Source organism: Epinephelus lanceolatus, chromosome 3, assembly GCF_041903045.1.
Source record: "Epinephelus lanceolatus isolate andai-2023 chromosome 3, ASM4190304v1, whole genome shotgun sequence".
In the NCBI taxonomy this organism is placed as follows: domain Eukaryota; kingdom Metazoa; phylum Chordata; class Actinopteri; order Perciformes; family Serranidae; genus Epinephelus; species Epinephelus lanceolatus.
Window position 1 is genome coordinate 1,675,823 of NC_135736.1, and position 72,089 is coordinate 1,747,911.

General features: G+C 41.5%; 1 protein-coding gene and 1 long non-coding RNA gene across 3 annotated transcripts; both read right to left on the minus strand.

Annotated features, from left to right (window-relative positions):
- Positions 1 to 12,004: 12,004 nt before the first annotated feature.
- Positions 12,005 to 12,917, minus strand: LOC144462575 (uncharacterized). The gene is made up of 2 exons (XR_013490831.1): positions 12,483 to 12,917; positions 12,005 to 12,393 (listed from the first exon to the last, which is right to left on the minus strand). It is a non-coding gene; the product is annotated as an uncharacterized LOC144462575 (long non-coding RNA).
- Positions 12,918 to 26,004: 13,087 nt separating this feature from the next.
- On the minus strand, positions 26,005 to 35,556 carry LOC117251778 (protocadherin-18-like). Of its 2 annotated transcripts, none has more exons than XM_078163354.1 (4): positions 32,659 to 35,556; positions 31,889 to 31,977; positions 31,115 to 31,287; positions 26,005 to 27,647 (listed from the first exon to the last, which is right to left on the minus strand). In XM_078163354.1, the coding sequence occupies exons 1-4, from the start codon at positions 35,131 to 35,133 to the stop codon at positions 26,824 to 26,826; spliced, it is 3,561 nt and encodes a 1,186-aa protein (XP_078019480.1). In that variant the 5' UTR covers positions 35,134 to 35,556; the 3' UTR covers positions 26,005 to 26,823. The 2 variants fall into 2 exon arrangements, with proteins under 2 accessions (XP_078019480.1, XP_033474205.2); XM_033618314.2 differs by having other exon boundaries at positions 31,889 to 31,944; positions 32,659 to 35,555.
- Positions 35,557 to 72,089: the final 36,533 nt, after the last annotated feature.

A 72,089-nucleotide genomic window follows, 5' to 3' on the forward strand; every position in this document is an offset into this window, starting at 1 on the left:
GCTTTAAAGACGCACACATACCAGTTCAACTGCTGCTAAACAGATCTTCTGTATAACTTTATCTCTCTCATGATCACATTATTTTGATGATTGGACCAGCGGTTTGGGAATGGGAAGAACTTCTTCGAGGAGTTAAATCTCCACTAAAACAGGTCTCTCTGTGTTCTGTCTGTCTCTCTCTGCTCTTCTGCCAGGTGCACCTACTTCATCACCATGGCAACCACTGTCACACACAAACTCACAGAAACATGATGTGTGTGTGTGTGTCTTAATCCTACATGCAGACATGACAGGGGCACAATCTCCATTTTAACCCTTTAGGTGCCAGAGTTTATTGAGGAAAATTTTCCATTTTCATTTCAACATTTCAAAAGGCTGTGGCTTGAAAGTGGTGAGAGATAAAGGCATACTGTAAATGAGAAAACTATTCATCATGACCCAAAGTTTGTCATGGGAGTAAATTCACTCATCTAATTTGCATATTGTGGTGTCATTAGGCGGTGACCATATTGGATTTCATAAATCTCAGTAAAACAACATTTTGAACATATTTACACAGTAAATTTCTTTTGTTTTGTGCTGTTTTTGTCATCTCATCCTCAAAATAAAGGAAGAGGAATCTGATGGGAAGAAATTCGCTCATCTAATTTGCATATTGTGACGTCACTTCCACATACCTACAACTACAGAAAGCATTCAAACATCAAAACGTTCAGCTCTGTAAGGATTTTCTGATGTTTGTGGCAATATGTTTGATATTTCTAAATAATTCACAGTGACGACATAAGCTGGGGGCCGAAACGGGCGCGAGTGCGAGGTCCCGCCAAATGCTGCTTGCAGCTTTAATTAGGGACCGAGCCCTAAGGCAGAGGACTGCTCACAGAGCAGTCCTCGCCGACCCTCTTGTTTTTGCTGCGTGCGTTTATTAGTGACCGGGCCCAACAGCAGTGGACTACTCACAAAGCAGTCCTCGCCAAAGGCGAGGACCCTCCCTATAGTTTTTGCTGCGTTTATTTCTACAGACCAGTCCTCGCCGAAGGCGAGGACACTATTGTTTTTGCTCCGTTTATTCTTTATTTTTATTATTATTCTTTCTCCCGCCGCCTCTTTGAACTGGAATTTGACCCCCTAAACATGCTCAAAAACTCACCAAAATTGGCACGCACATCAGAACCGGTGAAAAATTTTAGAAAATCATGACATTAACCCCTAAAGTGCCAAAATGGGCTCTCTAGCGCCACCTAGGCACACAAAAATGGCCGCTACGGCCTGTAGGAACGTCGTAGAAACATGAAACCAAAAGTGGCGTGTTTGTCTCATGAAGACCTAAAAATCACGCGCTGACACCCCTGACCTAAATCCAACAGGAAGTGAGATATTTGCCCTTTCAAAGTAAGATTTTGCCTTAAAACTGCCTTTCCTAAAAAATCTTCTTGTCATACACCCTTTATCCTGTCGGCTTCAAACTTGCACACATGACAGATCAACTTTTTCTAAACAGATCTTATTTATAACTTTTTCATTACTCAATTGGTTTGGATTTTATGGCCTCCATAAGGTGAGATGTCAGAAAAACGTCCTGACGATCTTCGAAAGCTGTCCCATAGGAAATGAATGGCAGCAGGGGGGAGATAGAGACCAATCTTAGGGCTTTTTCTAGCCTTTACAGCGTCTCCATACTTTGAGCTACAGACTCCATTCCAGCTCTCAAATGATGGCACAGGTCTCATCTATTCACTCATGATTTCATCTTTTTTATATCTTTTATCGTTTTTAATCTGTGCCTCTCAAAGTACCATGAGCAAAAGTGGAGAAATTCTCACTTTACAATGGGTGTGTATTGCACGGAATGCTGCGAGCTAGAGTGGAGAGAGCTCTAAAAATCGTCTAAAACTTTTGTCTTTAACTCGCTGCCATGGCCACAATTTTCACTGTACAGACACAATTTATACCACAAAACATAGGAAAATTTGTCCTGCTCACAGATATGTTGACATGGAATCTCTCACATGTACACATTTTTGCTGAGTGGCTCCAAAGCGAAGGGAGCGCCGATTTTTTTCTCATTCACTCCAATGTAAACTCAGAGGAGAAATTTCTGGAAACAGCTGAGGTGCAACACATTTTAACTCGCTCCGGTGACCACATTTTTGACTCGAGAAATATAAAACACGACACGAGCGTTCACGAGACGTGGCTGTCTCTCACAATCACTTTATTTTCTTGATTGGACCAACAGTTTGGGTATGGGAAGAACTTGTTCAAGGAGTTAAAACCCATTATAAACAGCCTTTGGTGATCTGCTCTCTCATGAGCTCTGTGTGTGCCCCTCACGTGCAGGCAAGTCATTAATCGCCATGACAACGGCTGCACACACAGACACAGCCACAGGGCTCTCTGGTCTGTGTGTCTCACAATCTTTAAAGGAGAGATTACAGCAGCAGAAACTTCATTTGAAACAGAACACACACATTATTAACCCCTAAAGTGCCAAAATGGGCTCTCTAGCGCCACCTTGGTCCACTAAAATGACCACTGCAGCCCATAGGAATGTCGTATCAAGATCAAACCAAAACTGGTGTGTTTGACTTACAAATCACGCGCTGAAACCCATGACCTAATTCCAACAGGAAGTGAGCTATTTGCCCTTTCAAAGTAAGATTTCGCCTCAAACATGCTCTTAAAAAAACATCTCCTCCCACAACTTTTATTGTATCGGCTTTAAAGACGCACACATGCCACCTCAACTGCTACTAAACAGATCTTCTGTATAACTTTATCTCTCTCATCATCACATTATTTTCATGATTGGACCAACGGTTTGGGAATGGGAAGAACTTCTTCGAGGAGTTAAATCTCCACTAAAACAGGTCTCTCTGTGTTCTGTCTGTCTCTCTCTGCTCTTCTGCCAGGTGCACCTACTTCATCACCATGGCAACCGCTGTCACACACAAACTCACAGAAACATGATGTGTGTGTGTGTCTAACTCTTACATGCAGACATGACAGGGGCACAATCTCCATTTAACCCTTTAGGTGCCAGAGTTTATTGAGGAAAATATTCCATTTTCATTTCAACATTTCAAAAGGCTGTGGCTTGAAAGTGGTGAGAGATAAAGGCATACTGTAAATGAGAAAACTATTCATCATGACCCAAAGTTTGTCATGGGAGTAAATTCACTCATCTAATTTGCATATTGTGATGTCATTAGGCGTCAGCCATATTGGATTTCATACATCTCAGTAAAACAACATTTTGAACATATTTACACAGTAGATTTCTTTTGTTTTGTGCTGTTTTTGTTGTCTCCTCCTCAAAATAAAGGAAGAGGAATCTGATGGGAAGAAATTCGCTCATCTAATTTGCATATTGTGACATCACTTATACATACCTACAGCTACACAAAGTATTCAAACATCAAAACGTTCAGCTCTGTAAGGATTTTCTCTCGCGAGTGCGAGGTCCCGCCCAATGCTGCTTGCAGCTTTAATTATTATTATTATTCTTACGAACATTTAATCCCCAATTTCACTCCTTTCCCAAATTCCAAAACTCACCAAAGTTGGCACACGCGTTTGGTCTGGTGAAAAATTTGATATTTCGGCAGTGTTGTATGTGAACGGGGCCAAATGGCGAAACAGCGACCCCTTGAAAATTTCGTGCCACGAGCCCCGCCTTTGAGTTTCACCTACACGCATGGAGATTGGTGGGCTCATACAACATGCCAAGATGCACAAAAAATCCTCTTGGACCCATGCCGTAAACCCAACAGGAAGTCGGCCATTATGATTTAACCTTTTGACATTTTTGAACGATCTCCTCCTAGGGATTTCGTCCGATGGACTTCAAATTTGGGACAGATCATTTAGAGGACATGCTCATCCAAAGTTATTAAAAGAATGGCAGTAGCTCAAAGGGCGTGGCTGCTACGGTGTGACAAATTTTGGCGACTTTTTGTTTACTTGCCATCAATTTGGAATGGCTCTCACACCCACATACTTGATGCTGGCAGCTTCAAACTTGCTGGACATGATGATGGCTGCGCCTTGAACACCCCGATATGTTAATATTCCTCCTTACTCATAGTGCCCCCTGGTGGTAACAGGAAGTGACCAGTTTTTACTTTAACATGTGCTGACGACACAAACTTGACTGCATCAACTTCATTCCACTTCTAATGCATGCAGAACAAGTTGGTGAAGCTACCTTATGAACGCTGCGAAGCTACGTCTAATGGCGTCTGTGTGGCAGTGTGGCGACTATTGATCCCTCGCCACCAAATACATTTGGCTTTTTGATGGCTTCGACAATCTCATATCCTCAAGAAAATTGATACACAGGTCAAGAATGGCGAGCTCTTACATCTGATAGGGGCATCGCCCATGGGGGGGACAAAATGCCTCTAAAGCGTTCCCTTGAAATTTTCAAAAACCCCTCCCCATAGGGTTTTTTTTTTTGGAGTAGGAAGATGAAAATTTGTACATATGTGTAAGTTGCCCAGATGCACAAAAAAGTCACTGCTACCAATGGTCTACTCCAAACAGGAAGTAGCCCATTTTGATTTAAACTTTTCATTTTGGTGGCAATTTTGTGATTTCCACACCTTATATTTTAACAAACTCCTCCTACAGATTTTGTCCAATCAACTTCAGATTTGATGCAGAACATCCTGAGACCATGCTGATCAAAAGTTATTAAAAGCTTTTCTTTATGTTAAGGGGTGTGGCGGCTATGGCGCCGCCATATTTGATGCATCGCCATGCATATTCGAGCAACTCTCTCTCCCACATACTTCATCCTAACCGCTTCAAAATTCTTGTACATGATAAGAGCCCAACCCTGCACGCCACCTATTCTCATACTCACTCTATCTCATAGCGCTCCCTTGTGGAAACAGGAAATGCCATAATTTTATATTGATAAACACCAATCCCATACTCAATTACATTTTGTGGCCACGTATTCATCAAGTTGATGAATCTCAACAGTAACACATGTGTGCTGTCATGTAACAGGCTGCCCATGGTGACTTTCTATCCTTCGTCATGGAATATCAAGTCCTTATAACTCCATCATGCATTGCTCTTATTGGTCACAATTTGATATGTGTGATCATGGTCTGCCCCTGAACACATCTGCATAGCAATATATTGGTCTTACTCATGGCGCCACCTACTGGATGAATGAAACATAACATTCTAAAGCCTGCTGCAGAGGGTTTAATTTTGATGTCTCATCATGAAACAGGAAATTGCTATTACTTTGGAGTAAATGGTCCGATGTCCACCAAAACTTGATGACATGATTTATATTAGTCCTGCCCTGAAGACATTTATATGACAATATACCATGATAATCATTGCGCCATCTTGTGACGAAAGGAAGTACTTCTTATCAGACACTTATCTTTGGATTAACCTGAAATTTCAATGCTGTGGTCTATATTTGATGTACACAAACATGACATATAATTAGTGTCTACGCTCACTGCAGACGGTTTAATTTTGATGTCTCGCCGTGAAACAAGAAATTGCTATAACTTTAGAGTAAATGGTCCGATGTCCACCAGACTTCACATGATTCATATTAGTCCCACCCTGAACACATTTATATGATAAAATACCGTGATAGTCATAGCACCAACTTGTGGCGAAAGGAAGTACTTCTAATCAGACACCTATCTTTGGAGTAATCTGAAATTTCACTGTTGTGGTCTATATTTGATATACACAAACATGACATATCATTATTGTCTACGCCTGCTGCAGAGGGTTTAATTTTGATGTCTCACCATCAAACAGGAAATTGCTATAAATTTGGGTAAATAGTCCCTTCTCCATCAAACAACAGATGATTCATATTAGTCCTGCCCTGAAAACATTTATATGACCGTATTTCCTGATACTCATAGTGCCACCTACTGGTGACAGGAAGTAGGTCTCATCAAACACTTATCTTTTGATTTATCTGAAAGTTAACCCTATGGGCCCGAACGACGCATAGTGCATCCAAATTCACACCTGTTCTTCTCTATGGATTTTTGCAACCATTCATCATAGTGAGACGCCACGCATATCACGTGAAACAGCGGAATCATAGCTTTCTGAGAAGGACAAGCACTTGTCGGTAGTCCAATGTTTTCACAGCGAAAAAAAATTCGAAAGTTACACTAAAATTATGTATAACAGAGCTTTCATACAGCTTTGCACACACATTACTCTTGGATGGTTTACTCGCGAATGCAGGCTTGCACAGAAATGCCACACATATCACATGAAAGCTCAGGAGCAGAGCTTTCCAATGATACCACAAACATCATTGTGCTGTCATCCCATCACGCTATAAATACAGATCAATTGTCTACAAAATATAAACCTGACGAATTTCTTTACAATCCATTATACAGATCTTGTTATCAGTCACTTCATATAGTGAGGAATATCGTATCTTACCACGTCTTAGGCTTGCGTGTTTTTCTCCCTGTCTATCCACATTTGTAGTCCGGCTTTCAAGATGCAAATATCTCCATATTGTCCAGTTGACACTCCATCAAACTTTGTATGACAAGACAAGCGCACTTCACCTTTGCGCACCCAGACAACTGCAGCCTGCATGCATGACAGGGCCGTAGTAACCATATACACTGAGGGGGACACGTGGCCCCCCACAATTGCCCAAAATGTTCCCCCAATATATAACTGAAACTGAAAAACAAATATTATCTTGGAGGACATCATTGCACTTGGTTGACTATTTTTCTATTATCTTAGATGTAAATATTGCATGTTTCTTTCAGATAAAACACATTTTTGACTTGTGAATGAGTCAATGGAATTTCTTGCAATAATTAAAAAATACTGGCAATCATGTCCGCCTGGCACAAACCACATGTTTTGGACAACTGTGAAGTGACAGAATGTCCCAGCATCATGGTTCTTATAAGGCCAGATTCCAGAGATACTCCCCTCTTCATATATGGCAGAATATGTCATTTTCCAACTTGCTATGCTGAGATACATGTCAAAATGTAAGAATTTAGTCAAAAGGATTTGTTTTTTTCATTGATATAAAAATTTATATAAAATACAGGCACATAGGAGGACATGGAATGATGGCAAATCTGGTTAGCCCAGATTGTCCTGAAAAAAACAAGATATAGCATGTGTATGTAGCCTTTATAATGACTGTGATATGAGCTTAAAAGTAAAGGCAGTAAAAATACCCCAAAAAGGCCTAGGGCCCATAGGGTTAAATGCTGTGGTGTATATTTGATGGATAAAAACATGATGTATAATTAGTGCACTCTCCAACTCCCTCTAATGGAAAAGGGAAGTGATACAAAATGTGAAATATGTCATTCCAGCACTGTATCAGGGATATGCCAAATCACTTTTTTTTAAAGATATTTTTATGGGCATTTTTTGCCTTTAATTGATAGGATAGTGAAGTGTGAAAGGGGGAGAGAGAGAGAGGGAGAGACATGCAACAAAGGGCCACAGGCTGGAATCAAACCTGGGCCGCCGCGGTAACAACCCTGCACATGGGGCACCCGCTCCACCACCAAGCCAACGCCCCATATGCCAAGTCACTTTGACAGACGCGTCAGAAGGCATCCTGCCAGCCCCCCCAAGTTGCGTGAAGGTGCAAGGGCCCATTCATCGCTGCTTGCAGCTTTAATTATTATTATTATTATTATTATTATTATTATTATTATTATTATTTAAAATTTTTAAATTTTTAATCTGACTCTTTCTCCTTGACTGCTGTAACATTGGAATTTCTCTGTTGTGGGATCAATAAAGGTCTATCTTATCTTATCTTGTCTTATTTTATCTTATCTTATTTTAGCTTAGCTTAGCTTAGCTTAGCTTATCTTATCTTAGTTCACCAGGTTTTAGTACCAACAAACACAACACAACAAACATTATTCTTTGCTTATTTTCTTCAACTGTCTCTTTTTAATGTGTTTTTTTAAATACAGGAATGACCCCAATCTGCATCAAATTCCAGTTTAATCTTCATTATTCTCTCTTTCTGATACATTTTTTACTTTTGCATAATTTACATTTGGCCCAGCATAAAGTCACAACCCAACAAAACAGTGTCCTCCTATTCCAACTGATACACACACACACACACACACACACACACACACACACATACACTAGTGAGACCGTCTATACGCATGCAGTAATTAAGCCATCTGGATATCAAACTAGCCAGCTTGGCCTCCGGGTGGAATGACAGCAGTGGTGAGGTGTGTGTGTGTGTGTGTGTGTGTGTGTGTGTGTGTGTGTGTGTGTGTGTGTGTGTGTGTGTGTGCATGTGGCATTCATGTGTACTGTATGTGGGTGTGTTTATATGATGTGGCATAAGGCCAAGCTACTGGCTGCTGCAGTGAGATTCTGTATTTACTCTCTATCAGTCTGCACTAATCCAATTGTCCCAAGAGAGAGAGAGAGAGAGACAGAGAGAGACAGAGAGAGAGGGAAAGAGCAACAGATATGGCTGAGAGAAGTGAGGGTGAGAAAGAGAGAGGGAGTCGGTGAGGGGGAGCGCTTTACAACTGGCTGCTCTCCAATTCTAAATGGGAAGCTAGATGGGGATAACTATTAGAGGGTGAGAGTACAGCAACCACCCCAACCCCCCAACACACACACACACACACACACACACACACAGGCCCACACTAACACTCCCACATGCTTTATATAGTCACATAAACAAGGGTTCCTTCAAACATATACATGTATTATAGCCACAGTGAGCGCCAGTGCATGCCCCCCCCCCAAAAAAAAACATCTCACAAGTTGTGGCAGCATGAAATCAAAGGGGACAAAAACCTGTAGATGCATAAACCAGGATGCAATTAGAATGACAAAATGAGTCAGCCTTAGCACTTTCTCTCTCTCTCTTTGCAGCTCTTGAGCAGTCTTTGTTGATGGCGAGGCAGTATTTTAAGGTCTGAGTGTTGCTGTCCCCTACTGTTGGAATCCATGTCCCACAGTGCCATCTGCTGGACAAATCCTACTCTGATGGCTCCACAACATAGTCACTCACAGTACAACACATAATATATTCAATATTTCATTGTGCATGTACAATCATATTTTATGTATATTGTGTGAATGGATGAATGTGTTACAAAAATCTGCTCTGATCAATAACAATAGGTTTATATAGTTTTCATTTACATTTATTTGACAGAAAACATGCAGTAGTTTGGTGTAAGAGGACACTCTCGCTACGTACCTGTGAATACAGGTTCACAGTTTTCACATGTAAAGATGGGATCATGTGGAGTGAAAGTAGTTAAGAACACATTTTTTAAAGCAGCCCTTTTTTTTTTACTTATTTCACACACATGGGAATAATGAGGCCACTAACCACATTGCGTTAATGACTGTAACAGAGGCATTGTCAATGCCATTAGTAACACATGTGCATTTCCTCTTTGACAAGTTGAAATGTTTGCTGTGGTAGCTGATGGGTAACCCACAAAAAAACTATGTAACTGGTAAAAATATGATATGATATGATATGATATGATATGATATGATATGATATGCTATAAATTCATGGTTATGGGCACAGGTAAAAATGATCAACACGCGGGCAGGCAACAGGTAAGAACAAAATATATATATATATTTTTTTTCTGAATAAGACACATGAAAAGATATGCAGTATATGTGTAATATTTTGACATCTAAATCACTATTATCAAGCCGCAATTCGTTTTATTTTGAAAGATAGTGACAAAAGTTGAACCTTTGACCCCATCGTCATATTCGTCACCAACATGGAGGACTCCAACGATCAAACTTTGCAGCCCAAGGATGAGATGGCAGGATCCTTTTGAGTATGGTAAAGTGTTTCCTAACCTAGCAGTGATTGCATTTCACTACCTACCATTTTGCCATGTAGTGCTTCTACAGGTCTTACCAATCAGAGCCGAGGAGTCTCTAACACGGTTGTCAATCATGTCAGTCACTCTATGAACTGCAGTCAAACTGCCAAACTAGGCAGCACTGATAAAGTATGAATCAAGATTATGTACTCTGCTTTAACTATTTCTCATCTCAAATATTTTCAGGCGGGGGCGTTACCGGGGGGGGCAGGGGTGGGCAGTGCCCACCCACGGACACGCTCTGCCCACCCAAGGAAAACTGGATGTAGTACTGACGGCAGTCTGGGCACCGCGTATGGTATCCCATTCATATAGTACTGTGATGTCAGCGGACACTGCCGTGGACTCTCCCGCGTCCTACAGCACACACTGTCAGCTCAGTCCCCACGGAGCAGCCCCTCCCAGCAGGGACATGTTAACCCCTCGGCGTCCAGGGTGCGAATGAATCGCGCATGTGCCAAAGCGCAACTTGCAGACACCGTCAGTAGTTCAGACAGTACTTGACGTTTGTCCTGCTGCTCTTCATTTATTACTTGTCTGCCTCACCATCTAGTTTCAGTCACGTCAGCGATCTATTTGCCCTAGCACTACCACCGTCTCCTACTTTTGCCTCTCGTACCGGACTATTATCATTCATCTCACTCATCTTGTACTTTTTGTCTGTCATCTGTGTGTCGTGTCCTCTGTTGTGTGTTGTGCTACGTGTTAGCAAGACTTAGCAGTTACCTGCCTTTGGCGGGTAGCTCCTCTCAGTCAAATAAGCACATACTGCCAGAAAGAGAGATGCATAGGTGGCTCATAAAGAAGCAAGCAGCTTCCACGCCCGCTAACTCCCCCTCTACCACCACCGCGAACACCGAGCAGGGCTCAGTATCCCTGCCGGGGTCTGCAGGTGATGTGCGGCCGGCAGACGCATCATGTCCCGGTGGCAGCTCTGCCCCTCTGCCGGCGGCGTCTGAAAGCGTCCCTCCTGTTCTTCCCGTCCAGTCCTCTGACTCTGGCCCTGCTGTGTGTGCTCCTCCAGACTTAAACTTGGATCGCCCATCACAACCTATTCTGAATACGTACCCCAGACGGCCGTTTGGGAAAACATTAAGGTGCTTTAATGCAGCCTGGTACCAAACCCGACCACGGCTGGAATACTCTGTGATGCGCGATGCCAGTTTTTGTTTTGCTTGTCGCAAATTTAGCTCCAATAAAGACCGCGAGGACATATTTACCATGCATGGATACACCAATTGGAAAAAAGCACTTGAAAAAGACGGAGGCTTTTTCAAACATGCATCAGGCACCGCACATACCAGAGCTATGATGGCATGGCAGGAGCATAAGCAGCGGTCAGAGACTGGTGACACTATTGCGCATCTGCTGGGTCAAACCCAAGTTGAAAAGAACAGGTACTATGTGAAAAGCATGGGTGAAGTCATTCAGTTTCTCACAATTAATGAGCTTGCTCTGCGTGGGCACTATCATGAGGGTGGGGATGAGGAGGGACTGGTGAATAAGCTCTTTGATTATACACTGAAAAAAGATCCCAAACTTGCTGACATCACAAAATGCATCCCTGATAACGCCAAATACACATCAAATGTCATTCAAAATGAAATAATTGCAACATTGGCAAAAATGGTGTTGGATGATATCAGGACCAGATATGAAAACTCTGACTCTCCAGGGTTCTGTATCAAAAGTGACTGCACCAGGGACCGCTGCAACATTGAAAATTTATCCATTGTGGTAAGATTTGTCCGTGACTCTATCCCAGAAGAGCACCTGATCGGCTTGGTGGAACTGGGTCAGCTTGATGCTGAATATGTGAGCACCCAACTGCTCTCTCATCTTTCTGACCTGTCATATAATGCTGATAACATAGTGTCTCAATGCTATGATGGTGATGCGGTCATGTCTGGAGTGAGGGGTGGGGTGCAGGCCCTCCTTCAACAAAAGCTTAGCAGGGACATTCCTTATGTTCACTGCTTCAATCACCAGCTGCATTTGGCAGTTATTCATGCAATGCAAGCTGAGCCTTCAGCTAAGATGTTTTTTGATTGGTCCAGCTCACTGAAAGCATTTTGTCATAAACATTATGTTACACACACATACAATGCACCAACACTGAAAAGATTGCTGGAAATTCGCTGGACCAGTCACTATGAGGTCACTAAGTCCATTGTGAACAACGAGGACATCATCAGGAGACTCCTGTCTGAAGTGGCAGAGGATGACACTGCACCCTTGGACATTTGTACAGAGGCAAGTGGTCTCCTGGCCCAGCTTGAGAGGCAGAGCTTCTTTGCAACTGCAAAATTCCTCCTTCATGTGCTTGGTGCACTGACATCAGCAAACTCAATCCTACAGTCACAAACTGTGGATCTGTGCACTGCATGTGAGGTTGTGACAGCTTCACTGGGCACATTGAAGGAGATGAGAAGTGATTCCTTCTGGGAGGAGCATTTCTCTCAGTGTGGAAGTACCAATCCACCTAAAAGGAGACGGATAGTTAGCTCACAGCTTGATGGTGCCATAGTCTCATCCACATTAGGACATGGCGGAGCTGATGCTCAAACTCACCCTAACCTGGCCTTTAAAAGGGCAATGTTCAACATTCTGGACAGGGCCATTGTTGAGATGGAGACAAGATTCTCTCAAAAGAATGTTGACTTAATGAAAGCCACATCCTCTCTCCTTCCTAAGACAGCCGCTTTCCTTGACCCCCACCTCCTGAAGCCACTTCAGGTGCTTGCACGCACAGAGCAAAGTAGCCTGAGCCTGCAAAATGAAATTGTGGTTGCAAGACCAATGTTAATGGATAAACTGCCAACTGATGTGAACCTCTCTGAAGCTTGCAAATGCATTCAGCAGTACAAAGATGCATTTCCCATCCTGCACAGATTGTACGTCACTGCACTAATCATTGGTGTGTCTTCAGCTGCATGTGAAAGCTCTTTTTCAACATTAACCCGCATTCTCACTCCTCTCCGCAGAACAATGCTGCATTCACGGAAGAGAGATTTAGTCATTTTGGCCCATGAGAAAGAAATTACAAGGAATCTTGACATGAATAGATTTGTGACAGAATTTGCCAAGAGCAGCCGCAGACTTGTCCTGTAGATGGTGTCTGGGATAACAAGGATATCCCAGAGGATAAGGATAACCTAACCTGTGCCTTATTACCTGCACATCTTATTGTGTTCTAAGTTAACCTTTGTTTGTCACCTGCATGTCCGTACTGTTCAGTTATGGATATGTTCTAAGTTTTAACCTTTGTTTGTGTTGTTACCTCCTCTTTCACCTTAAAAAAAAACAAAACAAAAACAAACAAAAAAAACATTGTCACCTGCATGTCCATACTGTTCAGTTATGGATGTGTTCTAAGTTTTAACCTTTGTTTGTGTTGTTACCTCCTCTTTCACCTTAAAAAAAAAAAAAAAAAAAAAAAAAAAACATTGTCACCTGCATGTCCATACTGTTCATTTATGGATGTGTTCTAAGTTTTAACCTTTGTTTGTGCTGTTACCTCCTCTTTCACCTTAAAAAAAAAAAAAAAAACAAAAACAAAAAAAAAACATTGTCCATACTGTTCAGTTAAGGATGTGTTCTAAGTCAAATAAAATCAAATCAACTTTTATTTGTTTAGCCCAAATCCCAACAACAGTTATCTCAGTTAAGGAGAAAACAAAACATGTTTTAAGGTGCAGTAGCCCTACGCTGGATTTCGACCTACTTGAGCATTGTAAGGTAAGACTAATGCCCACCCACACCTGGCATCCTGGTAACACCACTGTTTTCAGGTACATATTTTGGTATACTGTGAGAAAATTTGTTACTCGGCTGCCATGTCCGTGACACATTACATTGTGCCAGTGCACCGCTTAACAAGTAATGCCAAGGGCTGGGAAAGCTGTTTAAATGGAGTGTAATCTGTCAGATGGAGGCAGTAATCATGTAACTGTCAGTTTACAAAACAAACAACAATGTCAGCTTACAGGGCAAACCATGGTAGCTTTTCTAGTTGACAAATAATTGCCTACATAGACAGTAATGTTCATGATATGGTTTTATGTAAGCCTGAATGACATTTATCACATGTATATCACTTTATCAATCCCCCCTTGACTATGTATATATATATATATGTATATATATATATACATATATATATATATATATATACATACATACATATATGTGTGCTGGTCTCATGTAGGATGATTTAGTGCCCCCTTGTGGACATGCTGAAATAGCAGTTATATTAGTTGAATGGTGGATCAAGCATGCAGTTCATCACTACTCTGTCCTTGGTGGATATGGATCGCATATGCCTGTGAGAGCTGCTGAGCAGTTATATTTTGTTTGTATTATAAGTGTTGAATTGTTTAGCATCAAATTCATTCTGTTTCTGGTTGTTTTATGGAGAAATGTTGGATGGTTTAATTAAGCTAGTAAAGAGCTAACAGACAAAATGGCTAACACCACAGCTAGGCTACAGTGTTTTAGGCTACTGTATGTATTTGCTTTGTTTAATTTGATTTATCTGAAATATTGTATAGAATAATGTACACAAGGCTACATTCAGTGTTTTAAATGTAACATTTCTACTTTGTTGATCTGTTTCAGTTTTACAGTTTGTTCCATGAGACTGAAGGACTTTCAGTAAAGTACAAAAACCCATCACATCCTTTGGTCTTTATTGGACTCTGTTATCTATCTGTCTAGTCTAGAACGTCAGATGAGGCCAGAATAATATATATATACAGTACAGGCCATAAGTTTGGACACACCTTCTCATTCAATGCATTTTCTTTATTTTCATGACTATTTACATTGTAGATTCTCACTGAAGGCATCAAAACTATGAATGAACACATGTGGAGTTATGTACTTAACAAAAAAAGGTGAAATAACTGAAAACATGTTTTATATTCTAGTTTCTTCAAAATAGCCACCCTTTGCTCTGATTACTGCTTTGCACACTCTTGGCATTCTCTCCATGAGCTTCAAGAGGTAGTCACCTGAAATGGTTTTCCAACAGTCTTGAAGGAGTTCCCAGAGGTGTTTAGCACTTGTTGGCCCCTTTGCCTTCACTCTGCGGTCCAGCTCACCCCAAACCATCTCAATTGGGTTCAGGTCCGGTGACTGTGGAGGCCAGGTCATCTGCCGCAGCACTCCATCACTCTCCTTCTTGGTCAAATAGCCCTTACACAGCCTGGAGGTGTGTTTGGGGTCATTGTCCTGTTGAAAAATAAATGATCGTCCAACTAAACGCCAACCGGATGGGATGGCATGTCGCTGCAGGATGCTGTGGTAGCCATGCTGGTTCAGTGTGCCTTCAATTTTGAATAAATCCCCAACAGTGTCACCAGCAAAACACCCCCACACCATCACACCTCCTCCTCCATGCTTCACAGTGGGAACCAGGCATGTGGAATCCATCCGTTCACCTTTTCTGCGTCTCACAAAGACATGGCGGTTGGAACCAAAGATCTCAAATTTGGACTCATCAGACCAAAGCACAGATTTCCACTGGTCTAATGTCCATTCCTTGTGTTTCTTGGCCCAAACAAATCTCTTCTGCTTGTTGCCTCTCCTTAGCAGTGGTTTCCTAGCAGCTATTTGACCATGAAGGCCTGATTGGCGCAGTCTCCTCTTAACAGTTGTTCTAGAGATGGGTCTGCTGCTAGAACTCTGTGTGGCATTCATCTGGTCTCTGATCTGAGCTGCTGTTAACTTGCCATTTCTGAGGCTGGTGACTCGGATGAACTTATCCTCAGAAGCAGAGGTGACTCTTGGTCTTCCTTTCCTGGGTCGGTCCTCATGTGTGCCAGTTTCGTTGTAGCGCTTGATGGTTTTTGTGACTCCACTTGGGGACACATTTAAAGTTTTTGCAATTTTATATATATATATATATATATATATATATATGTATATATATATATATATATATATATATATGTATAGGCTCTCACGGCTGAAATTTAGTGGTGGATCCAGCGTATTTGCAGCTTTGCTAACTGTAACATGGTGTGCAGACTCCACCTAAACTGCACATGGCAGGCTTACGCTGATGTGGTAGATGTGTTGACCCAGTCAAGCTGAAACAAAGCACTGCCCACCAGCTGGACCTACAGCTAAAATATGTTAATGAAAACATTTGAGGCTAGAAATAGGCAATGCAGTAACATCATTTTGAATTCAGATTTGATCATCATTGCATAGTTTGATGGTCTGACCACAGTTAACAAGCTGTGATTGACCTGACTGATGCAATTAGAAGCAGTAGGAGCGAGGAGGAGGGACATGATCTTTTCACATATTACCTGCCAGATGTACTTCTTCCAGAATATAGTGACAGTTTCAGCAAATATGGCACAAAGTTATTTTCATAGACGGCTGACAGTTCCTGGCAGAATCTTTGAAACAGTATTAACACCCTTGTGTTTCCAAACACAATTTCCAGATAAAAACAATTTAACAGTTAACTCAGCAATAGTTGTTCATAGTAACTTCTTTCTTTTCATCCCTCTACAAATCATTCAAATGAAACAACATAAATCAGAAAATGAAACAGGTTGCAAGCATACACTGATTTGTTTGTGAGAGGCCCGAAACCGAAAACAGTTGGGAACCACAGAGAAAGTAACAAGCGGCAACCTCTGTGGCTGAAAAATGAAGCCAAAGTTGAAGTGCCAAAAACTGCACGTTCCTATAATGACCACTTCAGGCTCGAAGAGCCAGTCAATCCCTATAGACCCCCATGTTTAAATGCCCAGCTTTACAGCAAAAATAAACATGCAAATAGTCTGGTACAAAAAACAGTTTTGGTCTCTATAGCTAATTTCAACTTTCGAGACAACTGTGCAGGGAGTGAGTTTTATATAACTCACCTGTCACATATACATTTAGAGCGCTGTTGGAATGCATCATTTGGTTATTCAGAACACCACACTTTTGGAGCAGCAGAGCGTAATCTCGGCACTGTCTTGGAAGACGGAGCAGCAGAGCACCAAGTGGAGTGCACCTGTGATTAACTTAATGTTTCCTAAATTAATGGAGAAATAGAACACTCAGATCAACAAACAACAGCGGCCTCATTTTAGTGTAACATGTAGGAGTGGATTTACAAATGTGCCCTATGAGTCAGATCCACCCCTCACTCCTCCACAGCTCCACCCTCTCGTCCAAGTATGGTCACTTCTGGCTCCAAAAAACAAAATGGTGATGGCCAAAATGCCGACCTTGATGCGTCGTAACAGGAATCCACAAACCAATGCGTGATGTCATGGTAGCTAAATCCAATTTTTTATACAGTCTATGAAACTTAATCAGTAAATATTCAGACAATTATAAAGGTTCTTTTTATTTTCTGGTCAGAATTTGTTGAGGATGGAGGACTCGTGACTTTAGATTTCTAAAGAATGGCTACAGCACTACAGAAAACAACATGTATGAGATGGACAGAATTCCAACATGGAATCAAAGAACAATTAGTGATGACCAACAAGCAAACATGCCAGTCAAGTTAATAATGTGAAAATGCCTATCTGGGGTACATGACAAGAGAGCTTCTGCATATTGTAGTGGGCGTGGTATTTTTTTGACAGCAAAAGCTTTGGAACCATAGTTCATCTCACTCAGTTATTCCCAACTGGTCCAGCCACAGAGTCCGTATTTCTTTTTAGTCATTAGTTTAAGGTCCACATAGTTTAATACATTTAGAGTAGTTTCATACTTGTGTTTGGCCATGTTGTCAAGCAAGTTTGCCATCTCTTTCAAGTAGCTGTCCGTTAGTCACTCACTGTACAGCAGGAAACAGCATTTCAAAATGAAAGTGCTGTGCTTAAAATTCGCTGTATTTAAAAATAAAGATTATTATTGTTTTATTTTTTTTTTTTCAAACTTGACATGCTGGTGAGTCAATTGTGGTCCATTCAGAAAGGACCGTGGCCCACCAGTTGGGAACCACTGATCTAAACCATCATCATCCTGATTAAATATGAGATAGTTCAATGAGATAGAGATGAGATGAGATTAATGAGATAGTTAAATATGAGAAGTTCATCTCTGTCCTTTTTCCTTTCCCAATCCTCACTTGTTGGTTTTAAGGTCAAGCTAGCAGCTAGCCAATCAAAGACAGGCTTTTTTCCCCTGACTGCAGTCTCTTAAGCTGAGCTTGCTTTCAAGGTGCACATAAATCTTCCTTCAAAAGGACTGACAGGCCGATGGAGGACAAAGTCCCTGCAACACATGACTGCAATTAAGACATGAGAATAGAAAGGTACCTAGTTATTACCAGACTGCCTAAAATTTCTTCATATAAAATTACTTAAAGGCGCTGTATGTAAGAATGTGGCCAAAACGGTTACTGCACTCAAATTCAAAATACTGCCACGAGTCGTGTCCGCCCCCCCTCCCCTACAGATTTGAGGTAGATTCGCTGGAGACTGATTGCCCACGGGCGGCTGCTGTGGCAGGGCTGCGTTGCCACATCCTTGATCTTTGGTTCTCCAGTGGAACGTTCGAACAAGTCCAGCTTCTCTGCTGCTAACGCTGCTGCCAGGATACAGCTGAGGAGACTGCTAATGCTATGTACTGGGACACCGCTAATGCTCCTTGCTGTGCTGCTGTAGCTCAGTCATAACTGTAACTGATGCTAAGACTCTACTGACTGCATGACTGGTAGACAGCGGTGGGTGGCGCAACAGGCCAAAACACAAATTCAAAACATAAACATAATTTGCGGACCGTAAATTTTTTTTTTAAATGCAAATATTCTGGCTGTACTATTGTTGTCGGTGAGATCAGTATGTTATATGAACATTATTCTTTAGTCTCTGTGACATATTAGGAGGATTTTATGACTATTTGCTTTAGATTTCTTACATATAGCTCCTTTAAGCAACAAGGTATGAGATGTATAAGGCATTCCATTGTGGCACTTTTATCACAGTGACTTGTGTTGGTATACACAACAACTTCGCTCTGTCTATATTACAGGCTAGCCAGTATCGTGACCCCACCATGCTGAGGGTCAGCATAGTGTGTTTGACTTCAGATGAGACCTGACTTCCTGTCAGCAGAGTCAATAACCCTGCATAATACAAGCCTTCACCTTCTTAATTTCTTGTCATAATAACAATCAACACATTTTGGAAGCAAAGAAGATGATGAGGGAGGTTACAGGGTTTGTCTACAACAAACTAAAAAACTCAAAGAGGTGTGACTTGATACTCATGTCACAGTGCTGATAATAAGAAAACAATTACTAAAATAATGATTAGGGAAGAATCAGACTGTGACAAGATGAGCTGGGATGAGATGAAGTGGAGAGAACCATTAGGAACTCCAATGTCTGTGGGGACACGTGACTATGATATGAGCTGAGAATGCTACTGGGATATGTGTGCACGTTTGTGTGTGTGTGTGTGTGTGTGTGTGTGTGTGTGTGTGACGGAGAATATTTATGGGTGCGTGTGTGCATGTGTGTCTCAAACAGACAGATGGACAGACAGAAATAGCCAGAAGATGAGAGTGAGATATGGAAATATGCCGTAGGAGGACAGAGAGGATGGAAGCTTTCAGAATCAAAGATATGAGTGATAGGCAAGTGATGCTGACAAACAATTTAATGGTGGATTTGCTAAGACAATAATAAGCAGGAGTTCATATTTCAACATCATACCACTGTCACTGTTGTATTTGTCCAAAATTAATTACCTGAGTGGTAATAAATGAGCACTACCAGATCGTTCACCCGATGTATTTTTTTCTATTACACACACCATTACCCTATGACAAAGAAATTTCTTGTTGCTTAAGATCGTCCATCATGCATTGCCAATCTAATTTTCAAATGACACACACACTTGGTGAAATACTTTGCATTTTTTGCTGCTTTGTGAAAGTTTAACTGTCTCGTGTCACAAAGCTTCCTATTGCGAAAACTTAGTTAAAGCAATAGTATGGCAGCATATGCAGGACATGTAAAGCTGCAGACACATTCCATTTGTAGCGTACACGACAGGTACCTATATACCCCACCCACCACCAGTACAAAACAAACCCACCAACACAACAGCTTTCTGAACCCTGCTATACAATGCTACACTGTAGTGAATAAATAAGACCGAACATAGTAACAAATCATTTTACTTGACGAATACAGTGGCTGTTTGGCAAATGGGCTCTGTGACATCACTATTGTGTGACGAGATGGCAAGTAGCAGCCGGTGTCCTGTCGTCTCGGGGACAACATGTTTGGGACCAACAGAGATCTTCCCCAGGACACCTTTGGGACAAAAGGATGCAAAAAACTTACTATCGTCTCATTGGAGGATGCAGCCCATTGTTTCCCTGATAATACTATAATCCACGTCAAAATCGGCAGAAGGAGAGCTGGGTTAACATTAGCTAATGGAGGTTGAGCTGAGTTATATTATGATGTGTTCAAACTTTATTCAATTAAAAAAAAGAGTACTGGACAAAGGTAAAACATAATTTTCTCATGATGTGTTCAATGTTATCTTTTAAAATGCAGTTTTTGGTAAGAGACTTGAATAAAAACAGCTGTTTGAAGGATAAATTTGTTGATGTTTTCACAACAATATAACAGTCATTAGAGAGAGAATTTTGACATGTTACATAGAGTAAAAAGGTTTTTATGCATCTTTCAAAAAAAGATGTTCCTTTTATGAAAGGTTATATTAAGGGTTGTTTCATACATAAAAATTTTGCTCATTCAAAGGTGGTGTAATAAAGGGCTTAATTATTTTTAAAACAGTTCAGTTATTTTTACTGTGTAGATTTCTTGGGGAATAAATAACAACAAAAACAAAATAAAAACAATAAAAAAACACTGGTATCAGTATTAGCAATAAGCTAAAGTGTTATTTTAAACATCGGTATTGCCCAGAATTTCAAAATCACTGCATCCCTAGTTACATTGCAACGTCTTCTCATCCTAGGTCATCAAATACCAGCACTTTCTCACTCTCAATTCAATTCAATTTTATTTATAAAGCCCAATATCACAAATCACAATTTGCCTCACAGGGTTTTACAGCATACGACATCCCTCTGTCCTTAAGACCCTCACAGCGGATAAGGAAAAACTCCCCAAAAAAAACCCCTTTAACGGGGAAAAAAAACGGTAGAAACCTCAGGAAGAGCAACTGAGGAGGGATCCCTCTTCCAGGACGGACAGACGTGCAATAGATGTCGTACAGAACAGATCAGCATAATAAATTAACAGTAATCCATATGACACAATGAGACAGAGAGAGAGAGAGAGAGAGAGAGAGAGAGAGAGAGATGCAGGTAATGACAGTAGCTTACAACAACATTAATGAAAGTAATAATATTATAGTTATAGTTCTGGCTACTGTGGTACAATATGTTGAAAGTATGTATTAATATCTGACAGTATACTTGTGTGACAATAGTCATATGTGTATAATAACAGTAGAAGTATGTACTCTCCTCACCATGTGATACTGATGTCGAAGGCACCTTTTGGCTTTCCTATGGGACACACCCTTTAGCATCTGCATGTAACACAGCTGTCTCCTGGGTGTAACAACATTGTGGTTAACGTTGTCAAACGGTCACAGTGAGGTTTAGGCAAAACTACTTGATTAGCTATTATATTATGTATACACACACACACACACACACACACACACACACATATATATATATATATATATATACAGTACAGGCCAAAAGTTTGGACACACCTTCTCATTCAATGCGTTTTCTTTATTTTCATGACTATTTACATTGTAGATTCTCACTGAAGGCATCAAAACTATGAATGAACACATGTGGAGTTATGTACTTAACAAAAAAAGGTGAAATAACTGAAAACATGTTTTATATTCTAGTTTCTTCAAAATAGCCACCCTTTGCTCTGATTACTGCTTTGCATACTCTTGGCATTCTTTCCATGAGCTTCAAGAGGTAGTCACCTGAAATGGTTTTCCAACAGTCTTGAAGGAGTTCCCAGAGGTGTTTAGCACTTGTTGGCCCCTTTGCCTTCACTCTGTGGTCCAGCTCACCCCAAACCATCTCGATTGGGTTCAGGTCCGGTGACTGTGGAGGCCAGGTCATCTGCCGCAGCACTCCATCACTCTCCTTCTTGGTCAAATAGCCCTTACACAGCCTGGAGGTGTGTTTGGGGTCATTGTCCTGTTGAAAAATAAATGATCGTCCAACTAAACGCAAACCAGATGGGATGGCATGTCGCTGCAGGATGCTGTGGTAGCCATGCTGGTTCAGTGTGCCTTCAATTTTGAATAAATCCCCAACAGTGTCACCAGCAAAACACCCCCACACCATTACACCTCCTCCTCCATGCTTCACAGTGGGAACTAGGCATGTGGAATCCATCCGTTCACCTTTTCTGCGTCTCACAAAGACACGGCGGTTGGAACCAAAGATCTCAAATTTGGACTCATCAGACCAAAGCACAGATTTCCACTGGTCTAATGTCCATTCCTTGTGTTTCTTGGCCCAAACAAATCTCTTCTGCTTGTTGCCTCTCCTTAGCAGTGGTTTCCTAGCAGCTATTTGACCATGAAGGCCTGATTCGCGCAGTCTCCTCTTAACAGTTGTTCTAGAGATGGGTCTGCTGCTAGAACTCTGTGTGGCATTCATCTGGTCTCTGATCTGAGCTGCTGTTAACTTGCCATTTCTGAGGCTGGTGACTCGGATGAACTTATCCTCAGAAGCAGAGGTGACTCTTGGTCTTCCTTTCCTGGGTCGGTCCTCATGTGTGCCAGTTTCGTTGTAGTGCTTGATGGTTTTTGCGACTCCACTTGGGGACACATTTAAAGTTTTTGCAATTTTCCGGACTGACTGACCTTCATTTCTTAAAGTAATGATGGCCACTCGTTTTTCTTTAGTTAGCTGATTGGTTCTTGCCATAATATGAATTTTAACAGTTGTCCAATAGGGCTGTCGGCTGTGTATTAACCTGACTTCTGCACAACACAACTGATGGTCCCAACCCCACTGATAAAGCAAGAAATTCCACTAATTAACCCTGATAAGGCACACCTGTGAAGTGGAAACCATTTCAGGTGACTACCTCTTGAAGCTCATGGAGAGAATGCCAAGAGTGTGCAAAGCAGTAATCAGAGCAAAGGGTGGCTATTTTGAAGAAACTAGAATATAAAACATGTTTTCAGTTATTTCACCTTTTTTTGTTAAGTACATAACTCCACATGTGTTCATTCATAGTTTTGATGCCTTCAGTGAGAATCTACAATGTAAATAGTCATGAAAATAAAGAAAACGCATTGAATGAGAAGGTGTGTCCAAACTTTTGGCCTGTACTGTATACACATATATATATATATACATATATACATATATATATATATATATATACATATATACATATATATATATATATATATATATATATACACTGCCTGGCCAAAAAAAAAGTCGCCACCTGGATTTAACTAAGCAAATAGGTACGAGCCTCCTATTGGATAATTACTGCATGGGCGATTATCTTTCAGCTGGCAACAAGTTATTTAACCCCAACTGGTGCAATGAGTTGCTTCTCATTTCCTAAACAACCATGTCGAAAGACACATCCCGTGGTCGTGGAAAAGATGTTAGTCTGTTTGAGAAGGGTCAAATCATTGGCATGCATCAAGCAGAGAAAACATCTAAGGAGATTGCAGAAACTACTAAAATTGGGTTAAGAACTGTCCAACGCATTATTAAAAACTGGAAGGATAGTGGGGACCCATTGTCTACGAGGAAGAAATGTGGCTGGAAAAAAATCCTCAATGATCGTGATCGGCGATCACTTAAACGTTTGGTGAGATCAAATCGAAGAAAAACAACAGTAGAGCTCAGGGCTATGTTTAATAGTGAAAGTAAGAGCATTTCCACATGCACAATGCGAAGGGAACTCAAGGGATTGGGACTGAACAGCTGTGTAGCCTTAAGAAAACCACTAATCAGTGAGGCTAACCGGAAAAAAAGGCTTCAATTTGCTAGGGAGCATAAAGATTGGACTCTGGAGCAATGGAAGAAGGTCATGTGGTCTGATGAGTCCAGATTTACCCTGTTCCAGAGTGATGGGCGCATCAGGGTAAGAAGAGAGGCAGATGAAGTGATGCACCCATCATGCCTAGTGCCTACTGTACAAGCCTGTGGGGGCAGTGTTATGATCTGGGGTTGCTGCAGTTGGTGAGGTCTAGGTTCAGCAACAGTATGTGCTCAAAGAATGAGGTCAGCTGACTACCTGAATATACTGAATGACCAGGTTATTCCATCAATGGATTTTTTCTTCCCTGATGGCACGGGCATATTCCAAGATGACAATGCCAGGATTCATCGGGCTCAAATTGTGAAAGACTGGTTCAGGGAGCATGAGACATCATTTTCACACATGGATTGGCCACCACAGAGTCCAGACCTTAACCCCATTGAGAATCTTTGGGATGTGCTGGAGAAGGCTTTGCGCAGCGGTCAGACTCTACCATCATCAATGCAAGATCTTGGTGAAAAATTAATGCAACACTGGATGGAAATAAATCTTGTGACACTGCAGAAGCTTATCGAAACAATGCCACAGCAAATGCGTGCCGTAATCAAAGCTAAAGAGCTAAAGGCGGTCCAACGAAATATTAGAGTGTATGACCTTTTTTTTTGGTGGTGACTTTTTTTTTGGCCAGGCAGTGTATATGTATATATATATATATATATATATATATATATATATATATCAAACATTGCTGTGGATGGACTGACATTGGAATTAGCTGAAAGCCCAATGTGTCCCATAAAGACGCCAAAGGCTGTACTTGACGGCGGTATCATAGATCGAGGGGCGGGACAAAGCATCCGTATTTGATAACCTGGGAATGAAAACGGGCTGAACATTAACGTCTTCACATCTGTTTCTGTGTGTTACAGTAACACATATCTCTTAGACTATTATCTCTGTACATTGCACATAGTCTATTTAGCCTTCATACTGTGAACTTCTGCACATCCCCTGAACGGCATTTTGCACATTTTTACTCCTTAAACTGTCCAGGTCTGTAATTTTAAAACAGACATATATAGAACATATTTTTCAATATATATGTGTATATATATATATATATATATATATATATATATATATATATATATATATATACATATATATATTTATATTTATATTAGCCTAGCTTTTTTCATAAGCTAAGCTAGAACCTAGCATTCCATAGTTTCCTTCACTCACACACAGCCAGTGCTGGGTATGTATTGAGGCTTTGCCTCTTTGATGATGAAGACAAATGAGCTCAGTATTAAGTGTGTGTGTGTGTGTGTGTGTGTGTGTGTGTGCATGTTCGTGTGTTTGTGTGTATGCAAATTATAACCTTTACCTTGTTAAAGCTCTGTCTCATGAGGTTAATGCTTCATTTAGCCTTAGTTGAATTTCCCACTTTTAAATGCAACTAAATGTCCTATTTTCTCTTGACTGTGTGTGTGTGGGTAATGTGTGTGTGTTCTTGCTCAGGAGTATATTATCGCCAAGTTAAACCCTCATGATCATCAACATTGAGTGAGGGCGGGGGGGGGGGGGGGGGGGGGGGAGCTCACCACCCACTTACTATTTAATTGTATTACCAGCCCATATGTGGTGTACAATATCATGCTTTTGATTTCTCATCATGTGCAGCTATTATCATATGCTGTTCATTTGCTAAGCATATTTACCATAAGTGTGATGCTGTCATGGATGAGAGAGAAACTGAGACAGAGAACCCCATTCTGAAACTAAATTAATGGCTAAATGCTTTTTAATCTAAAGAGATCATTTGGGAACACATTTACAACTAATGGCATGTTTATTAGCAGAGTAATGTATGTGAATGTTGGTATAATAAGGCTTGCCACAGGTTTGTCGAGAGAGCACGTGGCAAGTTTTGTCTGTGCATACAGAAGATGCTGCAGTTCTGATGCTAAACATTGGGGAGTGCTAAGAGACAGGGGGGCAAGTGAATGCACTAAGTGCAGAAAATATGAGAAATAAATTAAGTAGGTCATGAAATGACTGAAAGATGACACCTCTCAGACCCTGTTATGAATCCCTCCACTTTATTTATCATCAATGGTCACAATGTTACCATACAAAACCAACTTCCAACATGGAACTGCATTGTAATGTGGTAATTTTTAATACTCACACACACACAATCAATACCAAAATTAAATACAGGTGTTTTTATAAAATAAACAGGGCAGAGTAAGACACACATTAAATGATATTCAGACATGCAGTGACAAATATAAAAAAATAGACATTTGTTTTCTTTTTCTGTACAAACCTACATTGACACATATAAATATAGATAAGTAAAAAAGAGTGTTTTCTTTAAATACAAAGGTTAAATTGTACAGTTACATTCCATTATAACAAAACAAGAGACAGCACAATATTCAAGTGAGTTTGGCTTTCTCAACAGGCACTGTACAATATTGTACACTGTAAAAGTGGAAATTAGATCACTGTTGGTTCCTCCCTGTGGAGTGTGTTCACACTGCTGTAAACATCACAAATGAAGAAAGGGTACAGTTTTTGTTGGTGGATTTCCGTTTGAAATCATCCATTCAGGCAACGTTCGGAGAGAGTGTAATAACAACTGAGCAATCTGTTCTTCGCGCGCTTGCTTTGATGCCTTAAAGTCTCCTCAATCACAACTTCAGTGCCATGTTTTACTTTTCTCTGTGAGTCTCTCAGTGCTGAGTGGTGAAGAGGATATTTGGTAAAATAAACAACACAAGCATTACAGTGAACAAGAAAACAGTCATCATAAAGTTTACATATGTTGGCACAAAGAACAAGCGTTTGCCAGAATGTGGTGAAATGTGAAACCATGCTATGCCTTGTCTTTCTCTCTCTCTAGTTCTGTCGGACATCCTGCAGCATTTTGTTGATCTCATGGACCAGCTCACTAGCATCCATGCCAGCCTCATGGCGGTTCTCACTGCGCTTGCCACCCTGATGACCCTGATGGAAGACGCCATCAAAGTCGTCTTCCTCGTAATTCTCTGGGATTTCCTCCATAGCTGGCAGCCATTTGAGGTGTGGCAGCTGTCCGTTGGTGGAGGCAGAAGTGGAAGTGGAGGATGAGGAAGAAGAGGGGACATGATTGGTTCCCACAGATCCACTTCCAGGATTTAGATAGTGGGTACTGGCTGCCCATGCAGCCACACCTGGGGGATAAGCAGGACCTTTCCCACCTGGCAACAACCCTCTCCGGTTGTCCTGAGGAACAGCATTGTTACTATGGTTACCTGCAATGTTGCCACCACGGACGCTTCCTCTCTCAGTGGTGGATGAGGACGAGGGTGGGCTTGTTTCAGTGCACTCAGCGTACGTGTCAATATTAGGGGGGAGGAGCCGCTGGAACACAGAGTTCATCTCTGTGAGGAGGGAGCCAGCCCCTCCTCCAGCTGCGCAAGCATCACTTCCTCCTCCGGCTACAACTCCCCCTGCCCCCACCTCTTCACTTCCAGACTCTTTGCCAAAAGTTGAGAAGCTCTTGCGGCGCTCCGACTCAACAGAGGACTGGTCATCATCGATCTGGGGCTGCTGAGAGGACTCCTCCCCGGGGATGTACATGTTGTTGCGGTAGTCAGAGGAAGCGGGCGAGGAGAGGGGGGGCATCCAGCACTGGTCAGAGTGTCCCAGGATGCGACATTCATCTGTGCACAGTCTCATAGCTAAAGACAAAAAGAAGACATAGAAACAGTCAGGAGCAGGTCCAGCTGCAGAAAACGTTTAAGCCTACACATCTTTAAATGCTTCATATCCCTAAAATCTGTACAACCTGAGCTAAAAGCTTATGTGAGTCAATAAACTGTTTTTTTTTCCATCAAATTTTACAAAATAAAAACACAAAACATTGAACCACAAGATTTTTTTAAATGGAGAAACATAAAGAAAATAGTTTTGAACACTCCATACGTTATATAAAATATGTACATTATTCAGTTTTTGAGATATGATCATTTTTATGAGCAGAGTGAAAAGGCCTTCATTTATTCTTCTGGTGTTTCAGTGAGTTTTTGTGTGGTTTTACACCCTGTGTAACATAACGTCATTATTAGCATACAACATGACATGGAGGGCAGAGGCCTTAGCTTTCTGCTGCTAAAAAATTTAATGTTTTAATAATTATGGATTTTATTTCATATCACTATTTATACAGGATTATGCAAACAATGACCTCCTGAGGCCATCATGAAATTGCCATGTAATTATGATGAGATACTATGTTTCCTTCGCAGTAAGGTCAGGTAATATGATGTTACAACTTGATGACGGGGAAGACAGAAGCCTTAGCTGTCTGCTGCTAAAGGAATAAGTGTTCCAGCTATTATGATTCTTATTTTAGATCAATTTAAACAAAATCATGCAAGCAACAACCTTCTGAGGCCAACTGTGGGAGATCCGTTTTTAAAGGGTTAAAATTATTTGTCGCTGTGGCACAAAACAATGTCAACATAAATCCTGAGACTGCGGTGAGGAGGGTGATATATTGTTCTCTTAGTTCAGTCTGAGGTCAAGGTGCTGATTTTTAACATGGAAAGAAGGGCAAGGATGCTGCTGAGTCTGACCAATCACATCTTAAGCCAACAGTTTATAAATACACAATTCACAAAAGGATTGCGTGGCTTTTGCGGCCACTAAACCGGTAAAAATGGAGCAAACAGAAACCGTCAAATTTACAAAGAGGGTGAAATGCTCCACTAACTGCGCTGCCAAGCAGATTGCATCTCGGTGCTCCTGTGTTATTTGCACGTATTTAAATGAGGTAATATGCATATATTTGGCACAAAAATTGCCCCTTTCTATGCAAATGAGCCTCATTGATAAACAACGTCTAATTCACTAACACCAGCGCTAATAGCCACACGCAGTTTGAGTGAAGTAAATAACGTCTTTAGAAAGCTGGTGCAAACTGGGTGCTCCTCTGTGGAAGCCTCTCGCCCAGACTTTCCAGTGATCGTGGCAGCAGTGATCGTCTGTTAAATCAGTCTGTAAATACTATTTTGACATTATTATTATAATCATTATTACTTTAATGGCATCTGAAGATATTGATGCGTTGAACAGGTGACAGTCTGCGGTCGTTCTCAAAACTGTTTTTTCTGTCACGCACTTCAAAAGCAACTTTAGTTCTAGTTTATTTTACAAAACGGGGGAAACAAACGTGAACAAAAACGGTTCCATAATTCATATTAAATTCAAAAGATAATGAAAAAACAGCTACAAGTGAGAGGGAATAGTGATAAAGTGGTCAGACTTGGTCAAATCCACAGCCTCAACCCATCCGACACTGTTAGACTGACTCACCAGCAGACTCACTACATGAGGGGATACAGTATTCAGTACTTTGCCAAACAAAGTCTGCCATTGTTCTGCCACAGTGTTCTTGGTGCAAAGCCAGCATTTATACTTTGCCATGTGGCTTATTGCAATCACGGGCAAATCAGGGGCAAACTGCACTCAGCTGCCAAACTTTGTGTGCGTGTTTGCGCTGGTATATCATTAGCGCAATATCCTTTGTGAATAGGACATTAAGACGGAGCAAACTGTGGGTGCAAATGGAGTGCAATTCAATGTGCTATCAGTGGCTGCAGTTCATTCTTTGTGAATTCGGCCCTCTGTGTGCAAACCTGCTCAATTTTTCATATGACAGTGCTTCAGTCTTTCATCAAAATCACAGCCCAGCTTGATAGTGATTAGCTCTGTATTTTTCTCTCCTGATCTCTTCATTTCCCTGCTTGGAGGAGCAGATTGCTGATATTTACAGCTTACAGCAGGAATATCCAAGCAGTGCCAGATATGAAAACAATCACAAATCTAGATAAATAAATGAATAATTACAAGATCCCATTACAGACAGATGTTAATGTAATATTTGACTGATCTGCCAAGCATGCCGGCATCTCCCCACTACACGGCTGAGGCAGGGATTTGCTTGTTTAGTTATTTTATCATATCTAGCATGAATAGCCACATTTGCCCATCTAAATAGAAAAATCTAAACAAATTAAATCTAATGAAGAGAAACCAGGATAATCCTTCCTCTCTGCCCATTATCTCCTTCCCCTCCCCTTTTTCATATTAGCATAAGAGATAGTGGAAGGGAAGGGGGGGGGGTAGGAGTGGTGCAACACCTCCAAGTCTTTCTCAGAGGGAGGGAAAAAAAAGAGATACAGAAAGACTGTCCATGTCCGCCACCCCTCCCTTTATCCATCTCAATAATAAAGATAGAGAATACATTAACAAGTACAGAGGAGAGAGAGATGCTAAGGAGCTCCAGGCATGTAGAAGAGAGAGAGGGACACAGTAAGAAAAAGAGAGAGAGAGAATAACATCATTCTAAAAGCAATTACTATGAATTCTCCTCAGCTCAGACATGAAAGCACACCACTGTCAGTCACCGGGGGGGGGGAAGGAAGGAGGAAAAAAACAGCACACTGAGACGCATACCGATGAGTGACAGACGACTCATCTCCGCTCCAGGGAGGATTTTACAGACACGACTCTAACTTAGGGGCAGATAGCGGGCACGCGTGCGCGCGCACACACACACACACACACACACACACCCAGTAACACAAACAGCGAGACACACTGTAACCTCTCTCAGTGTGATAACAAGCGTGGAAATGAGGGCTGTGTGGAAGAATGGGGCTGAGTACAATGGGGATTGTGTTGGCAACAGGGTGAATGAAATGGCTGTATAGGTAGGTGTACAGACAAATAATGGGCTTAGGCCTGACGCTGTCCGTGTTGCTAAAATTTGTCAGGCAGGAGGTACAGTGAGGGCTGGGTGTGGTCTGAAGGAAGATAGCTGCTAAGTTGGGTCTCATAATCTGAGAAAAAAAAAAAACATCTCAGTCTTCTCGTTTCTAACAGGAACAAGAATTGTAATTTTGTCAGACATTTGGTTTGAAAGTCGATCAAACTTAAAGAAAATCCATCTTCGCAATTTTTGCAAGATGTGATGAGGTGTGATTGTGCTCTGATGTTGAGGTGATAGTTGAATGTGAGGTGCTGCTGTAGAGGGTGTGAGGTGTGTGACTCAGCTGAGTTAAGTTAATTTGGCAAGTTGTGGTAAGGAGACTGCAACCTCGAAGGGGGTGGAGAAACTTTCAGGATCAGCAAAAAAACCCACCTGGGTGAAGTCGATGGTGCATTTCGAGGTGTATCAGATCAGAAAAGCCCTCCCCCAGCAGCAGTCTGTCCACGGGGGATTCCCGACCCATGTCACAGTCACTGTCCCCCGCCTCGCTGTCCCCACGGCCACTGTCCTTCAGGCTGAACTTGTCCATGTCTTGTAATGCATACCTGAGGGTACAAACACACATTGGTATCAATCAGTCAGAGATCTGAAAAAAAAACAATGTTTAAAGTTCACATTTTGCAAATCCAAAGCATTTTTTTCTGGCTGATGGGATCAATCTGCCCTCAGAGGAGGCTAATGACAAATAAATCCATCATATAAAACAAGGCTGCTTCTGGAATCCGTCAAATCTCTAGACAAGCCCGGGTCCATAAATCCTCCATGCAGGTAGATCCCATCAATAAATCTATCATAACAGCCATTAGGGACATTGATAACTATCATCCAGAGATCATAGGAGGATATTATGATCAAATAATGATGGATGCACACTTTATAATGTAAGCCCTTTTTTAAGAATAAAAGTATTTAGAAAATCGTCATGGCATTCAGACAGATGAGTTGCATACTTTTGAACTGAATGACATAGGTGTGATTACAACTGGAATATGAAAAAAAAATACATTTACACACCATCAAACCATGATCTACACGTAACTGAGTCACTGACAGAAGAAACTGCGCACATGTAATACACAATGAAAAACAGGTGGTTTAAAAGTAAAGACAAGATCATCCTTTTTTTTGGGGGGGGGGGTAAATTACCTGTAGCTGCGGGAGTATTTGTTGCCACGGAAACTGGGTCTGGGCTGGTACTGGCCCTGATGGAGCATGGACAGAAGCTGTGAGACTTGCTACATCCAAAAATAACAAAACAAACCAAATAAAACAAACAAAAGGAAACAGAACAGGGGGGATGAATAACAGATGGTAAATTGAGGAAGAAAAGAGAGAGAGAGAGAGAGCGAGAGAGAGAGAGAGAAAGAACACAGAAGACAAAATAATGGATGAGTAAACACAAAATGGATGATGGAGAGGCTGCTGAAAATGGATGAGACAAAATGGATGATGTTAAAAACAACATAGGGTGGTGGTGATGGGTGGGGGGGTCGAGATGAATATGGAGACATATGACTGAGGGGTGAGTGGTGGTTATGATGGAGGTTATGATGACAGGATGTAAACAAGGTAAAGACAAAGACACATCTGTAATCATCAACAGTTGCTTTTAATGAGAGTAAGTTTGAACTACAGGGCAGTGTTGATTAAGTCACTGTCACACATGGAGATGAGTTAATTTGCTCAAAGGGAGACAGCTGTGTGAGTATGAGAGGGCTAGTGCGTGTGTCTGTGTGTGTGTGGGTGTGTGTGTGTGTGTGTGTGTGTGAGTGTGAGAGAGAGAGAGAGAGAGAGAAAATTTGGAAAGGGGCTCAGGGTCCGCATTTGAAATTTCTGAGAATAATTTACTTGTATGTGAGTGTGTGTGTGTGTGTGTGTGTGTGTGTGTCTGTGTGTCTGTGTGTCTGTGTGCTCACCTCCACTGGTGGAGTTGCGTGTGCCAGTTCCAGAGCAAAGCTCTCTGGAATGTGATTGGATGAGATGGTCACTAGGCTGTTTAATGATTGGCGGCTGTGGTGATTCTGTCGGCTCCCCATCTGGGCTCGGTCCATAGGGGGCGTGGTTGAAGGTGAGCGGTGGTGAGCTCTGATTGGTAGAGTGCCGTTGACTGTGGGAACCAGGGTGATGTCACCTTTGTGGATTTGGCGCGAAGGCTTCTTGGGATGGTGCTGGTGGGTGGACTCCGCTACCCGGCAGTTGTAGGAGTTCCTTGTGTCCTTCTTCTCCCGGTTACAGCGTGCAGCAAACACCACCATGATGACCAAGAGCATGGTGCAGATTGCCCCCAGGGAGATGATGATAATCAGGGACACATCAAGGGAAGACTCTCCCTGGTCCATCACCTGGACGTGGTTCTCCATGTTCTCATAGAGAGTGATTTTAAGTGCTGCCTTAGCACTGAGGCTCTCCCTTCCCTGATCTCTGACCTTGACTGTCAGCTCAGCATGCTCATGGGGGAAGTTCTCCAGGCTGGCATTGGCATGGATTTCACACGTTCTTGGGTCAATAATGAAGAAGCCCTCCTCATTGCCACTGATGATGGAACAAATGAGCTCAGCGTTGACCCCCGTGTCACGATCAGTCGCCCTGACCACAGTCACTAAGTGTCCAGCCTCTGTGAACTTTGACACAGGCACATCAGCGGTGAAGTTCCAAAGTTGGGGGACCACAATGACTGGAGGGTTATCATTCTCATCCAGGATGTTCAGAATCACTGTTGTGTTGCTGAGCCGTGATGGTTTCCCTGCATCTTTGGCTTGCACAACAAAGGAGATACGACTAACATCCTCATGATCAAATGTACGCAGTGCATAAATGGCGCCATTAGAGGGGTCAATGGTTACGTAGGTTGAGATGGAGCTACCATGAACAGAGTTCTCCAAGATGGAGTAGCTCACCTGTCCATTGGCGTCCAGGTCAGGGTCAGTGGCCATGATGGAGGTCAGATATGCTCCAGGGGCATTGTTCTCTGATTTAAAGATCTCATATTGGCCCTTTTCAAAACACGGCGGATTATCATTCTCATCAGTTACATGCACAGTGAAATGTTTGACAGTAGAGAGACTGGGGGTCCCTCTGTCCCCTGCAACCACCGTCAGACTGAACTCTGACCTCTTCTCTCGGTCCAGAGACACATTGGTCAGAATCATGTAGTTGTTCTCATAGGACTTCTGCAGTTTGAAATATCCCTGACCGTGAAGTTTACACTCAACCTCTCCATTCAACCCAGAGTCTAAGTCCTCCACCCTCACCAAAGCCACAAATGTGTCCAAAGGAGAAGCCTCAGATATATAAGCTGCGTCCCCATTCCCCTGAGAGGACATGAGATTGATGCTGATGTCTGGTTTGTTGTCGTTCACATCTACTACTTTGACCTGTATCTTGCAGTGAACTGGCATGGAGTTTGGACCCATGTCCTGCGCTTGAACGTCAATGTCATAAGAGTTAATGGCCTCATAGTCCACACGCCTGATGAGGGTCAGGCGGCCGCTGTCAGGGTTAATCTTGAATGTCTCCATTATTTTGGGTGACACATGACTGCTAAATGTGTAGACTATTTTGGCATTAGTACCGTCATCCGCGTCAGTGGCGTTTAAGTCAATGAGCAGAGTGCCAACAGGTGAATTTTCTGGGAGATTAATGACATACGCTGGCTTGTCAAATATTGGACTGTTGTCATTTGAGTCAGCGACACTGATTTTGAGGAGGGTCGAACCCGTTCTCGGGGGAACGCCCCTGTCAGAGGCCGTGTATTGAAGTTCATATGCGGAGCGCACCTCCCGGTCCAGCTCCCTGAGGACCACCAGCTCTGCATATTTAGCTCCGTCAGTCCTGGATTGGATGTCAATCTTGAAGAAGTTGTTGGGCTCTAAGGCATACGTGTACAGTGAGTTTTCCCCGACGTCTGGGTCTGTGGCGCTGTCCAGGGGAATGCGCGCTCCCACGGCCGCGCTCTCCGAGATCTCAATGGGGATGATGGCGCGGGCGAACTGAGGTGCGTTGTCATTGATGTCCAACACTTCCACCTCGACGTGAAACAGCTGCAGGTGCTCCGTGGGGAGTGTCAGCACGTCGAATTGAATAGAACAATTGAGATTCTTTTCGCAGAGTTTCTCTCGGTCAATTTTGGTCCTGATGCTGATTTCTCCGTCCTGCTCGCGCACCGCAAGGAAAGACGAGCTCCCTCTTTGCATGGCTCTGAAGCGGAGCGACACTGAGCTGGGAAGTTTAGACAGAACATCTGCGACATCTTCCTTTAAACGAGCAATTACCGTGCCAACCTTTTGCTCCTCGTGAATCTGATATTTCAGTGTCTTACCGGTGACGTGTTGTGTTGCCACCGCTAAAACAGCCACAACTTTCCACATCCTAATCAGAAATATTCCTCTCATTTTTCCCGGTTCCCTTTTGTGGAAGCCAGACAGGGATCCCAAAAATAACTCCAAAATGCAGCGCAGGTCAATCCCGGATTTAATTTACTAAACGCCGTGCTCCCTCAATCAGCAGCTGCATGTCTCTCCACGTAGTGAGTCAGAGAAAAAACATTCGATTGTTAAATGTTTGCTCGCTCAAGTTGTTTTAATTTCAATATAAGCATCCGAATTTGTGTTTGTCTCCCTTGCCATACAGATCTGTTGCGCGCGTCCAGTTTGCGGAGAACCAGCTGAATGCTACTGAAATCTGTGCGCCCTCTCTTCCCTGCGTCTGTTCTGTGCGCCGTGCTCTCTCCTTCGCTCCCTCTCTCCGTTTGAGGTACGTTTGCACACAGACTTGCCCAAAATAACCCGCCCCAAACCAACTACTTGTACAACAGCCACGGCCCCCTTTTCACATCCCGGGAAAGACAAATGCTTCTCTAATCAAAAGCTGGCTGGTGGCCACTCAAACTCCAGAGGAGATGAGAAGGAGGCGCAAGGGGGAAGGAAAAAGAAAGTGGGGGATAAAAAAAAAAAACTAATGCCCCCCCCCCCCCCCCCCCCACACACACACACACGCACACACACACACTTTTTAATTTTATTTTATTTTATTTTATTGAGGAACAGTGATGCCCCTATAATGGAAAATAAACTGTAGAAGAAAACATCCACTCAAAAAGCTTCCCCTGGCGTTTTTCACTGCTATAAAACCACAGGAAGGTTGGGTCTGTTCTCTCCAGACAGCGTGGAGACGCGATGAGTCCAAATTCTCATTAGACAAGGCAAATATATGGTCACCTCAGTCAACAGCATTGTCACCCAACGCCTTGACGGGCACACTTTTGATATATAACATGTAACCCAGCCCAGTCAGGACAGCTGGTTAGCTGTCCCTCTTCACTATGACGCACAGGATGTCTTGGCATCGGTATGTATGCATGCCATGAGCTTATACTGTATCTGGTCTTTTCTGCTCTTTCAAGTGGCAGCTGACTACCCTGTTCTTCATGCACAGGCACTTTGTGTAGATGTTTTGAGTGCAATATTTTTTTCACGTGCTTCTCATCTGCGGCGGTCTATGGGTGAGAGTATAAGCCGGGTAAGCTGTGAAGCGAATCGTGTTGAAAGGGGGCCGGACTCTAATGAATGCCTTTAAAGAGTTGGTCACGCCGCCGAACAGCTCTGTCCCTCAACATCACGTCAAACACCCCGCAGGATGGGTTTCTTGATAATGAGCGCAGCAACCAAAACACACAAGCTCAGGCAAGCATTTTTTTATAGTTAGTTTTAGTCATGTATACGTATATGCACACGCACAAGCAAGGGCAGAGAGAGAAACGGAGAAACAGGGAGAGAGAGATCTAAGGTTTAACGAATGAACACAACTGGAACCTTGTATTCTGGAGACCATCTGGCGCAGTTTGTTTGGCACCAGGACCCGGCCATTACAGCCGACCAAACAAGACTCCAGCGGAGCTCCGAACCCCATACAACTGTGAGGAAATGAGTTGTCATGGGGGATTGTAGAGTACCAAGCAGCTTTTCCACATCCATTCACATTTTTTATTTTTTTTTGCTCGCGCGTGCGTGAGGTTTGTGAGGTGCTTGTGTGTGCGTCAGAGAGACAGAGATGGGAAATGCGCTCAGTTAATATGGACACTAGTTATTGCAATAACAGGTTATTAAACCCTCATACATGCTTATTCAAATCAGATACATAAGTTGAAGATGAGACAGACTGTAGGTGACCATCTGGAGCACAACTCCAACAACACAAGCTTTCTAAAGATGACTAAACACATAACTGCCCTGCTCATCCTCACTGCTTGCTTAATAAGTAATTTCTCAGGCAACACTTTGAGAATCATTTCCAGGAGGACAATTAACCTTAAGAAACAGATAGATACAGAATCTGCAAAACAATAAATAATTTAGCACCAGCTGCTATCAACTGTCTGCATGAAAATGGAATACAAAAACCATCTCGGGGAACACGGTCTTGTCTCAGGACTTGATGATGTTATCCATTTGAACCAGTTTATTCAGTGCGGGCTGATCTTTCAACATAATGCATCTGCAAAGCTTCTACAGCTTTCTGCGCATTTGCCTGAAAACAATATCTTATTAAATATTCCAAACGTGCACAGACACCAACCAGAAGCTCTTTTTGACCCCCGAAGCCCTAAATTGGTGGAAAACCTTTATTCCTACTCCCAGTGTCTATTCATGGCCTGAGCCATGTCTGCAAAATGTTTGCATTCACTCCTCTTTTGCACATCTTTTACCATAGTGCACTTGGTATTTAAACAGGTTTGATACGGGCACCCAACATTTCCATAGCTCCAAATGCTCACAATGCAGTAATGCAATTACTCCCTGCGTCCCAGAGAAGCTAATCACATTTGGAGAACAAAGTCAGCTCCAGAGTTTATGGAAGAAGGGAGCAAAAGAAAGAGACAGAGTTGGAGGGGGTGGGTGTGCTGGGGTCTCAAACACTAGCAGAATAAAACAATTAATGTATAGAGGGGGTATAATCGAAGTTAAAAGCAGATGGAGACTTAATACATTTAGGCACGCTACAAAACCAGAGGAGCCGAACAAACATGGCCTTTTAGTGCTTAAGAACTCCAATAATTGAGCTAAAATATTCATCCTCTGCAGCAGGTGCAAAGTCCCTTGTCTCATGAATTTAGCAAGTTTTTGTTTAACTTCTCTTGCTTGCAGCTCCCCAAAGATAATTTTATTGATCCATAGTCGGCTCTGAAGCCCGGATCAGTGTCTTCATAAATGCATGTGATCAGCACAAACAAACAGCTCAAGCACTTTGGTGCAGCTCCCCTCATTATTGCCTCCGTGTGCCCGGGCCTTGTAGCCATAAAGTGATAGTGTGAAGTAAATGTCTGTCATGAACATTCATAGCAATCTTCTGCAATATTCTCTCTACCCACCCCCAAGTCGACAGGAGCAGCAGGGCGATAGAAATGCGCCTCTGGACCCCTGGTTCAGATTGGAGTCAAGAGGAATGTGTGCACTGATGCTGGTGGTTTGGTTGTAAAGGCACGTGAGCATCTGTTGCCTTGTCTGTCCGTTCATTGTCATTTATTCATTTAGCAGTGATTTGGTGGATTCCATTCCAGAAGGGAGGAGTAGGAGGACAGAGAGGCTGGGAGTTTGCTTTCACTGCTGCTGGAGGGAGAAGCTGATACCTCCCCCTACACATACATACATACACACAAACACACTACCACCCCCATCACAGCAGTGATTGTTATTCATCCCTGTCTCTTCTTCACTCTCCCCCTCTTCTTTGCTTTCATTAGGGGTCCATAGGATTTTATTATTTGGCCACCATTGTGTGTGTGCATCTGTGTGAGCAGACAAGAAAGAGTGCACTGCCTTGTTCTTGCTCACAGAGCATGTGGTGATCACACTCTGAGCGCAGCATATTGCAAGCGATGTCAACAGTTGGGCGACAAATTTATAGCCCTTGCAGAACTATGGGGCAAAAAATGAATGTGTCTGGTCACCTTTAAAGTGGGTGCATTACTGCACTGCTCTGCCAGTCGCTTAGCCAGCACCCAATGAAAAGAACAGCCTGTTATTACCTTTTTTTTTTTAGACTTTACTGACTTATGTGGTAGGAGAGGTGTATAAAATATTCATACCTTTCCTCAGTGAGACCAGTACAATGTGTCATTTTAACTTGGTTGACCAAGGCATTCACTATTCTATTCCATTCTACTTTTGAGGACCATGGTGACTAGACGTTTGTGAACTCGCCTCGCTTTGAATTTCTGCAGTTAAATTTCCCCAGTGGAACTTACCCTTTTCTGTGTTGTCAAATCAAATGAAAAACTCCAATTTTATTCTATTCTGTTCTATTCTCTTCTATTCTATTCTATTCTATTCTGTTCTATTCTATTATTTTCCATATTCCATTCCATTCTAGTTTTTGGGATGATGACCCTTGTGTTTGTTTGCAGTACATGAAGGAGCAGTTTGGGAGTCTGATCATCTAGTCATTCTTCCCTTGGCCTCATTCTCTCTCTCTGATTCATACCTAGCTGACTTTATGTGTACACACACACAAGCGCATTCAACAGCACACACACACACACACTTTTATCTGACTGAATGGCACTGACAGCGAGGTGCTTTGCCCCACCAAGACACAGCACAGAGAAACACAAAGGCTTCACACACAATCAGCACCACAGCACTCAGGATTGAAATAGTCTCTGCCTGTCTCTCTCTCTAACTCTATGTGATTTATTAAATAGGAAACATTATTAGCTCCTTTAATTAATTTGATTCTTATTCTTTCGTTCATACCTTGAATGATTATTCTGGTTTATTGCAGTGGTTTTGTGATCATCATAATTTGTATTGATAACATTATTCTCATCAGAGTAATAGCTAAGAAACACAATAACATTCCTACACTGTATTCCCACATCTCGGATATAAACTTGAGTACAATGTTGTTATTACTGAGAGAATTTAGGGCCAATTCTATGAAAATAAAACCAGAGCTGCAAACCTTGACTATCCATTAAAGGAATAATTCCACAGATTGAGAAATATACTTATTTGCCTTCTTGCAAGAGTTTGATGAGAAGATTGTCAACTCTCTCATATTTGTCCTTTAGATATGGACAGGGTAGACAGTTAGCTTAGCATAAAAACTGAAAACATGGGGAACAGCTAACCTGGCTCTGTCCACCACCAAATTCTTGGCCCTATACATAACCAGTTTTTGCAGGCCCCCCACCCTACCTCCCTTGATTCACTTTTCTCTTATGCACCTTTTGATTTTCTTTTTTTAACAAAGTCAGTTTTCTGTCTTTCTCTTTGCTTTCTTTCTTTTCTTTTTTGGAACCCTGATTTACCTTTCTTGGGCAAAGATATGAGCAGCATAGGCAGTCACTCACTTGGCACTAGCTGAGTTTAAAGACAAAATCCCAGTGCTGGGGTGGACTTCACCATTCTGCATCCCTAATGGGTGAGAGGGCCCTTACAGAGCGTCCACTATTTTTGTTTTACAAAGTTCGGCATTTCAAGGAATTTATTCAACCAAGTTCAATGTATTTATGTCATTAGCACACCAAAGCAAGCGACTTACATAGCATCAAAATGGACAATTGGCACGTGGCAATATATTTTTTTCTCTTAGCTCTGCTAGCGGGAGACATACAGCTTAACCCTGGCCCACATGCCCTGAGCCCTTTTTACAATCAAAACGGCATTTGCACGGAGCAGTCGGACTGCGGACTGGGGCTGGCAGGTGTGCCCGCTGCTGAGCTGAGCCATCTCCGAGGTGTACGGACCAGGCCTGGTTTCGGTGACCTGACAACACCAAACACTGACGTGATGGTTAATAGGCTGCCACATACTGTCACGGGAGAGTTGAGGGATCATCCACTACCAGACAAACAGACCAGGCCAGGCGTGGCCAACCCGACCATGTTAACCAGCAGCCTGACAGGTCAACCTGCTGATGAAGCGATGGATCTCCCTCAACATCAGTGGCTTGGACTATAGCTTACTGAGTCGTCTGTAGCGGATGTCAGCATGGTACAGGTGGCCGATGCGCTGTCTGGATCGCCTTCAGACGACGAGGCCTGGCTTGCTGATTTAACACTGCTGCATCTCCGTGTTGATGGGCTAGCGGAGGGCGGGCAGGGGCGTGGCAGCTGGTCAGTGTTTGGAGTGGAAACAGCCGACGCCAAGACAACCGGTCGGAGCATTACGGGCCTCACAACTGACAATGCTTGCCGTATGCCACCATAGATGCCCTCCACTAATGTAAGAGCACTTCAAGCACTCGTAAGGACTAAACAAAGACAGAATATTTTTTTTTCAGACTGTTAACCACGCCAAAGTAGTTTGGGATCCAACTGTAAAGCCTAAAGGCATTTTCGGAGGCCACTTAAACATTAGAAGCCTCATGCCCAAACGTGATGAAATCAGAACTTTGCTAGTCGACTGCAATATTGACTTTCTGTGTCTTAGCGAAACATGGTTACATGGTAACATTTCAACGACTATGATTGAAGTCCCGGGATATAAGTGTTTTAGAAAGGACAGAGCTGTGGGCAGAGGAGGAGTGTTGATTTATATTAAAGAATCGTTCAAGTCTAATGAGGTTCCACTATGTGATAATATATCAATTGAATGCTTGTGTATAAATGTTTCACTATAGTAGGTAGTGTATAATGAGAATTTAGAAGAACTGTTTAAAAGCTTGTCCTTGGAGATTTCAATATAAATTGGCTGAACAAACACTGCCAAAAAAAACTCAAAGATTTGACATTGAAATTTGACTTCCACCAGATGATCAGTGGACCTACTCCCCTAACAAGGAATACTCTGACACAAATAGATTTAATATTTGCAAACAAACCTGACCGAGTTATAAAAATATACAACCTTGTTAGTGGTTTGTCTGATCACAACATAATAGTAATTGCAAGAAAATTTACAAAGAAACGTCTGGCTGGATTTCTCAACAATAATTATAAAGCTGTAAAACTTGAGATTCCACACAAGGACCTGAGTAAATCTGAGAATGAATTAACAAGAGTTAGTTGGGATGAGGTTCTAAAATACAAACAAGCAAATGAATGTTGCAATAAATTAATGTCCAGCATTGACTGTATTGCGGATAAGTTTATTAAACAACGCAAAAAGCCACAGAGGAAAATACAGCTCCCGTGGCTGAGTGAAACCGTACGCCAGTTAATGAAGCGAAGAGATTACGCCTTTAAGACGTTCCTCAAAACACGAACTGACACTGAATTGCAAATATTTAAAGGGCTGAAAAGTAGTTAAGGAACTGTGTTGTTCAAAGGCTAATTATTACATTCAAGCTCTGTCAGAGGCTTAAGGAAATTGAAATATAATCTGGAAACAACTAAATAGTTTAATAAAACCAAAGGGCAATGATATTCACAAATATGAACTTAAAGTCGGGGAAATATTATTTCTGATCATGAACAAGTGGCCAATAAATTTAATGATTTTTTCATTCAATCTGTTTAAGATCTTGCAGCAAACTTCTTCCCTATCAATAGGAATATTATAGCTCCTGATGGAGATAATGCCAACTCATTTGAGATGAGGACAGTTGATCAGTCAGTTGTCTTAAAAGTTATTAATGATTTGAACACCACTTTATCCAAGGATATATATAATTTAGATACAGTATTCTTTAAAAAAATATAGCAACATTTTGGCTCAGCCCCTCACTCATCTTGTTAATGTCTCCATGAAATTATCTAATCTTGCTGCTCTTCTAGACTCCAAATGTTATCGGACCAAATGGATCAAATCCTGATAGTGAGACAACTCATTTTGTGGGGGTTGTGATACTCAAAAAAATTTATCTGATGATTTACAGACATCTGTTTCCCATTGCAAGTCAATGGGAAAAAATATTTTGGGCTGCAGGGCATAAGGTGATGGACCCTGGAAAATGCAGTACCAATGTTTGGCCACTACAAAAATTGTCTTCAAAGCCTGGCACACTTCCTGGGCAGGCAATATAAAAATGCAGAAGTACAGGAGAGTCAGCAAACTCTGCCAGATGATGTGTTTTGCATCAATTTGTGTCATCTGGTGGAGTTTTGCTGGGGGGGGGGGGGAGTGACATTTAGGCACTGGTTAGATTGACGGAAGTTTACCACAGTTCATGTAAACATACTACTCACACTGTTTTGATACAAAGCTGAAATTTAGCAAAGTATCCCTTTATATCAAGACACTGTCTAACATCTGCAGGCATTAAATATTTCCCTGATTCTGAAATGGTTTTGGAGATAAGAAAGCCTTTATAAACTTATGTAGCAATTCAGTGAGGAAATATAAATTGCAAACTAATATTAATTAGAAGGGCACTTGAGAGCCTTGAGCTCCATATCCTCTTTCTAATGCCTTGCAAGAGTCACCTCGAAATAATGGAGAAAACACTGTTAGGGCCTATTAGTTTAAAGGAGGAAATGCGATCAAGTATAAAAAGACACACCCACCAGGTGTGTATGTGTGTGTATGTGTGGGTGTGTGTGTGTGTGTGTGTGTGTGTGTGCGTGCGTATGAGGGGTCAAACGTTTACTACACTACAACGCGTCACTTGCGCCTACTTAGGACACATCAGATCTATAAACTGCGTGAGCGCACGCCTACATTTTACATAGGGTTACTATGGAGACACGAGTGTTACACACACGCCCGCTACATGATGCGCAGGTGTTGTGCGCTCCACTCACATGACGCGCTCACACGTCTTATCAGTACGCGTGCACAGCGCGTTATAAACGCTACACATACACTACACCTGCGTGTGCGAGTGAATCTCGCACACACATAGTGCATGTACACATCATTAACACCTGAACGCGTCAAGTTACTTTGGCAAACTGTCTGTCTCCATAGTTTACACGTGCAGGCAGGCGTGTGTGTGTGTGCTTCGCAAGAAGTGGAATGAATAAATGAATCAAGTCGCAGCAGACGTACGCGTGCATATACACACGCATGATTTTTTTTAAATTTTTATTTTATCCTCACAAATCAGAGCTACTGACCACCCTCGATGTCTGGCTGTGGTTTAAAAATATTTAACTAAGATAATATATTGGCTACAACAGCCTAATTGGGAATATATAGCCTATTATTGAATTGGATCCTAAATGCTGCAAACCTCCATCTGTATGTTTACATTTTTTTTCGCATTTTGCCCTTTTGCGAATTTGACTGTTTATTGAAACAGCTTTTCAGACATCCTTAAATCTTAAAAGATTTAGTCCCCCTCTCCCCTTCCTAGCAGTGGTATATCCCACACTCTTTCCAACGGGCGGGGCTAGCAGCCGTTAGTACTTGGCAGCAGTAGCAGCTGTGGCTGGATCCGGCTGCCCACATGGCGCATCGCGGGCATAGACATTGGACCTAGGGGCACGAGTGGATGTGGGTTCCCCGGAACTGGCCCCCTTTCCACGAGAGCGGCTAATAGAGCTTAGATCGGGCCCAAAAAATCCAGCCCGACTCGGCCCGAACCTGTGCACGTTATGTCCGGGACCGGCCCGGCCCGTCCAATTAGCTAACTGTAATTATGGGCTCGAGCCCGATTTAAACCCGACATTTTTCAATAAGCTGGCTGTTATAATTAAGAGTATTAAACCGCAATTCTTGTTATTTGAATGGCGCAACACGGAAGCATGATTATGTAGCCTAATAAAACAGGTGTTTATTTTAGGATCCAGGTGGTGAAGGGCTGTGCGTGCACAATGTCCCAACAGGGGACAGCCCTCCATTCCGAACCACCCCTACTCCGAAATTGATTTTCAAGTCCATATCACGTTTCCTGCATCAAACACTGCCGCCCGCTCTCCGTCACTCGCACAATTCTGAAATTCGTTGTACTACAAAAGCTTGAAATGAATGTTCAACTCGTTGTTTTTTATTGAAAATGTCACTGTCTTCATTTCTTATGTATAATTTCTCTAGCAGTAAACACATTTAAAGTCTTTGTACGCGCGCTGTCCGTGGTGCTGAAATCCCCGCTGCAGCCACCGCTGCTGCTGACAGCAGACCAGGGGAGGAAAAAAAAGACATTTCTTTGCTCTGTGTTTTTAGAAAATAGTCCCACCGTGTTTGCAGGACATATCAGGCTGTGTGATTATGCACAAAGATTGGTTAACGCATTGGAGCAATTTCATACAATTTCGGACATTTAACGTGATAAACTAATTTCAATTCAACATGGTCATTTGCTTAGAAGATTCAGCTGAAGCATAATGAGTGTTAATTCAATTCAATTTTCAATTTTATTTATAAAGCCCAATATCACAAATCACAATTTGCCTCACAGGGCTTTACAGCATACGACATCCCTCTGTCCTTAAGACCCTCACAGCGGATAAGGAAAAACTCCCCCCAAAAAAAACCCTTTAACGGGGAAAAAAAACGGTATATGTTATATGTCATTAAGATTAAGTATTTGCTTGTTTTGTGGTTAATCATGCGGCCCGTTCGTCCATGCAGACAGGGTTATATTGTTCCTTAAATGGCTTGATTTAGTTATCAAAGTTTCATCCCCCCAGCTTGCTATGCTAATCAGACGTGCGTGCTTAGACACGTCGTGTGATCACAGGGGTCAAAAGTGTCAGCTCTGGAAGCAACAACGTGTCGTGTTACGGACGTGTGACACGTAGCATCGCTATGCTAACTAGCTTGCTATGCTAATCAGACGTGCGTACGTAGACACGTCGTGTGGTCACAGGGGTCAAAAGTGTCAGCTCTTGAAGCAACAACGCGTCGTGTTACGGACGTGTGACACGTATATATATAACTTATAGACTATATACAGTACAGGCCAAAAGTTTGGACACACCTTCTCATTCAATGCGTTTTCTTTATTTTCATGACTATTTACATTGTAGATTCTCACTGAAGGCATCAAAACTATGAATGAACACATGTGGAGTTATGTACTTAACAAAAAAAGGTGAAATAACTGAAAACATGTTTTATATTCTAGTTTCTTCAAAATAGCCACCCTTTGCTCTGATTACTGCTTTGCACACTCTTGGCATTCTCTCCATGAGCTTCAAGAGGTAGTCACCTGAAATGGTTTTCCAACAGTCTTGAAGGAGTTCCCAGAGGTGTTTAGCACTTGTTGGCCCCTTTGCCTTCACTCTGCGGTCCAGCTCACCCCAAACCATCTCGATTGGGTTCAGGTCCGGTGACTGTGGAGGCCAGGTCATCTGCCGCAGCACTCCATCACTCTCCTTCTTGGTCAAATAGCCCTTACACAGCCTGGAGGTGTGTTTGGGGTCATTGTCCTGTTGAAAAATAAATGATTGTCCAACTAAACGCAAACCGGATGGGATGGCATGTCGCTGCAGGATGCTGTGGTAGCCATGCTGGTTCAGTGTGCCTTCAATTTTGAATAAATCCCCAACAGTGTCACCAGCAAAACACCCCCACACCATCACACCTCCTCCTCCATGCTTCACAGTGGGAACCAGGCATGTGGAATCCATCCGTTCACCTTTTCTGCGTCTCACAAAGACACGGCGGTTGGAACCAAAGATCTCAAATTTGGACTCATCAGACCAAAGCACAGATTTCCACTGGTCTAATGTCCATTCCTTGTGTTTCTTGGCCCAAACAAATCTCTTCTGCTTGTTGCCTCTCCTTAGCAGTGGTTTCCTAGCAGCTATTTGACCATGAAGGCCTGATTCGCGCAGTCTCCTCTTAACAGTTGTTCTAGAGATGGGTCTGCTGCTAGAACTCTGTGTGGCATTCATCTGGTCTCTGATCTGAGCTGCTGTTAACTTGCCATTTCTGAGGCTGGTGACTCGGATGAACTTATCCTCAGAAGCAGAGGTGACTCTTGGTCTTCCTTTCCTGGGTCGGTCCTCATGTGTGCCAGTTTCGTTGTAGTGCTTGATGGTTTTTGCGACTCCACTTGGGGACACATTTAAAGTTTTTGCAATTTTCCGGACTGACTGACCTTCATTTCTTAAAGTAATGATGGCCACTTGTTTTTCTTTAGTTAGCTGATTGGTTCTTGCCATAATATGAATTTTAACAGTTGTCCAATAGGGCTGTCGGCTGTGTATTAACCTGACTTCTGCACAACACAACTGATGGTCCCAACCCCATTGATAAAGCAAGAAATTCCACTAATTAACCCTGATAAGGCACACCTGTGAAGTGGAAACCATTTCAGGTGACTACCTCTTGAAGCTCATGGAGAGAATGCCAAGAGTGTGCAAAGCAGTAATCAGAGCAAAGAGTGGCTATTTTGAAGAAACTAGAATATAAAACATGTTTTCAATTATTTCACCTTTTTTTGTTAAGTACATAACTCCACATGTGTTCATTCATAGTTTTGATGCCTGCAGTGAGAATCTACAATGTAAATAGTCATGAAAATAAAGAAAACGCATTGAATGAGAAGGTGTGTCCAAACTTTTGGCCTGTACTGTATATATACTGTATATATGGGCCTATATATGTGTGTGTGTGTTAACCTACTGTATATATATATATACAGTAGGTACACACACACACACACATATATATATATATATATATATATATATATAAATACAGTATATATGCTATGTGTAGCCTATATATATTTACAGTTTCTATCTATCTATCTATCTATCTATCTTTTCATTTTCTTTCCTTGTTCAGACACTATTTTTAACACTTCTACAACAGATCATTTGTTAGCCTATAACAATAGGATACTTGCAGCTTTATGTTGTTAATGAATTTAAAACATAAATTTTAAGGTCAAGAAAGTCATACTTTGTGGGAAAACTGTTGAGATACAAACTTTTTAATTAGAAAGACTAAACAGGAGGAGGTCACGTACGTGACGTCATAGTCCCAGGGGGGTCTGAGGACTAGGGAGACCCACATGTTGTGGAACAACCACCGTCAGATGCTGCTCACTATTCCTGAGCACTCATCCTGTGCACAGAATCCACCGAAAAAGCAGATCTACAAACTCACCATCCATGGCACATAGTTTAATCGCATATGAATTAATGTATTAATTAAATATCACCCTTAAATAATGATATATTAAGTGGGTTAAGTCATAGTGACCTAACCATTAATTAATTAGGCTAATGGTGTGGACCATTAATTGATGAGTTAATGGTGAATTAATGTATGAGTTCATCATTAAATGTATAAATGTGAGTTAGGCCTACCTCAATATCTTAAATCAAATTGTTCATGCTATGAGGCTGATGTGGGCAATTGCTCATGAAATAGCTTTCACTGCAAGATAGGGCGGACATTAAAAGAAACTAGAAGAATTGAACTTTCCATAGCTGTGAGTTGCTTGTTGGAGCGACATCCCAGTGCTGAGAAATACAGCATTGAATTAACGTAACAGAAATCGTCTGCACACACATTTGCCTACACAGGCTAGCCTACTTGTTTACATAACTTATGAACTCGTTTGCACAGATATGAAACAAATGGAGGAAGAACTGAGGCAGCTTTGTGATGATGCTACTCAAATATTTTCACACGTTATGAGGACAGATCAAACTTATTCTGCAAAGTAGCCTATGGTTTACTAATTTCCCATTTAACTGTTATCACAGACTTGTCTCTCCGTTGTATAAATCAAAAAGTTCATATCACTTTGTGACTTGCTGCATATCATAAATAAACAGCAGATCAACCAAAGTATTTTTGAGATATTCGGCTTTTAATCAACATCACACTGATATTGACAGATTCCAGACCTCAGTTATACAGTTACATTAACTGGAAAGTGGTTTGACTTACTACAAAAAATATATAGTCAATAATAAAGGTGGTGATGTTTATTTTAAAGATATACATTTAATTTATCCAACAAAAGAAATTCTTAAAATGTACAGACCTTCTGTCTGAATCCTGTGTATTCTGCAAACTGACACAGAAACTATTGTTCATTTATTTTATGAATGTATTTATGTTCAGTTATTTTGGATTGATGCTGACAATTTGATTCTTTCTGTGGGGTTAAGATTAATTTGCTTAAAAAAAAAAGAAAAAAGAAAAAAAGACATTACTTTTTATTTGGAGAAAAACAATATGGACAGAAGACATCTTTTATTTTTAAACCATCGTATTTTAGATGGAAAGTTTCATATCCACAAAAGCAAGTGGACGGAAAGGAAACCCAATATACACCAGTTAAAATATGAACTGAACAATATGAAAGCCATCAGGACTTTGAATGTTTATGAAGCCTTAAAATCCTCTCTATAACTTGAATGTACTCACAACTTTGTATATTTGTTTTTATTTATTTACATTCATGTTCATGAATTAAAATAAAATTGGAGGGAAAAAACAGTTACACAATAATGAAAAGATATCCCGGCTGCCAGTATTTTCTGATGAGATAGGCTATGTTAAACAGAAAGTAGTGGGGAAATGTCTGGAGGAACTCTAGAGGAAGGAGAAGTTGCAGAAGAGCGGGCTTCATTATTAAGCAGCTACAGTGGCAGTGGAATTAATGCAAGTGCATTTTCTAGAAAATAGCTCTTTTAAAATAAAAGTCAAATATGAGGTGTTTTCTCATATTTGACTTTTTAAGAAGGCTCTCATTTTTTTTCTTATTCTACATCAGAATCAAATGAAATTTAGTGTGTGACATTCTGAGGTGGTCTACTATCAATCTGAAGTGAAACCATCCTCTGGAAACGTGAGATTTCATTTTTATTCAAAATAAAAATGAAATCTCTATACAGTCTGGTATTATGGCACTGACTCACGAACCCCAGACTCCACCTTGTGGCAGGAACAGGCAACAACACACAGCACCCCAACCGCTGTGGAAATAAGTAGGTATAATAAATAATATAACAATTTCATGAGACACAATTTGTTCCCCTTGATATAAAGCTGCAAGTATCCTATTATTATAGGCTAACAAATGATCTGTTGTAGAAGTGTTAAAAATAGTGGCTGAACAAGGAAAGAAAATAGATAGATAGATAGATAGAAACTGCGTAAATATATATAGGCTACACTTTTTCTTATTCTACATCAGAATCAAATGAAATTTAGTGTGTGACATTCTGAGGTGGTCTACTATCAATCTGAAGTGAAACCATATCTATATACAGTACAGGCCAAAAGTTTGGACACACCTTCTCATTCAATGCGTTTTCTTTATTTTCATGACTATTTACATTGTAGATTCTCACTGAAGGCATCAAAACTATGAATGAACACATGTGGAGTTATGTACTTAACAAAAAAAGGTGAAATAACTGAAAACATGTTTTATATTCTAGTTTCTTCAAAATAGCCACCCTTTGCTCTGATTACTGCTTTGCACACTCTTGGCATTCTCTCAATGAGCTTCAAGAGGTAGTATATATATGTACAGTATATATGGACCGTTTCATTGCTCTTCTGTTGCTAGGGCAAGAACTTTGGTCCCTGTTTACTTCCTGTCAGCTTCTACATTAACATACATTCAAACACGAAATACAAAGAGACCCATTTAGAATGTTTATGTTGTCAAGTTTGAAACGGTCTATATAGCCTATATAGTATATACGTGTCACACGTCTGTAACACGACGCGTTGTTGCCTCAAGAGTTGACACTTTTGACCCCTGTGATCACATGACGTGTCTACGCACGCACGTCTGATTAGCATAGCAAGCTAGTTAGCATAGCGATGCTACGTGTCACACGTCCGTAACACGACGCGTTGTTGTTTCAAGAGTTGACACTTTTGACCCCTGTGATCACATGACGTGTCTACGCACACACGTCTGATTAGCATAGCAAGCTAGTTAGCATAGCGATGCTACGTGTCACACGTCCGTAACACGAGGCATTGTTTCTTCAAGAGCTGACACTTTTGACCCCTGTGATTACATGGCGTGTCTACACACGCACGTCTGATTAGCATAGCAAGCTAGTTAGCATAGCGATGCTACGTGTCACACGTCCGTAACACGACGCATTGAAAAATAGCTTCTCTGCACCATGTTGGAGGAATTTCTAATCACCGTCCAATATTTATTCATATTGCAGGCTAATGAACTGGGGTTGAGCGGACCGGTTGCCATGGCGACAAGTAATCAAAGACAATGCGTTCACCTGTGGATCTGACAGAGACTCTGGACTAATCATACACAGCTGGACTTGATTACAGGGCACGAACTGAGAAAGGAGATCCGAGCGAGCGACAGTTTGGCTCTGGGAAGTGGAGCTGCTGTAATGTGCTCGACGAAGCCACCTTTATTGCATTCACGGCCAGGAGGGGGGGGGGCGAAGACAGCCAGCGTAGGTGAAGAAGTTCCAGGGGTAGGGTGGAGGTTAGTTAAGGACCGGGGAATTAGGAGTGTCCTCCCACTTTCCAGCTTTGTGTGTGTGGGCGTCTGTCACGCTGTGAGCCGCTTGGTGTTTCAGCGCTGGAACCTCCACTGCATACGGCCGGGTCAGACCAGCGCCACAAGCCTAAGTGGAGAGTCTCGTTGATCCGGCCAGTTGAGAGTTTGTTTTAAAGTATGACATCTTAAGTGTTTTTGTTATATTTGCAGTCCTGTCAGTTATAACTGAAAGCTGAGCGCGCTCAAAAACCTCGCTCCGTGCGGTGCTTTCTGTCTGTGGACTGCACATCTTTAAAAAAATGTTTGACAGAAAATTAACCTGTTTTGTTGACCTTTTTTGTAATAAATTACTTTTTGTGGACTTCAAACATTTTTCTCAGCGCATTATTGACGAGTTAAGCCATCTGCTGCCTGTAGAAAGTGGTTCTACACACAATAAAGCCTATAGTTTGGGAAAGTATAACACAGAGGTCCGCTGGTTTTAATCCGCCCGTACCCTATTACGCTATTAATTAATAATTAAAACTGAATGACCCAAATCCATGGATATCACAGGTTGAGGTGGAGCAGGTCTCTGTTTAATGATAAATCCATGGAGCTGTCCATGGTGCTGAATTAACACACCTCATTTTAATCCACCTCAGCCTGTGACCAGGAGGGTGAAACTCTCTACTCTGCAATGCATTCAAATAGTCTGATACCTTTTAAAAATCTAATACTCCATGTAGATTATGGGGAAATATTTTCAGTCACAATGCTAACAGTCTACTCAGACTACCATATGCTGGAATCACTCTAAACGTTAAATAGACATACATTTACAGTTAAAAATATAACAATTTCATGAGACACATTTTTTCTTTGATATAAAGCTGCAAGTATTATAACAGATGATCTGTCACACGCATTCTGGGACACTTCAGTGTCAGTTGCTCGCTGTGAGTCTCAGCGCAGTAAAATGGGCTTTTTTCAGATGATCAATTTACTTGACTTGACTTATATTTTCGATAGGCTATTATTTTTTTCGTTATTGTATAATTGTTTTCAGTTAATCAGGCAAGTTTATTCTATTGAAATTCATAATAATTTTTGTATGACATGCGACATGAAAAAAAACTGCCGGCAATGGCTGAATCTCCTTGTCAGGGCAGTGTCCCTAGCAACGCTGGGCTACATAGCAACGGTCATTACACAGTAATATCAGACCTCTGAATACCGCGACTGACCAATCAGAATACGAATGCACGCGCAGTGGACGCGAAGCAAGTACACGGTGAATGCATGCGCAGTGGACGCAAAGCAAGTACACGGTGATGGTTGCACATGTAATGTACACGTATCAAGTACGCAGTGAACGCAGTGTGTGCGTGTTCGCTGATACGTTTCACCCCTCATAGTGTGTGTGTGTGTGTGTGTGTGCGTGTGTGTGTGTGTTCACACACGTGTCTCCCCGCGAGTGCGCACTTTCTTGTGTTTGTGAGTTTGATTGACATGCTGTTGATTTGTTGGGGACTGCCGTTTCCCTGATACCATGTCTGTCCCCAGCTGATGACTGACAGCTAATTTGTGGTTGAGAGATTAGTGTTTTAGAGAAGGAACTCTTTTGGAGACGAGGCGCATCCAAACTGAATTGGTCCTATTTGGTGGGATTCTTCTGACAGAACATTTGTGTCAGGCTGGTAATGAGGACAGGGAGAGCTTTTTTCACATAAAGGCGGTCATCATCCCCAAGATATCTGTTTTGAACACACAGTGACAGCTGCTTTTTGAACATGTCACTGAACATGTGTGAACAGTGTGCATTAGCACTACTTTAGACTGCAAGAAAATCACTTTTGATTGATGCATAGACATTTATTTATCTATTCATTTTTTGGCCATGTTTGTTTTGACTAAAAACTTGTAATGAGGTCTAGGTCGTATGTGTTTGTTGCCGCAGACTCAAAGAGATATGAAAGAGCTCTGAGGTTTTTCCATCATGTTTGAATGAGGAAATGTTAGGTTGTAAGTAACATGTTAAAGAAGGGGAACAAATAGCAACATCAGCCACAGAGCACGTAGCCTAACTCAAACCAGAGATCCTTGGAGCACACACACATATAAATACAACATAACTAGCTCCAGAGACTTGCCAGCACACACCAGACTTACGGGTGTGTAACACAAAGTCCCCGTTGTTTCCCCTGCACACAAATCCTAACAACTTGGATTGATTAGAGGTAAGAACAGGAGCTGTAATGACACAGAGCTTTGCTTAGACTGCTCTGTTTAAAGCCCAGACATCCATGAAAGCCTGTCACTGTGTGCTCAAGTAAGTGTGTGCAGGCATATGTTTGCGTGCACACAGAAGATGATTTTCCTGCAAGAATTAGGCCCTCACTAGAGTGTTACATGTTTAAGTGTCCCCTTGTGACCCTCATCCTGGAGTTGCACCAGATTTACAGTTCCTGTGGTTCTGAGAGCTGGCAGCTGTGGAATGGATGATGCATGATAAATAGGAGCAGAAAGGGTTGAAGGAGCGAGGGAAAGAAGCAGGAGAGGGATGATGAAGCGTCGGAAACATGTAAAGGTGGAGGCAAAAGTTCAGGCTCGATAAAAGCCTGGCTGAAGGGAGGAAGTGGAAGGCGGAAGTGGAGAAGTGGAAGGGAGGGGCAAGGAAGGGTCAAGAAGTGAAGAAGTTGCTGCTCAAAAGGAGGGTGGAGTTAAACGGTGTGTGTGTTGAGGGGGGAGGGTAGAGGAAACAAAGAAGGAACTGAAGGCTTCAAGAGAAGAGAAATAAATGGATGTGTGGGAGGAAGAGGTGTAGGAGTGGAGCAAAGAAGAAAAAAGAGATGTTGACTTCTTCGGTGTACCCTTTGGCCCCTCAAATGTTCATGATTAAAACCTCTCTCCACTCTCATTCACACACTCCACTTCTCACCTTTGCTTAATGAAAACAACTCCGGATTGATTCGTGCTGGGAGAGTGCTGGGATGCTTGAGCGTGTGTGTGTGCTTAGGTGTGGCTTGTATTTCCTGCGTGTGTGTGTGTGTGCAATATTTGGGGTATCCATTAATTATACAACTGTCTAGCTGTACCTGAGCTCCTGTTGATTTGGTTAAGAGAAAGGAAAAAAAAATACCTTGGGAAAGGTTATACAAAGTAGGGAGATAAAGTGGATTTAGACAATGACTTCTTTGCTGGGAGGCAGCATTGTTACAAAATGAACAAATTAATCACATATTTCACAAGCTGTTGGACTCTATTGAGGAATGCTTAACACTGTGTTTCAAGTTTATGCCGGGGATTTGGGACAGAATCCAAACAGCGAAGAGCAAATGTTCAATCAGCTCAGCAGACAGCGAGTTGCAGAGGAAGAGGGGAGGGGAGGAACACTTGCAGCGGATGACTGGAAAGACAGACGAGAAATTGAAAATGGACAAAATATGAAAACACTGACTGAAGGATGATTGATGGATAGAACCAAAGATGGATGGAAAAATGACATTTCAGGAAGTGTATCCAGTTTAAGATAATTTAATTCTTCATTCTCTTGACAAAGTGAATACTACTATTCATTTTCATTTCATTTGGTTTCATCAATTGTATCGCCTCACCTGAGTGTACTCATATTGCTGCATGCATTACATTACTGTCTAATTACTGTCAATCACTCATACAGAGACACAGAAGACTATACCGAGAGATTATGCTTCAAAACATGTCATTTACAAACTGAACAGTTAGATCATCTGCGCTTATTAACCTGGACAGCAATAAGTTCCAATCTCTTTGATACCATAATGATTTTATGAAGAAAAACCAAATGAAATGAAAATGAATGGCAGTATTCACTTTGTCAAGAGAATGAAGAATTAAATTGTCTTAACATTAAATAAATGTCAAGAAGTACATCATTGCGTATGCAAAATGATAAGGGATGTTGCAGAAAACTCATCGAGCCGCAAAATAAGTGTCCATTTGTCCATCAGCTGACGTAATTTCAGTCATTAAAGTTCATTTGTATTCTGCCTTAAAATAACAACCTGCAGCACATGAAGAATTGTAAAACAAGACATTCATCACTGTGGCTAATCATTACATAAGTCTTGTCCAGTTTGTATCATTCCTATGGTGTTATTATTGAGTCCTCTCAGCTAACAAGCAATTAATTCACATTAGAGCTTTACCCTGTGCCAAATAGATAGCAAATGGCAAGAAGGCTCTCTCATGGTTTTAGTTTTGACAAACTCGGATACAAGAAAATAAAACATGTTGCTAAAGTGCAAACTGTTGCTCCCAGGGGCCTCATCAAAGGAAGCAGAGGAGGAGGGAGAGTGCAGGCACAAAACAAGCTCTACTGATACAAAGTAAGGTTACACACAATCACACCTACTATATGAATCCTGGAAAATCAAAAAACACAGTGTTGATAATCATGACCTCTGCATTTTCTCTTTTTTTAAACATCTACTAAACAAGCATCCATCATAATTAACCAAATTAATTCCCACATGCACCACATTATCTGCAACACCAGCTTTATTTCACACTTGATTACTTTTATATATAGCAATAGCTAGCTCCAATTCAACATCTTTCTCCCACACATTCCTCTTCAGCGAGTATACAGGGCCGCCTCAGAGGGACAACGCTTTCATCCATAATAAAAACAAGACAGGACACAGTGTGCGAGTGTGCTAATCAATAAGCATTATCACAACTTCTCACCTGCTTCTAGCCTTGTGCAGTGCCTGCTCAGGGTCTGATGATTTATTCTGAGGAGATCCACCATAATGACTCATGGTTGAATGAAACACTGAGAAATGTAAATACAGCCCTACAAAACATTCTGTGGTGAAATAAAGTGGGGCAAGGAAGTGTGCAGACATTTTGAGAGGAAGTGGCTCAATTAATTAAAACAAACAACACACCCACCACACACAATCTTTATTGTCCATGTGCCTCCTCCTGATGTTGGTATATCTCATAATACATTCTTATAATACATAGACTAATCCTATTTCATCATTATGTTAAAAATGCACCTCTTGCCCAAAAATTCATAACAAGCAGGCTTTAGAAATGTGCTTTGAACCAGTTTCCTTTTCTATGGTAATGTGCAACACTCTGCATGATCATTATATAATTTACAAATCCGCCAACTCACTTACAGGTAAATATCAAATACCATAGTTATCCTACACCGGAAGGATCATAAAGCTCCATATTAGAAGGAAAACTGACTACAGATACTGTAGGTAGATCTTTTGTATGAGTCCTTGTTTTATGAAATAGAGATGGCAGGAGCAAAAGTAGCACAACCAAAAGGTCTCAGTGGCCACACTTATGGGAACTATGATGTAGGCACCATAGACTGTATAAAATAATGGACGTAGTCACCGTGACGTCATCCATCCGTTTCTGAAGAGTGGATTTGAAGCTCAAAATACTCCGCTCTGGACGTCGCCATCTTGGCAGTGCCTGACTCCGCCCAACTCCCGGACAATCAAAAATGGGCAAAGAGGCGGGCTGAAGGAAGCCTGGCTGCTTAAACACGCCTACCTCGCTCTGCACTGCTAAGTTAGCAAAGGCTAACAAGCTAGGCTAACAAGCTACGCTGCTTTGGCTAGCCCTGCTAGCTCCCTCACGAAACTTGAGGTAAGTTGAGTTTAGCTGAAACTAACGTTATACAACAAACCTTGAAACAATGATTCAGCTGTTATCTAAAAAAAAAAATGCTTCAACTTTTTTTAAATATATAACGCTAATTTTTTATTACACTCATTTTACTTTCATATGCACAGTGTGGAGCACTGGTGACAGCTATGTCCAGCGTGGTGTCCAGAGAGCTGCAGAGACCTTGGGAATCACCCTCAGTATGCCGGGCGTCCGTGTCTGCTGGTTTGGCTGGGGTGGACTGCAGTGGGGAGGCCTTTTCTCCTTCTTTTCCCACTCCCTGCGAGGAAGAGCAGCACCAGATGTCCTCATCATCCACTGTGGCGGCAGTGACATGAGGAAGGTCAGCAGTGTCAAGCTGGTCAGCATGATGAAGGAGGACCTGCACCAGCTTCACCTCCAGCATCCTGGCATTAAGATAATATTTTCTTCATTGACCCAAAGGTGCAGGTGGGAGACTGGTGGCAATCCAGCAAAGATTGATAAGGCCAGGAAATGTGTTTACAGTTAGAAATTATATGTTTTTAAGTAAATTAGTTAATTGTCTTAAAGACCACCTCCAAACGCAGTGAACTGCTTACTATTGGCAGTGTCACTGCTTTTGAATTTGGCCATAAGGACACATTTTGTTATGCCTGATCATAGCCCAGGCTGTCAAGGCTAATGTTGAGTTTTTGATATTCATCTATAACTTGTTTAAAATTTCAATAAATTCTATTTATATTTGCACTCCTTTTGTCTTTGTTACTGACTGAATGTTGTATTTCACAATCAAATCTGACTATCAATTGAAAGGACAAACAAATCATACACTACAGATAAAACATTAAGCATTAATGTTTAACATTGTCACTGACAAAAAATTAAGCAGTCCATTTCTGTGTGGGCCTGATTATTTTAACTTTGTACTTGAAGATAATTCAATTCAATTCAATTCAATTCAATTTTATTTATAAAGCCCAATATCACAAATCACAATTTGCCTCACAGGGCTTTACAGCATACGACATCCCTCTGTCCTTATGACCCTCGCATAAGGATAAGGAAAAACTCCCCAAAAAAAACCCTTTAACGGGGAAAAAAAACGGTAGAAACCTCAGGAAGAGCAACTGAGGAGGGATCCCTCTTCCAGGACGGACAGACGTGCAATAGATGTCGTACAGAACAGATCAGCATAATAAATTAACAGTAATCCGCATGACACAATGAGACAGAGAGAGAGACAGAGAGAGAGACAGAGAGAGAGATGCAGGTAATGACAGTAGGTTACAACAACATTATTGAAAGTAATAATATTATAGTTATAGTTCTGGCTACTGTGGTACAATATGTTGAAAGTATGTATTAATATCTGGCAGTATACATGTGTGACAATAGTCATATGTGTATAATAACAGTAGAAGTATGACTAATGACTAATGATGGCAGCAGCAGCAGGAGGCATCTGGCAGGACCACGGCAGCAGCACAACCACACACGTCACGCTGTCCAGGCACCGCTGCGATATGAGTTAATCTGAGAGACAGTCGAGCACAAAGGCTCCGGAGAAGAAGCCGAGTTAGTGACATCCAGAATGGCCGAGTTAGCAAGATGCAGTAATAGAATACGAGAGAGAGAGAGAGAGAGAGAGAGAGAGAGAGAGAGAGAGAGAGAGAGAGAGAAGGTGCCCGGTGTATTACAGGGGGGTCCTCCGGCAGACTAGGCCTAAGTCAGCCTAACTAGGGGCTGGTACAGGGCAAGCCTGAGCCAGCCCTAACTATAAGCTTTATCAAAGAGGAAAGTCTTAAGTCTAGTCTTAAATGTGGAGACGGTGTCTGCCTCCCGGACCGTAACAGGAAGATGATTCCACAGGAGAGGAGCCTGATAGCTGAAGGCTCTACCTCCTGATCTACTTTTGGAGACTTTAGGGACCACGAGTAACCCTGCGTTCTCAGAGTGCAGTGTTCTGGTGGGATAATATGGCACTATGAGCTCTCTAAGATATGACGGAGCTTGACCATTTAGAGCTTTATAAGTTAATAGTAGGATTTTAAATTCAATTCTGGATTTTACAGGGAGCCAGTGCAGAGAAGCTAAAACAGGAGAAATATGATCTTGTTTCTTAGTTCCTGTTAGTACACGTGCTGCTGCATTCTGAATTAGCTGGAGAGTTTGTAAGGACTTACTAGAGCTACCTGATAATAGAGAGTTACAGTAATCCAGCCTAGAGGTAACAAAAGCGTGGACCAATTTTTCTGCATCTTTTCGGGTCAGGATAGGCCTAATTTTTGCAATATTACGCAGATGAAAAAATGCAGTCCGTGAGGTTTGTTTTAAATGAGATAAATAAGCACCTTACACCCAGCAGCAGAGCCTGAGAAGATTTTGGAGAGTAACCTTTGTTTGCTGCTCTGTTAGAAGTCTAGTTTTAACACAGAAGAATGTGACTGGATAAAAGGGTTCAAAGTGAAAAACAAAGAATTCGCTGGACACAATAGTTTTGAAGTCCCCAGGGAGGTATCACTTGTTCGCTATGTTGCCAACTCTGAGAGGGTCTTCCTCAGGCAAATGTGGCAAGGTCTACGAGGGTTAGATTTATTTTTGCTAGTTAACAAGTGTCCGACAACGCCACCTAGGGGAATTTCACCCCCAGGAAATCTGGTAGAGGGGACCACCACTCTAACGCTGACAAAAAGGTCACACAGGTACGAATGACACGAGAGACAGAGGTGATTCCAAGAAAATTATAAAAATAAAGTTTATTAATAACAATTTAAAATCTCAAAATTTGAATAAAGTCTCTGGGTGATGAGGTAAGAGATAATATGACAAGTGGCCAGATATGGCACAATCCTTGGGGCCTACTTAATGGGTTGGTTAGGTTTGTTATAAAAGTGCAAACACTAGGCACAGCGCTGAGGGCTTACCAGGCGGAGATGACCAACTGAGGGGAAGGGGAAGGGTCCTGATACTACACACCACACGTGAGAAAAAAAAGAAACCGTTGAATGACACCCAAGTGCACGACTATACAGGGAGTGAAGGGACCACCACCGCAGGGATCAGTCAGCCACTCGCCGCACCGGCCCAACAGCTCCTGTCCAAAGAAAAGAAGCAAACTATTAGTCAGGGCAAAGGGCAACACATATAAAACAACTGCCCTGACACCACACTATGCTAGGCCCAAAATGTCACCACCAAGGTTGATTGTGCTGTTAATTGCCACTCGCACACACACACACCCACACACACACACTCCCAGTTAACCCAGTAAAGCAAAAGAAAGAAAGAAAAAGAACAAAATCTACCAACAAAGGTAACTATATAACTAAACAAAATCTACAGAAAATAACAATGAATAACCACAAAATCTGTAAACAATAACAATGAATAACTAATCGTAATACAAAAAGAAAACAAAACAAAAGAAAACAAAACAATAATTAACCCAAAATTAATAGGTTAGCTGATGAGGATCAGTGTGAGTGCAGCTTTAAAATCCTACACCACATTAATATCCTCTACAGAGACAGTACCACATGCGGTGCCACCAACACTCGATTTCGTCCAGCAAGCCCGCGCTCACCATAAACCAATAAAAAAGCTACTAAGAAGAATAACTCAATAATTAAACACAGAATGTTCAGAAAAATAACAATAAATGATCATAAAATCTGTAAGCAATAACAATGAATAACTGATTACAATACGAAAAGAAAACAAAAAAACAATAATTAACCAAAGATTGATAGGTTAATTGACGAGGATCAGTGCACCGGGTGCAGCTTTAAATCCTACACTGCATTAATTTCCTCTACAGAGACAGCGCCACATGCGGTGCAACCAACACTCACTTTCATCCAAATAAATTTACTCTAGGCGTGCAAGGCAGCACGCCCGCGCTCACACCCGGATTAGTAAATAAAGAAAAAAAACAAAACAAAACAAACGAAACGATAGTAATAAAAAAAAAACGGGAGACGAGCAGTGAGCCTGCCGCAGCGAACCCACAGACAGAACAGCAGTAGCGCAGCGGCCCGCTTCAGAGGTGGAGCCACCTGTGGTGATATACAATAGGTTAAAATTACTACGCCGAATTACATTTAGATAGATTAAACCATGTAAATGCACACATACATACCCGTCAGTAAAGGTGCAGCTTCCCAGGCCACAGGGTAGGTAGCCGCGAAGGGATGCAGCTTAATAACTGCCAACAACAATCAGAGACCAAAGTCACATTTTGTGTGCAGCTCGACAAAAGCGCAAAAACGCCAAGCAGAAATGAGCCAGCCTACCTCAGGGATCCAACACAGAGCGTGGATTATTACGCACAGCTCCGAGGCCGCACACGCCCAACTCCCAAACCTCCAGCCGGAATACAAGCCAACTCTGCTAGAAAGCAGAGAGTGCATCAGACACACCACTAATATAACCAAGAGATGCAGCGATAGCGGCGGAACATACCTGACAAAAGTGAATGGAGGAAGCTCAGTAACCAGCGTCTCAAGACAGCCACGTGGAGCCGACACAGCCACGCCAAACCACGCTGCCGACACGCAGCCCAGGATTCAGGAAGAGGTAGGAGGACGCACATCCGAGACGCGCACTTTTTTGTAGTGAGGCAAACAGAAAGATAATCAGCCAATTATGTGTTGTTTTTTTTAGCCTCACTACATAAGCCTCAATACCGAGCAATACCCACAGAACGTTCTCATATGTTACAACGTCATAAAATAAATAATACCTCCTACGGGACTTAAAACTATTCAGTGTGCAGATATTTCCTTGTTTTTCACAAAAGGAGAATCATTTCTCACTGAATTTTCTTCATTTGTCTTAAAGAAATGTCCAAACAAAACCAGCACATAACATCAGCTTTTCATTTTTTTTACATTCTGCTAAGATAAATGCAAACTTGGGTAAATGTTAAGACATAAATGGAAACATTAAGATACCATTAATAACGATTATATTTTGTTAATGGTTAAATCACCACTATATTTCCAGTCATCACAGGAAACTGATGAATGACAGCTTTCAAAAAATTAGCTTTTACTCTAAAGTAAATTTTGTCTGATCCATTTTATATAGCAAAAGTTATAACCATTACACAAACAGTTTAACAAAATTAAGCCAAAGCTTGCATTCATGAAATCATCACTATTAAAAGGTTACAAAAAGTACACATGAAATAAATGAAAAAATTTATAACAGTAATTATAAAACCTATGGATTAGGACCCAGTGTCATAATTTTCAAAATCTTAATTTCTTGTGAAACAACCTCTTTACTGTGGAGTAAATATCACATTGGTCGAGGCGTTGTAACTTTCCTCAAGTGTCCTACATGAGAGAAAGATGACAGTTTAAAAACACAGGTAGAAAACACTGACAACAGCCTGTCTTGGTTAAAAGCCCACTCACCACCAAAATGATCTTATTGCTGAGTAAGTGGCTGTTATTCATAAAATAGTTTTATGTTTAAGTTCTGTAGATATTCGACTTTATATTTGAATGTGATTTAAAATTTAACTGTACTATCAAGACAACTGGAGTATGAATGTACAGTATGCAATTCATTCACATTAAAATAATTGTTGCTATCAAAAGGAAACGTAACTGTTCTCAAAGCTCACTGCCACTGTGGAATCATGCTATGTTCTCATTATGAGAATATTTTTTCCATTGGTTTTTCACAGACTGTATGTGGAGGAAAAAGGTAGTAATTCTCACTTTGATAAAGGGTCTTTGCATAAAAGGCACTAAAATGTTAAAGTCGGTAAATACATGTCATGTTCCTTGATTGATAAAATCTTCATTTGGCCTTTTGCATCATGGGAACACTAAACTGCACTGGTGTGTCAGTAATTTCACCTTATCAGGAATAGTACAGAGCAAGCTGTGCCCTAATCAAGTACTTAGCAATGTATGACAATTAGTAATTTATGTAATGCATTTAAATGTATTATGAACAATAATTCATCATTTTAAACTAATAAGTTTCTTGACTCTTTGTGAGGTACTGTATAAAAAAAGGTGTCTTTATCCTGGAGTCAGTGCTGAAGTGATGACTCTCAAAGTGTTCACTGCACAGACGGGAAGTCTTGTTCGGAGTCCAGTTCTGTCTCCTCGTGTTGAGTGTCCACTGGTCCAGTCTCTCTGGGTCACCCAGAGGAAAACTTTACACAGACAAATAGATATTAAAAGTAATATACAGTACAGTTTATTTTCATGACTATTTACATTGTAGATTCTCACTGAAGGCATCAAAACTATGAATGAACACATGTGGAGTTATGTACTTAACAAAAAAAGGTGAAATAACTGAAAACATGTTTTATATTCTAGTTTCTTCAAAATAGCCACTCTTTGCTCTGATTACTGCTTTGCACACTCTTGGCATTCTCTCCATGAGCTTCAAGAGGTAGTCACCTGAAATGGTTTCCACTTCACAGGTGTGCCTTATCAGGGTTAATTAGTGGAATTTCTTGCTTTATCAATGGGGTTGGGACCATCAGTTGTGTTGTGCAGAAGTCAGGTTAATACACAGCCGACAGCCCTATTGGACAACTGTTAAAATTCATATTATGGCAAGAACCAATCAGCTAACTAAAGAAAAACGAGTGGCCATCATTACTTTAAGAAATGAAGGTCAGTCAGTCCAGAAAATTGCTAAAAACTTTAAATGTGTCCCCAAGTGGAGTCACAAAAACCATCAAGCGCTACAACGAAACTGGCACACATGAGGACCGACCCAGGAAAGGAAGACCAAGAGTCACCTCTGCTTCTGAGGATAAGTTCATCCGAGTCACCAGCCTCAGAAATGGCAAGTTAACAGCAGCTCAGATCAGAGACCAGATGAATGCCACACAGAGTTCTAGCAGCAGACCCATCTCTAGAACAACTGTTAAGAGGAGACTGCGTGAATCAGGCCTTCATGGTCAAATAGCTGCTAGGAAACCACTGCTAAGGAGAGGCAACAAGCAGAAGAGATTTGTTTGGGCCAAGAAACACAAGGAATGGACATTAGACCAGTGGAAATCTGTGCTTTGGTCTGATGAGTCCAAATTTGAGATCTTTGGTTCCAACCGCCGTGTCTTTGTGAGACGCAGAAAAGGTGAACGGATGGATTCCACATACCTGGTTCCCACTGTGAAGCATGGAGGAGGAGGTGTGATGGTGTGGGGGTGTTTTGCTGGTGACACTGTTGGGGATTTATTCAAAATTGAAGGCACACTGAACCAGCATGGCTACCACAGCATCCTGCAGCGACATGCCATCCCATCCGGTTTGCGTTTAGTTGGACGATCATTTATTTTTCAACAGGACAATGACCCCAAACACACCTCCAGGCTGTGTAAGGGCTATTTGACCAAGAAGGAGAGTGATGGAGTGCTGCGGCAGATGACCTGGCCTCCACAGTCACCGGACCTGAACCCAATCGAGATGGTTTGGGGTGAGCTGGACCGCAGAGTGAAGGCAAAGGGGCCAACAAGTGCTAAACACCTCTGGGAACTCCTTCAAGACTGTTGGAAAACCATTTCAGGTGACTACCTCTTGAAGCTCATGGAGAGAATGCCAAGAGTGTGCAAAGCAGTAATCAGAGCAAAGGGTGGCTATTTTGAAGAAACTAGAATATAAAACATGTTTTCAATTATTTCACCTTTTTTTGTTAAGTACATAACTTCACATGTGTTCATTCATAGTTTTGATGCCTTCAGTGAGAATCTACAATGTAGATGATGAGAAGGTGTGTCCAAACTTTTGGCCTGTACTGTATATATATATATATATGAAAGCATAATTATAAGGCTACGAAAACCAAACGAATTTTATTTTATAGTGATTATACACTTGTATAAACATATTAATGGGTAGAATATTCAGATTCAGATTCAGATTGACAATAAACCATGCCAAATATTACACACTGGCCCTTTAAAACACCATTACTGCAAGTGAAACATGAGACTCTTCATAAAGTTTTATATATGATAATAGATCTTCTTAACTGCTTTTGGGAAACATGGCCATATGACAGATGACGGTGAGGAAAGAGACCGGTTAAGTTTTGACAGCTAAGATGTCATTGGTTGCTGCACAATGTGTGGCGTACAGTGATTGGTTAGATGCGGGGCACACCCCAGATCAGGTGATAGGAGGGCTGAGAAAATGAATGAATGCGTGTGAGACACACACGTTGCACACGAGCCCCCTCCTCCCTCCTCCCTCACCTGTAGTAACTTACATGAGTGAAAAATGGAGCGACAGTCGTAGCTGAAGAGGAAAGCTGCGTAGACAGGGAGAGGCTTAAAAAGCGTAAAGCACTGCAGCGAAGTGCTGTAAAATAACTGACATGTTTTATTTTGTAGTAGCCTACTCTGTCCTCATCTCACACATTGTAAGTCAAGCTATTGAAATAAAGGCTTTGAAAGATTCATCCTCAACTTATACCTTCAAAACGAATAAATAAAGATTTTTCTGTGTCTCTGTGCATGCACTTTCATGTTTCTGTGATCAAACAGACAAACCAAATCCACCCCACACAAGTGGTGTTATTACAGGTGCACAATTTAAATAATTACCCCGACAATATCCAAACAAAATGAAGTTTAGGCCACTTCTAACTTTCCCTGAATAAAATCACACAACGTAGTCATGAGTCAGTGAGCACCCAGCGCCCCCGCCCTGCTGAGCAGGCATCTCAGAGCAGCCACCTCCGACAGCGATTCCGATTTACGGTATACTATTGTTTAAAATTTTGATTTGAGCTATTGCAATTTTCAACATTTTTTATGATGGATATTAGGGGTCCATCGTTAAAACAGGCCATGGCAAAGTTCATTTATAAATATAAACTACATTTTAAACTGCGATCCAGTGTTGAATTTAAATAGACAAGTCAACAGCAGACCGCTTAGAATTAGATTTTGGCATTTGGGGCTCAAAAACGAAGTCTTCTTATTAAAATCGAAATTGAAATCGAGTCCAGCCCTACACGGATTTGTTAATGTTACATTTTCTTCATTTTCTTTCTTTATGTGGCTGGTTATGTGACTTACAGTATCCTACAGAAGCATTTGCTGCAGTACATGTGAACTGCAACTTGAATATTTGTGTATGTTTATGAAATAGTGATGAATCTGGTGACGGAAGCACCACATTCATTGATAAAATGACACAAGCGATGGGAAGGGGGACAATTTTGACCCTTTTATTTGGATGCAGCCCCCCCTCAACTTGAGCACTGGCGACAAGTTTGAATAGATTGATATATTTCATTTATTCTCTAACAGGATGTAGACATTTCTGTGAATTCCTGTATATTCTGCTTTGAAGACTGCTGCCACCTGGTGGCTACAGTTGCCAGGTGCACCCCCCCTCAACTCTTCACGTATCATGCTTCACGCTTTGCGTGAGAAAAGTGGCCAAGTTAGTCTGTTACCCACTGTAGATTCTAGTTCTGCTTTATCTTAACAGAAGGCTGCCACTCAACACATCCATAACAATCTGAATGTGAAGACTTTTTCCTTGTTGTATCTTCCTCTTCTGCTGGCCTCTTTGCTGAGCTGATGGTTAATGGCCTCCGAACATTTTCAACTCTGTTTTCTAGCTGTATAAGGAGAGCATCATATCCTGTTCCAATGACTTTAGTTCCATTGAGCTCTCTGTCTTGGAAAGAGCAGGGATATTGCTCTACAATCTGCTTGGCAATCTCCCGCAGCTTTGCTCTTCCAGGCCATCATCGATGACTATGCGAATCAGCTCTCTTCTTTCTTTTGGCTTTGGTCTTTTCTTTTCACTCAAGGCAAGCATGAGGTTTGGGGACATTTTGTGCCATGGTACAGCAAGTGCCTCGCAGGATGGGGAATACTCCATGAGACCAGGCATCAGACATTGAGTTTGGGGTAGATGGACATTCTGTGGTAGAGGTGTCGGAGCAGGGCCATGTACCCCTTGTGACTCTATGGATAACATACACAACCAAAATTTAACAACTTAACCAATGTAACTTTTAAAAGGGTTAATTCAGTTTTTTTTAAGTGGGGTTGTATGGTACCTCTCCATAGTCAGTGTGTTACCTACAGTAGATGGCGGTTGACGGCCTCCAGTTTGGAGAAGCAGCAGGAGTACCGGTGTAGAAAACTAAGCAATGTACTGCTGTGGAGGGGGTCAGCAGCAAAACATATTATAGCCACCATAAAACATCAATATCAATTTAATTGTGCGTTATGTTTAGAGTATTTTCCCTGCTTTACCCTGTCATCAGACAGCCCTTTCAGACAGGAAACCAGCATCATGTAAGTCGAAAATTGCTCTCTCCAAAACATCCAGAATCCTTTGACAAAACCATTAATTTTAAGTCACAGAACACAGGAGTTGCTGATTTACCACTGCCTCAATCTGTTAGTTTGTTTGTGTTATTGTGTGACTTCAGTGAATCTGAACTAACCCTTTAAAACACGAGTCACACAATAACAAAAACAAACTAACAGATTGAGGCGGCGGTCGACCAGCAACTCTTGTGTTCTGTGAGGTAAAATTACTGATTTTGTCAATGGAGTTTGGAGAGAGTGATATTTGGCGTATAGAATGGAGGGTTCCTGTCGGAAAAGTCTGTGTGACAGCAAAGTAATTGTTAGCTTCCTACACTGGTACTCCTGCTGCCTCTCCAAACTGTCCAATCATACTTCAAATAATCTGAACTGTCCCTTTGAAATCATAACAATCCAAGCCATGGTATGTGTAAATGCACATCACAGCTTGCTATGATAGAATTTATATATACCAAGACTTGGGACCAATTTGTTTTCTTATAATAATAAAAAAAAATATTACTAAAAAAAATTTAAATCAAATACACTGTAACAAAGTACTGACTGCGTCAAATTTTGAGCAGGCTAATAACTATTAGATGCATATAACCATGGTAACCCATAGTTATAGGATACACAGTACAGTGCTGAATGATTAGGGTTATAAATCTAAAAACTTACCAGCACTGAAAGCTTGAATTAATCTTCTACACAGGATGGGTGGCAGAATTCCATCGACGTCCTCTGTCTTGACGAAGTTAAGGTCATCTACACTGTTTACTCCAATCACCTCCAGTCTAGCCATGAGTGAGTCCATGAGATCATTACTGAGCAATGTAATAGCTTTCCGCACTAATTCTTTCACAAGCTCCATAGTGGGATGAGTAACCTTGCACCTCTGTGGTAAAAAGAAAGTGGAACAAAGTCATTAAGCTTGTCAAGATTTTTGCAAATGAGCTTATCAGAACTTTTTTTTTCGATTTCATAGACTCCAAGCTCAGGCACCCAGCTGGCAATTTTTTCCCGCAGCAATAGTAGGACAGTTGTTTCACTTTTGATCACAATGCTCGCTATTTGCCCTAACTGTAGTTGTCTTTTGGTATAGCTTTATCTTTATCTTTATTAGGATCCCCATTAGCACCAGCAACAGCATTGGCTATTCTTCCTGGGGTCCAACATACATACAACATACACATAAACATTCTCACTTACACATAACAAACACATATCAAACATACATTTACACGTTAACAAAACAAAACAAAGCAACAGCAGCTCCCTTAGTAATAAACAAACCACATAAGAAAATCTAATGGTCATCATTTAACAGACATCACAGATTTACAAAATCCCTTAACTCATTTTCACATTCAGATTTCATTCCGTACTTCAGTACTACCTTAAATAATGTAATATTAATACACCAAAAAAACAAATCAGTCTGAAATGACCTTATCCTTGTATTCTGACCACATTTGACTCACATTAATTCCAAAAAGGGTATACATTGACTACAATTCCATTCAAACTAGAATTATTCCAATTTAAGAATATGAAATATGTTAAATCATAATTCATTAAATACTAAGAGATACTGTTTTAACTGCATTTTGAACCGATCTTTATTACTTTCCTGAGCAATATGAACTGGCAGAGAATTCCAGCCAACCATAGCTCTATACAGAACTGTTCTCTGGATTATACCTATTCTCACTTTCGGTAATATGAACCTACTTTCTGATGCACTTCTTGTTCGATAACTATGTTGAACAAAATGGGAGAGCAATCTTTCATGCAATAATTTTGGTGCTCTTGTCACAAGTATATTTCTTAGAAAATTCAATAAAGCATAGGTAGACCTTTGTCTTATAGATAACCAGCCCAGACTCATGCATGCTGGTTACATTGGTTCTATAAGAACACAACAAAGCACAAAGTGCAGCTTTATTTTGAGCTACTTGTAATTTTTTCAAGTCCTTAACTGAAATACTTGACCAAACTTCAAAACAATAATCGAGTTGCGACAAAACCAAAGCATTCAAAACCTGCCTCCTGACATCTGGAGACAAAAATTTAGAAATTCTTTTTACGACTGACACACCTCTTCCCATTTTGCTAACAACAGTATCAATTTGTTTGGACCACGACAAATTATGATCCAAGATTACACCCAGCACTTTCGTCTCATATACATGTTCAACCAAAATATTGTTTACATTTAATGTCAATGTCAATTCAGGTTTGAACTGATACTTTGAGCAAAAATAATACAGACTTTGTTTTTTCAACATTAAGAATTAATTTATTGCTCATTATCCACTCAGCCACTAACTTTAATTCCTCTTGTAAAATGTTGTTCAGTTCACCTGTTAAAGGAGCAGTAGCATAAATTGTTGAGTCGTCTGCATAAGTAACAATATTGGACTTCTTTAAAACACAAGGGAGATCATTAATAAATACAGAGAATAATAAAGGTGCTAAGCAGCTACCTTGAGGAACTCCACATGTAACATGTCTCATCTTTGATGCACTGCCATTAAAGTAAACAGTTTGTTTCCTATTTGTTAAGTAACTATCCATCCATTTTAACGCAGTAACTGTGAATCCATAATGTTTCAACTTATCTAATAACAAAAAATGATCAATAACATCAAAAGCTGAACTTAAGTCAAGTAACACTGCACCCACTAAATTTCTATTATCTAGCTCCCTCTGCCAATCATCGACCATTTGTGTCAGAGCTGTACATGTGGAATGACCAGATTTATAGGCATGCTGATTGCATGTGTTTAAGTTATTGACTCAGTGAGACAAGCATGCCATTTGCATATGATGTGCCTCTGACTTGCACTTTGTCTGTGACAACTGAGTTACGAGAATTAAGGCCAAAGTCCACAACTGCTGCCCTTATGCCACCATCATAGAGCTCTGGATAAAAGCTAGTGGAGTCTGACACCTGAACCTGGGGGCTAAATAAACTGCCGTGACTCTGATAGGCCTGAAACAACTGATGTCTCTCAGCGAGTGACTTCGTAACATTTCTGAAGTTTTTACTTGACCTGATGCATCTTTTGAAATAGCTATTGTTGGGATTCACAGAACCACAGATGATTTTTCATTTGGTAAAATCTAAACTGGTGATTTTAAAGGCTTTTTACTCTGCATGCTCTTTGATCTTCAAACAAAGAGGGCTATGCGACACCCATCTCCACAGGAGATCTCACCTCACACCTCAGTGAGACTCAAGTCCCAAAACTTGATTGGACCTTTACAGTGACATGTGACTCTGATGTCACAGGCATCTGTAGATTTGTGCTCCTTTCCAGTAGATTCCTTTCTTTTCTTGCTCCAGCTGCTTCAGCAGCTCACCTCTCTTCCCGGTTGATCCTGGAACAGCAAAGGCCCAAACCCTGGCTCCATAGCCCAAACCACTAAAGGGAAGGCAATTGTTCACAGACTCTCCTGCGAACACAAGGTTTGCAACCAGCTTTCCAGCAACAAGGAACTAAGTGAGTTAGCACCCAGCGTCTAACTCTGCAAGGACCCCGAGCGACCAGCTTCCTTGGATCAGAACCTTTGGAAGAAAGGACCCAACAAAGACTGCAGCTGGAACCATCTTCCCAGCCTTCTTCTGCCGGCTAACAGCAGTACACCACCGAGTGACTCTTTCCTCCATCCACTCAAGGATCGGTAACATAACAACTGGGCATAGCTTATCACAGCTTTACAGGCTAAGCAAGACTGTTTAACTTGCTGTACGTGATTTGATGCTGTTTACTGAGTTATTGTTGTGATAGATTGCAGTTAGGTCATTGATTAGTTGGCTTCGCCACAGCTAAGTGTTTAGTTTGCTAATACTGTTCACAAACAGATTCTTGCATGCAACTAAACAAACTCTGCACTAATCCAGACCATTTGCAACACACGTCACATTGACATAGACTCATCAACAAATAGGCTTTCAACAGAGCTACATCCAAACAGGCATTTCAAAGTTCCCGCTTCTTTTCCTTTGTCTTTGTCCTGACCACACAGTCAGACGAACACCTCCCCCGACCGGAAGCCTGCCTTGATTCAGCCATTTTGGTAGTTCGCTGTTGTCAGCCATTTTGTTTTGTAGGCCAAACAGCTACTTGATCACCACACCCACCTTTGTCTTTCTCTTTTCTCTCTCTGACTCACACACACACACACACACACACACACACACACACACATATACACACCAAGCTTGTATATAGTTAGTTAGAATTTGTGTGTTTTGGTTTGCTTTGCTAATTTGTGAATAAATATAATTCTGTGTGTGTGTAGAACGGCCCGCACACTGCCCAAAAAGCAGAGGCACTTCTTATGCAAAACGTGAATTTATTATTACATAGTGCTCAGTGACAAAAAGTGAGAAACAGAAAGGTGAACGTATAGGTGGTAAAGAGGATTGTCTTTACGAATTGCCTGTTGTTGTTTTTTGCAGAGGTTAGTAGGTCAGTATAAATGACCCGGATGATGATGACAAGCAACTCTAGCGATTCATAAAAACATATTGGTGAAATGAATGAGTTCCGCGGCAGATAGTGTGTTATTTAGAGCCTCATTGTCGGTGCCCTGATCATTCCCGCTATATAGATGTACGTGGCTCTTGCGGATCTAAATATCTTCCGAAGGACTCCAAATGACACCAAACTTATCTGGGTGAGTAAACAACCGTATTCCCCTTTAATGTTTCTGTGGGAACACCATACTGTGCAAGTTCTCGAGATAGCACATCAGTTGTATACTCCTGTTGAATATCCTGAAGGGTTTTCATTTCACTTGCTATTTCTGTAATTGTAGAGGCTGGGACTAAATACTTTGCCTGCAAACCCAAGTAAAACAAAGCTAGATTCTCTGTGTAGGAATCTTGCACTTCATCACTCTCAACATCCTTACCTTGTTCTGCATCAATCACACAATTTTCTTCAGGTACATCCTCACTTTGGCCTGCATCAATGACATCATTTCCTTGAGGTACATTCTCTGTAACATGTGCTCCTGCATCTGTCAAAGACTGTTCTGCAACTTCACATAGATGAGCAGGTGCTATCTGGGTGACATTCCACCCTCTGTGAT

Excerpts from the sequence above, each read along its gene's own strand:
- LOC117251778 (XM_078163354.1), bottom strand. The coding sequence starts at position 35,133 with ATGAGAGGAATATTTCTGATTAGGATGTGGAAAGTTGTGGCTGTTTTA. Across the intron at positions 31,978-32,658 it reads ACGCAACTCCACCAGTGGAG|CAAGTCTCACAGCTTCTGTC; the intron begins GTGAGCACACAG and ends TTTTGGATGTAG. Across the intron at positions 27,648-31,114 it reads GCACCATCGACTTCACCCAG|CTATGAGACTGTGCACAGAT; the intron begins GTGGGTTTTTTT and ends TTTTGTCTTTAG.